Here is a 58,218-nt window from a genome sequence, read left to right on the forward strand (position 1 = left end):
CTATTTATAGCCTATTCATTTTAAACCTATAAACTGATACTGCATTTTAACAGTAGAGGGCGACACACACACACACACACACATTGTGAATATTGTCCAATCGTTCGCAGTCATCGTATAAAGGTGATATGACAGAAATGATAAACCATGGTTCAAGGACATTCCTGAGCTAAAAGTGGTTCCGTATCCTATTTATTTTGTTTAAAATGACTTATCCCGAAACCAATCCATTCTTTCACTTGTATATTTGCTAATGAGTTTCCCCTAGTTTTTATATTTGCAAACAACCGGTGAAGGTCTTCAGTTATTCAGGTCGTTGGACTGTAAAAGTAAATAAAAGCGTTTGGTCATTTTAGAAGTGTTTAGCCATTTATCCTACAGGATTCATTCGGTCCTCAGTCTCAGAAAACGAGGGCTACTAAACTGTACCTTTCCTTGTCTCTAGGGTGGTACCCCTCGGGGGTAAACCATTTATACCTTCAGCGTGTATTTTTTACCTGTAAATGTGCATATAGTATAGTGTACCTTTAAAGCGATACATTTTAAAGCTACTAGAGTGACAAGGAAAGGTACAAATTAAGTCCTACTTTCTCTGACTCCACCGTTCAGGACTGATGAAGCCTCTCAAATGAATGGTGAGTGAGTTCGCTTTGACCTACTACTACAAGACAATTATTGGCCAATACGATCCACAAAGTTTCTGTGCAAGTTTTATTTGGGGCAGTTTTTTCGTTTTGCCTGTGGGGGCGCTGCAGTGTTCAGCCCAACAGGCGTTACCTTATACACCACATTCAGCCCGAATCGAGCTATTAAGTCAATTTAAAGACCGAAAGGGGGAGTTCCTCAAGTCACCACTATCCGTCAGGTTCCCCCGCAGTGGGCCAGAGAGTGCTGAAAATGAGCGGCAGGAAGACTGGCGCTCCCTTGTTGTGGCTCGCCGTGTGCTTCGGGAGCGCGCTCGAGTCCGTGGCGCTGGGCCCGCGCGCGGTGTGGCGAAACGGCTCGGCGGTGCTCGTGCCGGACTACATGCTCAATCTGTACAGGACGCAGTCGCAGCTCGGGCGCACAAGCAGCTATGGGAGCGCGACGCGCGCCAGGAGACGCGCCAACACAGTCACCAGCTTCGTAGACCAGAGCAAAGGTGGGGTGACGCTCATCACTTATCACTAAGAAGCATTAGATTTCAAGTGTGTACATTAGATAACTAGATCGATGTTTCTTTTTCTGACTGGATTTTAAAGTGAATTTAGAATCAACATATACATCTACAAACAGAAACGAGTGCATTCTCCGGCCAGTCTTCTCTCTTTCAATATGCACTGGCATTCCAGATGTTATCCTACTGACATTCCTTGCTACACCCTTAGATGTTGCTGCATTAGATGGTCTGCATGCAGTTGTCATGATATGTCTTTGCATTATACAGTACAGGTGTTTTTGATGTTCTGTGTGGTTGGTGGCATGTGTAGCCTATTCATTACATTTTGGTGCACTTGTCACTTTGTACTGAAGCTGTGGTTTTGTACTAGGATCTTTATATTATTATAATATTATAATATAAAGATTATATTATATAATCTTTATATTATTATTATTATATTATTTTGTACTAGGATATTTATTTTATTTATTTTCCCCAGTGTAGCCTATAGATCGATGTTATAACAATAAAAATGGCTAATGCGCAAATGCGCAAATTGCATCCAAATTTGATTCAACGAATTATAATAGATGTTACGGACACAATCCTGAAAGAAAGCATGCAGTCGTCACATTGCAGATTATTATCATTATTATTATTATTATTATTATTTAGATATCATCAACACATTATGCAGATGATTCCTAGGAATTTATTTGGACATGGTGGTTGGACAGGTCTTTATTTTATATCCTGACATTTTTATGAACAGATTGTTGAGAGATTTTCCCTGATGTTTACGCTTTCGAAATAAATGATTTGAAATAACACCTAAAATCGTGGACTTTAATGTGTCTAACCTCCACCATCTGTGATAAATAAAGTTCACTGGCGTGTTGAGCCGAGTGCTCGGAAAGAGCGTGCGATCCGTGGCCAGGTGTTGCTGATAAAGACAGAAACGCTTAATTCAAAACTCATGGTCAAATACACATTATCGCGTACAATAGTGACTTTACAAAATACCGCCTGGTTCGGTGGGTCATTTTCCTGCCTAAGAAAACAAAGTGAACGGTATGGGCTAGAACACTATTCTTGGTGGAATGAGGGGGACTGGAGCGATGGGGAGGTCAAAATAAAGTGCAGCAGGCCTACAGAGTCCACCCTATAAAATGTTACTAAATTGCTATAATAAGACTAAATGCGAAAGTCAGTGCTGATTAAATAAAATCCTCCGAACAACACGAATTAAAACATATCAGAAAGATAGACATTTTACTAACATTAGATTTTATGATCTCAGAGAAGAGACAATACTGAGGTTTTAATCAGCAGTCCTTTTTGTTTAGACATGATTGGAAATCTTTTGGAAATTCAATTATTAAATCAGATTGTATACATCATCGACTGACATAATTCAACTCTTTGACCCCCGGTCTCTGAGGCCCAGAAAAGTCTTGAGGGCAAATTAGGCTGCATGTTGTAGACCAAAATAAAAGAGGGAGTTGGAATGAACGACCATTTCCAGACTGCCTCTTCTTGACATTTTTTAGATTATGTCATTGTTTTGCCTGGCAAGCAGATATTACCTCTAGAAGAGGATGCTTTGCCCAGGACCCCGTTCTTAGAGTTCACCTTTGCTCCTTTTTCTGAGTGTGAGAAACAAGTCTGAGGCGCAGCTTACACTGGATACATGTGTCCTTTTTGCTCCTCTTGAGGACCACAGGCCAAGCCCAGGTTGTGTGGCTGCTCAAAGCAGATGCTTAACTGTTTGCAATTACTTGCTTTTCTTAGTTCTGTCTCTTGATATGCAGTCAACACGATATAGCCAGATCTGGCCTTGGGTTCTCGTGCTACCCACTCATATTAGAAGAATCCCCTTCATGTTTTAACCATGAAACTGTGGTCTGCGTCTCAGGTTGCACAGTGTTCTGGCTTCTACGGTTGAGTTAGATGTCAAGACGTCAACATTGAAACTTGTTTTAGTTGTTGGATCTGGTCCCTCTTAGCAAAGCTCTTGTCTGCATTGCTTCAGTCACGGATGGCATAGTGCGACATGGGCTTACGATAGATCTCTTTGGAAAACATCTTAATAAGAAAAATAGCATAGCAAAAAGATCATCATGAGATGTTTGAACGAGAATCACAGTTAGGTTCTCTCCAGAGGTTAATGAGCCCAACACTTAGATGCTTTCAGAAAATTGGGTCCAGGTGATTTCTAGCCGTTATAATGCTGGTCAGAGGTGTTCAACCCAAACGGCTGACATCTAATTGTGTCCCTAGGCCGCCTACCACTCCCCTTAAATTTACAGCCTCCTCTTGAGGAGTGTAGCAGAAGGGGAGAGAAGGGTTTTGCTGGAGACCATGAGCTTTTAGTGTGTCCCAGCAAGCCTTTTTCACATTGAATCTGCACAACTAGGAGATGCTGCCAAGGACCAAGGCAGTTCGACAGGTCAACTGAACAGTCTCCACCTGGCCTTGGCTGGTGTTGTGTACCTTGCATTTGGAGAATCCATTCCAGGCCCCTGAATGTTATTCTCATTGAAGAGAAGAGCTGACAGTGTCAATATGGCATTTTCAGCTATTTGGTAGACTGCTCACAACGGGCCAAGGAATGTGAGATTTCTACCCCAGACAGATGGCTCCTGTAAGCACTGCTGAAGTTAAATTAACATTGACCTATTATTGAAATTCCTCCCAGGCAGTACATATTTGAATGTCTAAGACTGAACTGCTCATCTTCTTGTTGTTGATTTCTTGTGTACTTACAGATGAGCCATCAGCTGAGTCCCACCAGCAGTACATATTTGACCTTTCGGGCCTCTCAAGGACAGAAGAACTAGTGGAGGCTGAGCTGCGGGTGTTGCGGAAGCTGCCGTCTGACTTGGAGAAATTACAATCCTGTGCAGGAAACCTGTACCACCTACACCTTTATAGCTGCTCCTCTCGGGGCTCATCAGGCAAGCCTCTACTACTCACTTCTAGGACCATCAACATTCTGGATACCACCTTGAGCACTTGGGATGTGTTTAACCTTGGGACTACACTGAGAGCCCACCACAAGGTGCACAGGAGAACTCAAGACAGCAGATATGTATGTTTCAGCATAGCTGTTGTTTCAGACTTAACAGATGAGGTGGTCTCCCCTTCTTTAATTGGTCTGGGTTCAGAGGGGCAACAGAAGAATGAGAGGGCTTTGCTTGTAGCCTTTTCCCGCACTCGCAGGAAAGAGAATCTGTTCAGAGAGATCCGTGAGAAGATGAAAGCCATGCACATGTTTGATCAGAGCGCTGAGGGTCATGGTAGACCCAGGCACCGCCAGAAGAGGAGAACTGTCTTAGCAGGTCGCTCTGGTGGAGCAGGGACAGCAGGTGGGGGGGGAGCCATTGGGGGAGGTGGAACAGGCGGAGGGGGAAAAGGAGGTGGCCGACGGAGGACTCGCTGCAGCCGCAAACCGCTCCACGTGAACTTTAAAGAGCTGGGATGGGATGACTGGATCATTGCACCACTGGACTACGATGCATACCACTGTGAAGGTGCATGTGACTTCCCACTGCGCTCTCACCTCGAACCCACCAACCACGCCATCATCCAAACGCTCATGAACTCCATGGATCCAGAGTCAACACCGCCCAGCTGCTGTGTGCCTTCCAAGCTCAGCCCTATAAGCATCCTATACATTGATGCTGGGAATAATGTGGTGTATAAGCAGTATGAGGACATGGTGGTGGAGAGCTGTGGCTGTAGGTAGCAGCATGAAATTGGGCTGGAATACAGCCCTTGATTTGAAACCTACAAAAGAGCCCCAATGCAGCACTGCCAGACTCACAGAAATGAGCCTTAGTGCCAAAATATTTTTAGCAATAACTACCATGGATAAAGTGTGCGTGCACAAGAATGTGGTGGAGTGGACATAAGAGGTTATACTCATGGGCATTTTGAACAGTGTCTGTCAAAGGGGCAGAAAACCCAATGGGTAAAAATGCCGAACAGCCCTCTTTGATACAAGATACTAAATTTTCCAACCAAATAAACAACTCCTTGATCAGGAAAAAGTAAGACCAGAAATTCCAGAAATAACACTGCATCCTGATAATGTAAACGGAATGATAGAGCACTCAATTATGTTCACAGTGACTGAGAAAATGTTCTTAATTCCCATGTCTGTCAGAGATTCAATGCAAGTCTAAGAGTGGAAGTGCTTTGCTTGACAGTCAGCTTAAGCTGAAGAAAACAATCATAAGAATTTTATAGATTTAAAAATATAAATGAGAAAGAACAAAAGTGACCTTAATCAGTGGCAGCAATGCTTGTCCGAATGTTGGAGGTTTGGACTTTTTCTGTAAGGCACAATGTGTTATTCCAGTTGGAGCTTGGGTTGTTTTTATAATCAAGAGACTTGTCGGGTGATTTATTGAGTATGACAGTTCTGAATTTTATATCAAGGTAACCCACACACAGCTGATGCTCCCAAGAGGTGACATCTCGCTTCCTTTTCTCAGCATAATAGACAGTGTTTGACTGGCCCACAAAACCATACATTGCTAAGAACATAAGTCATTATTTGTTTCACTCAAAAGACTAATCATGCCAAGTTGTTTAAGAACTGTGCTTAACTAAGCTCATTATACAAGAAATAAGCATTGTGGACACCACACTTGGCATCTGTTAGACTAGATACAATAACTGTGTTGTTCATGATGTCCACATGTGTAAGCGGTAAATGACTTCACTGAACCTCAGAACCTGGGAAACAGGTTAGAGAGCCAAAGTCAAAATGATTCTTGGCATTGTGCATTTATATGTGACAGCCCTTTTGTCAGGTCAAACTGCATGTGTAGGTTGGTTTGCTTTTCCATGTCTCTGCTGTCATTATGTTCATTTTATTTTAGAATAAACCTTCCCATCAAGCACATTCTCCTGAACTCAGACTCAGATTGTACACCTGCTAAGAGACATAAAACAATAAGTGTTAACTCTAAAGCAAAAAAATAACAACAACCTGGAATCATGCCAGGTGAGCTAGCCTATAGAAATTCGATTCAGACGATTCCAGATTAAATACCGTACTCTGAGGTATATAACTTTGAACAGGTTTTTTTTTCATTATCTAAAAAATATACACACTGGAGTATAGTGATACGTAAGAAAAGCATCATAACGACATTAAAATTAATATTATATTATAATACATTATAATACAACTGCTGCGTGTTTTATATGATCGGCATAACCTAGTGAGCTCAGCCCTGTGCGAGTTCTGCTGGTTTTGATAACAGTGTTATCCCAATTTATTTGAATAAAGACAATTTATTTTGTTGAAAACTAAATAAATTGGTTGCATTTTGTCAGGGTTTTTAAGGACAAATGAAAGGAACAGTGGCACATGGCATTATGAGCCAAACATATCCCTGCATGAGATTATATGAATAATCTTTTGGCCATTTAATAAATTGTTTAATAAAGTGACATTAGATTTTTCTGCTAAATGCACATCTAGACTGATAATAACAACAACAACAATAACAATAATAACAACAACAACAATAATAATAATAATAATAATAATAATAATAATAAACTTCAATTTACATTTCGTCTGTCATACATAGACTGTAGCACCATGCTGCTTAACATGGTGTTATAAAAAACAAAAAAAAAAAACCTTTTTCAAACAAAGTAGTTAAATACAAATGACTATAATAAATGTAAAAACAAAACCAATCAAAATAATACATGAAAATATATTTGAAAATAAAATAATAAATACTAGCAAATGCAACACCTGAAGGTACAAATCTAAATGTTTTGTTGATTTTGTCTTGTAAGCGTGCCTCATTTACATTCACTGTAAGTGATACAGCCTTACATCATTAAAATGAACCTTGTTCTCTGTTATATGCGAACGTTATAAGATATATAAAGGATAAGATTTACTTTAGCATTGGACTTGTGCTTTGCTTTTGTTATGTCAATAGCGCTAAGCACCAAGCTGCCCCTAATTTACTGGTACAATGTGTACGCTGACTTATTTCAGCAGCATGGTCGAAGTCAAACTTAAAGCTGCATGAATTATGTTTTTGTGCCTTGGCATTTTAACTTAAAAGCCTTCAGAGATACTTTGAGGAGTAGGTATTTCAGCCGGCCAAGTGCTTTCAGACACTGAATGTAAATCCTACAGCATTGCTATGCTTCGACTGAGGGCTTTGGCAACCTTGCTGTATACATCAATGTTAGACTATGTTCACTTCGTAAGAATCAGACATCTGTTTTACTTTACCGTCCCCCGTTTATAGTGTGTTGGTTTTAAATATGAGAGGGAATAGTGAAACGGTGTTTATACTAATCTTAACGTACTAGCCTTAATTTAGTGCATATATTATGTTCTCTCGAGTCCCTGCATATTTGTGAGCTGTAACAAAGAAGTATAATGAAAATGATCATTATACAAAACAGAACAGAAATGCAGTGTCCTTTGACTGACTACAAATGTCTTAAATGCAGATACCATATTGGAGTATTGTCATTGCACTATGTGCGAGTTTTTGTGTAACATACAAGGGATTGTACATAATTAAGCTATAAATTATCTGTAAACAGCTATGCATTTTTTTCCCCCATCTTTTGGAAATATTGTGTAGTATATATATATATATATATATATATATATATATATATATATATATATATATATGCATATAAGTATCTATACAAGTTTCAAAGCCAAACTGAAGCACACATTGTAGCCTCTTTTTTTTCTTTCACCCTTTTTACTATGCAATTTCTGTACAGATGATTTTATTAAAGCAAAGAGTTTATTAATACAGAGAAACAAATGGACTCTCTCAGCAGTTCTTTGCCAGACATTCAATTAAAACTAAACTGAATGTATGTTCGACCCTTGGTTTCAAAAGTATTAATGCATTTGTGTTTTGTTTTTGCATGAAAATTACTAAGAATATTTCCAGGTGATTTAGATAAGTGATTTAGAAAGATTTAGATTTCAAAAGGCAGAAAGGGAGGAGAGACTATTGCCCAGTGTGGGCAGGGAAGTCATAATGCATTATGTGAAGCTCTACGCTCAGAGTACTTTAATGCGTGTGTGTGTATGTGGGTGTGTGTGTGTGTGTGTACATTGGAAGTTTTATTAAATTTGTTGACTTCATGGCTTTACACAGAGTCCATGCCCTCAGAAGGTTGTGATGCAATAGCACATTTGGCTTGTGATGTTTTCTCAAAAATAGTGAGAGAGATCTCTAGTTTAAACCAACTGTTACATATATATTTGTACAACGCTGTAAATCAGCGTGTCTCAAGAATATCATTGACTGCTGATATCATTGGCATTTATATATTAATATATACAAATATTTGAACCTATTTCCAGACAATATAGTCTACTCCAGCTGAAAGGTTATATTTGATCATACAAATTGAACTATTGTTCAAATTGAAGTTTATGTTTCTAAAGCATTATTTGGTAATTATCTTATGTTTCTAATTTATTATTATGTTTCTAAAGCATTATTTAAATATTCAACTTTTCTTATAAATCGATGTGATATATATATATCGTAGCTCATTTTAGAGATTACATTAATGGAACAGAATATAAAACCCCAACACTTCATATAACAGTGCTAAAGTAAAAAAAAAAAAAAAAAAAAACAAGACCTCAATAACAGGAAGAAAAGAGAATTGGTGAGAATGAGAACGTGCAGTTTAATATGTAGATGTCATGGTTGCTGTGGCTTTCTAAAAAAAACCAGAAACAGATTATGGGAATACAAACACACAAGGCTGAGTCAAATGAAAACCTTAATTAGTTTATTTTGCATTGTTTACTGTGAATCAGTGTCACCAAAGTGTATCATTTTCCTACATAATCACCATTTCGTTCAACACAGGTGTTCCAGTACTTAACAAATGTCCAGGTTCCTCTTGAATTTTTTTTTAAAAATTCAATTCTAATTGATGGTTTTCATTTGATGCACCCTATAATTACCATAAAACATATCTCAAAAACGTGAGAATGATTTCCTAGAAAAGACAGCCTGCTATTACAGTGCAAACACTTATAGATCAAGGTTGATTAGATAAAGCTACACTGGTACAAAAACTGAAAGGGGGGAAAAGAGTAACTATTACTATGTCAAAACAATACCTAACAAAGACCAATGGAACAAACTTGATCCGTTACAGATGATCTTTGGCAGGAAAAAGCATGTATATATCTGGGTCGATTCTTCATTGCCACAAAAAAAAAAAAAAAAAAAAAAAAAACCACTTTGAAAATGTAAAACAGTAAAGCTTGTTTGCTTTGCCACAATTCAATCCACCCGGACAGGATTACTCAATTTCCTTCTATGAACTAGCCCTGCCTCCTGGTTTAAATCAAGGATAAGCAAATTAAGGGGCTTTGTCATTCTTTTCTGAACAGGCAGAAGAGGGAGATTAAAGAGGCCTGGGTTTACATGTCGAGGGTTTACATTTCCTATGGGATGTCCAACAGACCGGATCAGCTGGAGATGTTTTACTCTACATTTGTTCAGCTTTTCACCAACACAAGATATTGTTCACTAGTATGATACCTATGGGACATGCTTGAATGTGAAGTTTAATTATGAATCATGAAATCACTAATACTTACAGTATATCTGGTGTCAAAATGACACAAAACCATCTGGTTCGGGGATGATAATGTTGAAATCCAAAGGATTTATCTATTGCTATAGACAGGAATATAGTCATACCCAAAACAAAGCAAAACAATGTGATTTATGATGTTTGTTATGACTGACTGGTTTATGTTACTTCCTACTGTTCTGGATTTGTGGGTTATTGAGGGACACCTGCATGTTTAACCAATCAAAACTGTGCAACAAGGTTTTTCTTAAAGCTTAGCCCTGTTTTGTTCACATGATTATCAGTATAAGAGAATAACAGCTTTTCAGGCACAACACTGTTCCATAGTCTCGGTATGCTGTGCATGTAAATACAGTATAACCAAGGCAGAATGACAAGCCTGATGTTGCTAAGCACTGTCCATATGGTGACTCCTGCAAATAGACCAAATGAGAATTCAGTGCACTGAAAAGTGCATGGGACCCATGAAATTCATTCTGTGTTATCAAAAGCTCTAATTTTCTGTTGTAGGGCCTGTAGTATTTGACTCCTGCCAGTACGCACTTATTCTGCTTTCTTGCCACCATGCCAAAATGCTATTTTTTGACCAAAAAACAAATCAAACAACCATTTAAGGTCTTCTTATGATCTATGTTTTCACTGGAGATGGAAAACACATGCGTGCAACATATTTATAGTTGAATAAATCACTGTAATAGTCAGCATTACTTTATAAAAAATTTTCCACATCACTTTTTAAACAGGTGTTTTATAACCGTCCTTCAGAATATTTTGAAAGTATTTATAAACAGAATAACAAGACAAATATTGTACAAGCTTGAACAATATTATTTTAGAATAATTTATTATAGATTAATGGTAATCCACTAGTTCAACCATTAATGTTAAATTACTTTTTTTTTGCACAGTAATGCATCCATACAATACACAATACAAGACAAAATACAAGATTTGGGTCTATGGATGTCTGTGCTTTGTTATAATGACATATTATGTTTTTGTTTTTTTTTAAATGTCCTTTTATCTTTTAATCAGTTTTACACAATATTGGAAAACTTTGGTCTCAAAACATCAAGTGTGTGCTTATTGACTTACTCTAAAACATGCTATTATGGTGGTCACAGTAAATATTATTTCTTAACTATTAAAGACAAAATCCAATCACTGAAAAAAAAAAAAAAAAAAAACAGGGCCAGGGATTAGGAAGAAACTAAAGTTAATTGGAAATCTTAATAGAACAAGCAGTGAGAGGCGTAGGAATCACATTTCTAAAGATAGTACTAATATGTTAAGGGTAGAGTAGCCACTTATTTAAAAATTCTTATTTTAAGAAGCAAATTTGAGAATCTGGGCATTTTCAAGTGTTCATTGAGAAGCATTGGGTTTCAACACCAAAATAAAGGCCTTTAAAAGGTTTTTGATACTCTGTTCCTCGTAAGTCACTGTGAACTGCACTGGGACACAGGGCCTGTGTAGGTCAGTGGTCAGGTTTGCCTTGATACTAGTAGTACTATAATCCTCTTAAGTCATCACGGATCCACTCTGTGATCATGTTGGCCATCTCTTCACCCGCATCCAGGACAAATGCATGGCGTAGACCGCGCTCACACAAACGAATGTCTCCATCAGGAAAGTCTCTTCGGATATCTTGGTAGTACTGCACAGGGCACCAGTGGTCTGTGGCTCCGTAGTAAAAAACAAGCTAAGGATGTGACAAAGTGCTTTAGTTTATATGCAACATGTATAACCCATAGATAGTTAAACCCTGTAAACACTCTTATACCATAGCATGGTTGAGTTCTCGATTCTGATTAGTGTTGTGTTGATTTATTTTCCTTAACAGCACAGTAATTCCAACAAAGCAAATAACAGGCTTATGTTAATGTACTCGTTCTAATACGTTATCATTCTAGTACATAATGCTCCAGTTAAATAAATGAAAGATATGTGCATAATTGTTGATATGATATGAAGCTTTCTGTGAGGAGAAGTTCATTCAGCATTTTCAGAAGAAGTCTCCAGTGTCTGTGCTTTGTAACAATCAGCGGTAATGCTATTCCTTTACATTCTCAGACATGGGGAAGTGTTTCTTTTTTCAGGAACATAAGAAGCTCCCTTTTTCAACATAAGTAATAACAGGAAGTAACTCATTTTGCAGATGCGCAACCACATTAAACATACCTATGAATGGATAAAATGTACAATGTGTTATTCTTTTATAAATAAAAAAATGTTTGCTGTGGTATAAGGGGAATAAAACACTTTGGAATGTGCTGTTATTGGAAAATAAATCAGTTAATTGATTAACTTATAATGATAATAGCATGTCCTGTGCACTAATGGACGTCTTGTGAAGCATTTATTCAAAAGGTACAGTATATCTAAATCTCAGATCATCCACATTTTTTAAATGAAAGAGGGTGGATCAGCATAGCTTTACACAAATGAAAAGTAAGATGATGTGGTGACTATGATGGGATTCAAGATGCTCAACTTTTAACATTATGAAATATTATTTGTCTTTGTTGTCCCCTCCCCCACCACCACATTAAACCCACATTAAAAAGGATGTACAAAAGAGAGAAAAAAAAAATCATGCATCATGTTTCATACTTTAAAAATGTACATAAACATTTTTGTGTTTATTCTCCACTACATCCCTGATAAGATCTTAAAAAAAAAAAAAAAAAAAAAAAAAACCCACACCATAGAAAAGGACTACACAAGCCACAGATGACTGCATGACAGTCTCAGTGACCGTATAGTCTATTCAAGATTCAGACCAAACCAGGCCAGGAATGATTGACAATAAAAAATGATGTCCTCCTTTCTCATGGTTAGTAGTGGTTCAACAGTGATTCGAAGCCTATAGCATTTAGAGGAAAGGAAATATCTCCCCTATTGACTCTTGAAAGCTATTTATTGTTAAGTGTCCTCGTGCTGCACACCATAGAACGATCGCATTTACTTGTCAACTGTTTTACATCACTCTCCTGAACAACTGCATAAGGCTAGGCCTTTGCTGCCTGTACTAGTTAATCATGATGGCTTCTACATCTGTCTGCCTGATTGATTTCTCCACAGCCTATAAATCTAATAAAGGAGTCACATGAATGTGGTTTAAGATTGAAGAGGGGTTCAAACATACGACCTCCTGTCTTCACCTACAGCTCTTTCAAAAAGAATTACTCTGGCAAGGTTGCTGGCAAGCAATGAGCTAGCGGGACTTGATCGTTTCAACAATGCGGGCTACAACAAAGTGTATGAAAACAAAATGGGAATACACACGCACATACAGAGGCAGAGCTGCAGAAACAAAGTGGCGGGGGTAGGGGTGGGGGGTGAGTGGGGTTTGGTAGGGGATCCCTTTGTCATGCAATCCATATCAAACTTTGGATGTGACACAAAGTTCTGACATTCACCAAAAATAAAATTATATATATATATATATATATATATATATATATATATATATATATATATATATATAAATGTAATTTGAACGCCGTTTGACAAATGCTGAGTGATTTACCTTAAGTGTGCCTCTGCTGTGACTACAACAGTGCCATCTTTGAGCTCTGTCTTTTCAACAGAACATAACAGGAAGGTGCTGTATGTCTTGTGACACTTAGGGTTAAAGTATGTGGTGTGTACGAGAAGCAGAGTGAGAGCAGCAATGATATCACCTTTTTAACTGATGACAGATAAAGTGCACCAGTCATTGACATCCCAGCCAGTCATGTCCCACTTCTCTGCATGCATGAGGCCTCTGGTTAGCATCAGAGCAAAAGCATCGAAAATACACAAGCTGACACACACGCTCGATACGTTCTTCATGCCTCCGGACAGAGCGAGACAGCACGAGCGCTCATTCTGATCTTGCGTTCTTTGAACTTTATTGCAATAAAACTCTGGATGATTATAAGATAATTGAGCCCTTTTTTTGGCCACTTGGGAATATCTGAAATCTCAAAAAAAAAAAAAAAAATTGAGGAAAACCTAACAATCATAAACATTCATAACACTGTATTATACACTCATTAACCAGTAGAAATATACTGGCTGTTGACCAAGTACCTTGTCAAGATGTTGCTGTATGGTCAAGTTATCTCGATCTAGCACCATCCTCATTTCTTGACTCCCCATATACATAGCATTAGCTGTGAAAGGAAAGAAGAAGAAAAAAAAAAAAGTCAGAAAGCACAAAAACAGAGCCTCAGTGAAAGAGACAAATCTCTAACTCTGAGAACACAGCACTCTAACTGAATCCTCCTAACATAAAACACCTCAGTGAACCAACAATGAAACAAAACGTTCTTAAGCTGAAAATGATCCGTCCTCATGTGTTATGGTGTTTAGTGAAACATTCGGCACCTTAAAATCACACGAACAAATCAGATGAATAAACACTCTCCCATCTGTCTTTGCAAAAGTGTACAATTGTTCACAGCATGGGAAAGTCTTTAGGGAAAACAAGCTGCATGCCAAGCTGTATAGTTTTGTCTTATTAACTAAACTAAAGAGTGAAAAGCAAAAACCTCAGTGAGTGTTTATAGCTACATAGTCACTCTTTATTAAATAAATATTTGATAGCACAGGCTATGGAACTGCTGTGGAATAAGAGGAATAAAACACTTCAGAAAATGCTGAAAATAATCAATTCCTCCATGAATTATTTTTCTAGAACAGCAGTGCTCCAAATATCCATATCGGTATCTGGATTTATTCCCAAAGTGGGCCTAAACTAGATTTCGTTTTCGGTAATCGAATATGACTCACTGACACACTGTCCCTGGAAACTGAAGAAAACAGAAATACAGAAATGTCAGCACTGTCAGCATGGTCTGTGAATTCTGGCTCTGACAGTTTCTCAACCTCACGCACGTTCAAAATGGTGCAGTAATTTCTTATTTATTTTATTTTTTTTAACAATCCTGCTTGCACATTTATTTCATTTGTCTATACCTGCCTACAAACAAGTATTCGTATTTGGTTACAACACTAATATGCATCAATTAGATTCATCCTTTAGCTTCATCTGTGAGGCATTTATTCAAAAGGTATATTTCAATGTCAAATAATTCACACCATTTTAAAGGAAAGAGGGTGCTTCTGCATATTTCTTGACTTCCCATATATGCATAAACATAGGCGGAAATCCCAGGGGGGGATATATTTTGTAGTTATGTAGTAGTAATTACTCCCTTTAATATGATTAACCACTTCTTCTTCAGCAGGCCTGCTGCTTATTTAAAAGCGATTGTTTTTTTTGTTTTTTAAACAACAAAAACTCAAAATCAGAGCAATTTGTGCAGGAGAAGACAAAAAAGGAAATACGCAAAGTCTTTTTAATTGACAGTAACCCAACGCCTTTAATTTTACCTTCCATTAGCAGAGGACACGTTCTTAAACGCATTAGTTGAAGTACAGTATTTTTTTTGCCCTACACAAATACATACTGTAGCTGATATTTTGTTCCACCTCCACTGAACATATTGCAGAGGACTTTCACACACACCCAAACACACGATTCATGAGCTAATGTGCACTGCCTGACATGATGACCTGGCAAGCGATCTGCAAGAGTGATTCTATTGCCTGTATATATGTATATATATATGTGTGTGTGTGTGTGTGTAGCTGGCCAAATATATAGGAGACAGTGTTCATATTTTGCATCACTGGATCATTGGGACTTTCCTTTCAGCATGGGCTGTGGCTTGCTAACACTCTTTCCAGGGAAAGGGTGTACACATATATTTCTGTCTATGGGCACAAATCTGTGTGTGCATGAAGGCAGGTCTGTTCAGCCAGAAGAACCAAGGGTTTGAGCAGCCATCCATACAACAGTTCTCCAAATGATAATAACAACAACAACAACAACAACAACAACAATAATAATAATAATAATAATAGTAATAATACACTAATAAAACACTGTTCACTCTGAGTTTGGAACACACAAAAAAATTTTGCTGTCTAAAAAAAAAAGTGTGTTCGACATATATTTTTTCTTTAACCCCTAAAGAAGGCAAGAAAATCATATAACTGCTCAAATCACGAACAGTACCTATTTAGATCAAAATAAACTACAATATTTCAGTACATAGTTAATCCTTAGTGGCAGGTTGCTAATATCTGAGAGTCCAGTTAAGCATCAACAGCACTAGGGTGTAGGTGACTGGGGTCTTGCGCAACCGTACAATAGATGATTTATGGAACAAGGAAAAAGGTGAATATAAACCTTGCGTAAAGGTTCATTGTTGGCCGGTTATGCAGAAAAATAATCATATATGAGATTATTTTTCTGCATACCCGTTCAACAGTGGACCATTACACAAGTTTTTCACACACATTCTGAGGCTGTAGGAGGTGATATACCGCATATAGTGTCTTTCTAAAACTCAAGGTCACTGTAAAGTATGTGTGTGTGTGTGTGTGTGTGTGTGTGTGTGTGTGTGTGTATATATATGTATATATATATATATATATAAAGTAGTTGTAATACATGGAATACTCAGCCTGAGATTTCACCTTCCTCAAACAAACATTAAAATGCCAGATATCATTATTATGCCCCTGGTCCAGCAATCCAAACCACAACATTTCCATATGGTGCCACTGAAAATGTACAATATGGTGATCCTTAATGGACCATTGCTACGACATGAAGGACGTGCAAAATCATACAAAAACGGGACATCTCTGGTCTGAACTATTGCACAATATGGACAAAAGATCTTATAATGTGTAACACTATGTATTGCATTTGTGATATGTCTTGATATGTATTAAAAACACATTGGTAAAGCCCCTTGACGTGCAATGCTGGAAGACTGGCCTGCATTATTTTGATCAGTATTATTTATGTTTGTCGGATCATGTAAATATGATTCATCAAAACAGCCACAGGGACACTCATCTGAAACATCTGAGATCGTTCAGGATGCTCACAGCAAAAAAAACAAAACAAAACAAAACAACAACAACAACAACAAAAAGACATTTAGTGATTTGTGCAGTTTTCTGTGATATCAAAGGCCAATATTGCAGTTCCACTTTACAAACAATAAATTGCACTGCTCTAGTGTAAACTGCATGTGCATGGTACAAAACACCTTTGTTTACACTAATGATTTTCAGTGTAAGCAAATCGTCTTTCTTGAGGTTGGCGCTGTGTACTATGACCTGGAACATTTAATTGTATTACATTAAAAAGGGTAAGTTTGGATATGGATCAGTGTAAATAAGTGGGATGACTAGACACTAGAGTGTCTAATCTTGTTTCTTATTAAGTTGTTTAGAAATTGGTTGGGTTCTCAGGTTGAAAATTAAAGACAAGTTCAGACATGGGTTAGAAAGAATAATCTTTCAACATCTACAGAAGGGAGTAGCAATCCTGTGTGTTCAGCAACTGGCCATATTTTACTATTCGGAATTTTCAGAGCTGCATACAAAATATGGACTTGACTTGCTGACACCATTTAACACCGGTAATGCTGCACATCCCAATTTTCAGATTACTAAAGCAATGGATAATATGGGACAGAGATTCAGAACTCAGAACTACTTTAATGCAAATAAATAAATAAATAAAAGGAAAAAATGAGTGAGACTGAGACAGACAGAGAAAAAAAGGAGATTTAGCTAGAGAGATGTGTGTGCCAGTCTTGGGGCAGTGATGAGCGAGACATCCCCTGGTCTATCTCACTTATCTCTAGGGGGGTGTCTGGACTCGGGGGTTTGGCAGGACATAGCATTCCAGCCCAATTTACACATCCTCACACATGCACCCAGTTAACATCAGAAAGAAGACGTAAAGGAGACACAAATTCGCATGCACTGACTCATCTAGAGAAATCAGCTAGGATTTACCAGTGTAGTGACAAAATGAAAAATTAAATGAACATACTTTGCTACACTTAAAGCCAAAAAACATGATTGGAGTCTAACTATCAGTAACTATTACCATTTAATCATACTGTAGATACATTTTGAAAATACGGCCTGTAAACATTAAACTTAAAAACTGAGTCTGTGCAAAAACATTTAAAAGTTTTTGTGGTACATTTTCTGGAAATCCTCATAAATGGTACACACATAGGCACACACACACACACACACACACACACACACACACACACACACACACAAACACACACACACACACACACACACACACACACACACACACACACAAATTACTAGCTAATAAAAGCTAATTACTGCTGTGTCTACATCTCAATCTAACCCTAACCTTAACCTCAGTAACCAAAATGAACAAACAAACAAACGAACAAATAAAAGAAGGGTGCATGGTGGCTTAGTGGTTGGCATGTTTGTCTTGCACCTCTGGGGTTGGGGGTATGATTCCCACCTCCACCCTTTGTGTTGCGGATTTTGCATGCTCTCCCCGTGCTATGGGGGTTTCCTTCAGGTACTCTGGTTTCCTCCCCCAGTCCATAGACATGTGTTGTAGGCTGATTGGCATTTCTAAACCGTCCGTAGCGTGTGAGTGTGTGTGTACGCGTCTGTGCCCTGGAATGGGTTGGCATGGGTTGACGGGAGTCCCCTGGGATAGGCTCCAGGCTGTGTAGGATAAGCGGTATGGAAAACTGATGCATGGATAAATAAATAAATAAATAAATAAATAAACATCAAAACAACATTTTTCCTGGTGGGGAAAGTCAAAATACAAAGATACTTCTATCCCTGCAGGGACATTTCTTCCCCACAAAGACACAACAACAATAATACTAATAATGATAATAATAATAATAATAATAATAATAATAATAATAATAATAACAATAATAGTAGTAGTAGAAGCAGTAGTAAGAGAAGAAATCCAGCCAGCTGCCTGTCTGCTGTTTTGAACCAGATTGACTGTTTTATGTCACTGTTCTTCCTCATTTCACTTTGATAAAATAAAAATGAACTTGATGAACCAGACAGTTTTACCCTCCTTTTTTTCAGTTCAATAACACATGTCTTGAAAGGAAACCGCAAACCGGTGCAACACAGTGCAGATTTTTCTTCCACCAAACAGAACCCAAGGTGGGTGGGCAAACTCTGCAGTACCTCATACAGAATTATCCTTCCGTTTAGAGAAAAGCAATTGCATGAAATAACAGAAATAAACATGTCTTTCATTACGTAGAATTTAAGGGATTTATCCGTCATCACTTTTTAATTGTGGATTAAAGTTGATTTGGAAGTGCTGGGGGAAAGGTTTGTGGCTTTTTCTCTATGAGAAATAACACCTGTGGTCAAGAAACCAGAGTGACCAGGCTGCACAACACTGTAACCACATCCTTCATTTACCTAGAATATACCTGGACTCTGACCAGTACCATTTCCTTTATAATGTTTGTCACAAAATTCATTTAGAGTTTACATTAGAAATCAAGTTAAAGGCATTACAAAAAGGAAACCATACTACCGCACATAATACAACAAGCGAAAACCAACATCGGAGGAATGTTGGAAGGGCTCTTCAGAGAGGATATTTCTTAGATTTCAACATTAATGTCTTGACTATGGATTGAAGCAAAACCTCAATATCATTCAATAAAACCGTTCATAAACCAATCCACAGCATGGAAAATCAGGAATCTGGTCAGCTATGATATGATGTTCTAGAGTTACTTCAAAACAGCTAACATATTTCAGCCTCCGTATGACTTTTATTTCGATCATTTTATTGCCCTCGGGTTTCTATCCAATGTTCTTCAACCGAGAGGTTTCATCTTTAAACACTTACATGCCTGAACTCTTGCTAAGGTGACTAGCTTATACTCAGTAATGTGCCAACACTATTTCTTTACAAACTAGGCCACTATTATCAGGTGAAGTTCACATATGAAGTTAATATAACATGCACAGTGGTGTGTAAAGTAATTGTGCCTCGCCTTCTAAAAACCAAAGCTTAGCTTATATAAGGACATATTTGCTTCCATGTTCCATTGCAGTCTGATCAAATCCTGTGGAGCAATGGATTTATGCTTCACGGAACAAGCTTTAGTTTCCTGTTGTGTAACTGCTACTGGATGACATTACCTTTTAGATACCATCCTTTAAGAGAGAATAGCATTATACTCCAACAACCTAAAATTAGCACAGGCCAGAATTTGATCACAGTTTTGCCAAGACTAAATATTATTTAAATCTATATTGACAGACAGTTCATTGCAGCTTGCTGCGTATGCCAAAAGCTCCTACAATGGGCACGTAAGCATCAGAACTGGACCATGGAGCAATGGAAGAAGGTGGTCTGTGAGGGTCATGTTGGTGGGTGTGGGTCACTTACCTGAGAAAGAGATGACACCAGGAAGCACTATGGGAAGAAGGCAAGCTGGCACAGGCAGTATGATGCCCTGGGCAATGTTCTACTGGGAAATCTTGAGCCTTTGATACGTACCACATGCCAAAACATTGTTACAGACCAAGTACATCCCTTCATGCCAATGGTATTCCCTAATGGCAGTGGGTTCTTTCAACAGGATTATGCTCCTTGTCACACTGCAAAAATTGTTCAGGGATGGTCTGAGGAACATGACAAAGCGTTCAAGGTGTTGACTTGGCCTCCAAATTACCCAGATGCTCAAACTGATTGAGCATCTGTGGGATGTTCTAGCCAATCCATGGAGGCCCCACCTAGCAACTTACAGGACTTAAAGGATCAGCTGTTAACGTCTTGGTGCCAGATACCACAGCACACCTTCAGAGGTCTTGTGGAGTCCATGCCTCGACGGGCCAGAGCTGTTTTAGGGGCACAAGCTGGACCTTCACAATATTAGGCAGGTGGTTTTAACGTTATGGCTGATCGGTGAATATATGGTGTTCTCTGTATTACACTATGCAATAAAACAGAAGTGCTTACAAACCATTCTCCCTAGCAACAAATTTTAGTGCATTAAAACAGATGCTTTGTCTAGATAATTATGCAAGCGGAAATTATTAAAAAAAAAAAAAAAAATTTTAGGAGAAAAAAAAAGAAGCCAAATAGTTAATAATCATAAACATATTTTGATGGAGTGTTTCATTCAATGTAATGTTACAGCTCTATGTTCTTTCCCTGGTTTCCAGGTGTCTGGAAAAGGAAAAGGGAAAAGATATGCAGCCAGTCTGGTGAAAAGGCCAGATAGGAAGTGTACAACCTTCGTCACTGGACTGCAGGTCAGGCCAGTGTTAACTATGTTTCTCTCTGGTGATGTGAAATGAGTGTTTAGCAATCGTACTCAGATTTCACACTCTCACATTCCCAAAAAATGCAAGGCCGAAAGGTGATAGAAAATGTTAAGAATTCTTTTTCCCTCGATGATTTGACGTTGTGAGAAAATAAAGGGGAAAAAAAGCTGAGTGGAGTAGTAGTACAAGCTGAACTACTTCATGATAGACCACGTTAGAGTGATTTTAATATCTCTTCTCTCTAGGGAGGCTGGCCTCATTCATTTACTTCAGACACCGATGTTTGCTTGACATGTACTCTGTGTATGTTTCACATGCAGTTAACATGAGAGCATCAACAATCCCGATTTCAAGGAAAGGGATTTCCGAACAAATAAATCCTTAAAAGTACCCAGGAAGGTCCTTCTAATCGCAACATGCTTTCTTAATTAAGTCTGTCAACTTGCCATTAATTATGTGTGTAATGCAAGACAGAGAGTGAGAGCAGCTTTTCATTTACAAATGAAGACCAGCACTTAGTTCTTAGCTACGATGTGCGCTCACACACACTTAAAACCTACCCATAAAGCTTTTGAAGAGTAGCTTGTCATTTTCAAGTTAAAACTTGTCATGAGTAATTTAAATACAGGGGGTGGGGGGGTGGGGGGTGAACGACGACACTCACAGCACACTTTAATAGGAACACTTGTGCACTTGCGCTTTCATGCAATTAGCCAATCAGCTGATCATGTGGCAGCAGTGCAGTGCACACAGTCATGCAGATAAAGGGCAAGAGCTTTAGTTAATGTTCACAACAATCACTAGAATGGGAGGAAATAAAATATAATATCAGTGATTTTGGCCATGGCATGGATTTTGGTGCCAGATGGACTAGATTGAGTATTTTAGAACCTGCCGATCTGATTGGGTTTTCATGCACAACAGAGTCTTACACAGAATGGTGCCGAAGTAGTGAGTGTACAGCTTGTGTAACAGTGTAAATTTGCTGTCCCCTCAAAATAACTCAACGCACAGCCATTAATGTCTAAACCGCTGGCAACAAAAGTGAGTACACCCCTAAGTGAAAATGTCCAAATTGGGCCCAATTAGCCATTTTCCCTCCCCGGTGTCATGTGACTTGTTAGTGTTACAAGGTCTCAGGTGTGAATGGGGAGCAGGTGTGTTAAATTTGGTGTCATCTCTCTCACACTCCCTCATACTGGTCACTGGAAGTTCAACATGGCACCTCATAGCAAAGAACTCACTGAGGATCTGAAAAAAAGAATTGTTGCTCTACATAAAGATGGCCTAGGCTATAAGAAGATTGCCAAGACCCTGACACTGAGCTGCAGCACGGTGGCCAAGACCATACAGCAATTTAACAGGACAGGTTCCACTCAGAACAGGCCTTGCCATGTTCGACCAAAGAAGTTGAGTGGAAGTGCTCAGCGTCATATCCAGAGGTTGTCTTTGGGAAATAGACGTATGAGTGCTGCCAGCATTGCTGCAGAGGTTGAAGGGGTGGAGGGTCAGCCTGTCAGTACTCAGACCATACGCCGCACACAGCATCAAATTGGTCTGCATGGCTGTCATACCAGAAAGAAGCCTCTTCTAAAGATGATGCACAAGAAAGCCAGCAAACAGTTTGCTGGAAACAAGCAGACTAAGGACATGGATTACTGGAACCATGTCTTGTGGTCTGATGAGTCCAAGACAAACTTATTTGGTTCAGATGGTGTCAAGCGTGTGTGGCGGCAACCAGGTGAGGAGTACAAAGACAAGTGTGTCTTGCCTACAGTGAAGCATGGTGGTGGGAGTGTCATGGTCTGGGGCTGCATGAGTGCTGCTGGCACTGGGGAGCTACAGTTCATTGAGGGAACCATGAATGCCAACATGTACTGTGACATACTGAAGCAGAGCATGATCAGTATGCAGTATTCCAGCATGATAACAACCCCAAACACACCTCCAAGACGACCACTGCCTTGCTAAAGAAGCTGAGGGTGAAGGTGATGGACTGGCCAAGCATGTCTCCAGACCTAAACCCTATTGAGCATCTGTGGGGTATCCTCAAATGGAAGGTGGAGGAGCACAAGTTCTCTAACATCCACCAGCTCCGTGATGTCGTCATTGAGGAGTGGAAGAGGACTCCAGTGGCAACCTGTGAAGCTCTGGTGAACTCCATGCCCAAGAGGGTTAAGGCAGTGCTGTAAAATAATGGTGGCCACACAAAATATTCACACGGTGGACCCAATTTGGACATTTTCACTTAGGGGTGTACTCACTTTTGTTGCCAGCGGTTTAGACATTAATGGCTGTGTGTTGAGTTATTTTGAGGGGACAGCAAATTTACACTGTTACACAAGCTGTACACTCACTACTTTACATTGTAGCAAAGTTTCATTTCTTCAGTGTTGTCACATGAAAAGAAAAATGTCACAAAAATGTGAGGGGTGTACTCACTTTTTTGAGATACTGTATATATATATATATATATATATATATATATATATATATATATAATGACAATAGCTGAAAAGTGCTAATGATTAAAAGCATGCACCCTCAGAACATAGCAAGGAGGAGAGAGAGAGAGAGAGAGAGAGAGAGAGAGAGAGAGAGAGAGAGAGAGAGACGCTTATAGGGTCCACTGAGGCCTCTTTGGCAGAGCCTATCTATCCATCACAGCATCAATCATCCACCTCCCAGGAAAGACAGGAAAAAAGAAACACTCTGCCTTTCACACAAACTGAATGAAAGAGACATGCAGGTCTGCTTCCCTCAGAAGAGAAGCTTCATAATTATCCCTCCTCACAACACTTCATCTGCACCATTACTCAGCAAATAGAAAGCCCTGGACATTAAATAAGTCTTCTAATGAATAAAACTTTATTCTGTACACTGGGGAAACAACTGCTCATTTGGCTGCCACTCAAATGCTGATTTAATTTATGCAGGCCATCCCAAGTACCAGCAACAAATGTGGTAATAAGATACTTATCAGGGATAAAAATAGTGATGATATATCAATAGAAATATCAACTGATAACCTTTCAGGCCATTAGTCCCCCAAAGGCAGCTTTTTTTGTAATGCCATTTTGATGATGAAATTGGGTTATCATTAAAACCAAAGCTGAAATGTGGTTATTACACTTCTCTGGGTAAATTTCAAGCTGTCTTTAATAATATTGTTCTTGAGTAATCATGATAGACGATTTACTACATACTAATATAGATACAACATTTCACCAACCTAAAAACTCATGGCAGATGGTTTGGAGAATGTCCATCTAACATTTGCTAATAAATAAAACAGGGACAACATATAATGGATATCTATGTCAGGAATTTGAAAAACAGATTTCTCAAGTGCTCTTACTTGGCAAGACTCCTTCTGGAGTGATGCTGCAATGACAACTAAAATGTCCATCATTCAACGAGTGAACAAGTGGTAGGAAGTGGATAAGACGGACTCACCAGCACAGTCCACATTGATCAAGCTGAGGGTGGCTGGGATGCAGGATGTGTCTAGTGAACGCATGTTCCTCAGTACCAGCTGCACCATGCCAGCCTTCAGCCTCTCGGGTAGGAGAGAGAGCAGGAAGATGGGCAAGTAGACAACATAGCGCAGGTGGCACAGCACAGGAGTCATGACCTTGCCCTGCGGACTAGAGGCCATGCGCTCAATAGTGGGGAACAGCAGCACGGACTTCACCACCTGACCATGGGAGATGTTGGGGCAGAGGGTAAGCTCATGTTAGACATATTGGAGATCAGTTGTGATATGTTTGGAAGGTTAAGCTAGCGTCATTCATTTTACATTCAGTTTAGACCTGCTGATATTAAATTATCATAGGACAACTTTTAGTGTGGTCTATGATATCACTATATTTAGTAAAAAAAAAAAAAAACTACTACTATAAGTTTTGTTATTCCTTACTGTTATTATTGGCAGATGTTTAAATCCCATATGAACATATGAAGTTTTTTTTAAGAGACTCCTGTCTAACAATGCCTTGTGAATGAGAAAACTTTTATCTCACAAACACATAAATACTACTCTACAAAGCTATTTAACCAAGACGCTTTATCAGCCTATGCCAAGATCAGATTTGTCCAAAATTCATAGCCCATGTTTCTTGCTCTCAGTCAAAAAGTCTTTTTTTTTTTTTTTTGGCAGTGCAGAGTCTTGCTCTAACACAACTGCCCTTTGGAAGGTAGGATAGATTAGCTGAGGAAGATGAAGGTGAAAAGAAAAGAAAAAAAATCTAAAGTAAAGAGTAAAGAGTAAAGAGCACTGGTCTATATTGAATCACAAAAACAGATTATAAAAACTTGGGTCTCTGTAGCAATAATATCAGTTTACATTCCTGGAATTCATTTGCTCTTGCTCTCCGCATTAACTGAACCACATGTACTTCGGAAAAAAAAAAGAGAGAGCAGTGGAATAACATGTCGTGTAAAAGATGCTACAGGTGGTTTCTTACACATTTCCCCACCACACAATATACAAAATATGATGCACCTGACATGTAATATAATTTCAAAGCTGCCTCTGGGTGAGCAAAATATAAGAAATGACATGTAACTTTAGTGATTTGTTTATTATGAAACTGATAGGAGATAGGAGAACCATAGAGAATGAGAGTGTGAGAGAAAGGAAGAGAGAGACAGAGAGAGAGAGAGAGAGAGAGAGAGAGAGGGACTTCCAGACACAGGAAGCACCTGTCTCTGTTTGGCCATTTGACTAGAAAGCAGCTCAACTCATTCAGTAAGACAAAGTGAACGTGCTTCGTCTGCCTTTGCGAAGCTTTGCAGTTCGGGCCAAGTATTTTTCAATGAAACTATACAGTGCAATATCCATTCCCTTGTGCAAAATATCAAATAGCCAGCCGCATGTAATGCCAGATGAAATCTATTCATTGTCAAACCAATTTCAAGCACCGATACTGCTGCTAGTCGGAAAGACAGTCGGATTTGACTTATGGCACAACATCTGTTAACTCTCTGATACAAACAATAGAAAAGCACAGGGCTCAATGTATGGCCCAGCAAAACTGTTGATTTAGGATCTGTTTCTACTGATCCATATAACTACACCTATCCTCTATGGGGAGACAAAAAAAACCTGTTGAAATCAGAATTATTAAATGCATCCTTTTCGTGGACATTTATTGCCAACAGTTTTATTGCTCTAAGGAAAATAAACTACAGGATAAAGTAAATCATATAGAGCAATTACCAACATTGAGCACTTTTATAGTAATAAATCCATCTCTAATTAAAATCAAGCCTAGGAGATATGTTCTAGAATATATTGTTCGATAAATACGTTCTAAGTTCCACAAAAAAAAACCCCAAGTTAAACACCTCAGACTAAACATGAATGAAGCTTTACTTTCTGAAGTCTCCCAGTGTTGTTGAGAACAACTTGCATGTCTTATGTCTAAGCTCCAAGTGAATATTCAAACCTGCATCCTGATCACTGCACTTCCTAGTAGAGGTGTGAGTGGGGCTGTTTTGTTTTTTTTTGCGGGGGGAGGGAGGGTGGGGGCGGGGGTTAATCGTATTCCCTCTCGCTCATGACCAATCCTGCCTGCTGCCCGGTTTTGTTTTGTTTGTTTGTTTGTTTGTTCATTTTTGTTCCTGTCTGCAAAAGTGTCTAACAAACCAACTGCTTCTATTCCTCAAAATATAAACAAATTAGTCATTTAAACCACTGTGACCCTGACCATGACAAATCAGTTACTGAAGATGAATAAATGAATGCACAAGCACTCAGTACGCTCCCCTGGCCGATATATCGGTATAATATCGATATCGTGATAAATGATTACACGATACACTTTTCTGAGATATCGTTGGTATGGTGATGTATTTTTAAAAAAAAAATGTTTTCAGTAATTACAAATTAAATGATACTGAATGGATGCCGTTGATTTGATGTAATAAAAAAAAATGTATCTTCTTTGCCTTTTAGGCATTAAAGAAAAGTTTAAACTTAGGACAGTTTGTTAGCTAAATTATATATCGTGATACGCATCGTATAATGTAGAAATGTCCTCAAGTATCGTGATATGATATTTTTATCATACCTACTCCCATGTTAATGAACGTGGGCTTTTTTGTCCCAGGAGTTTCACATCTGACTGCCTGCTCCCGTCCACATAAAAGTAAAAGAGCTACAAAGTTCCTGATCAGATGCTTAGATTAAATTTATGTGTAGAAATAGTAGCTTTAAGAGGAATTTTGGAGTGACTGGCTCAGGGAGGGAGGGAGGGAGAGAGAGAGAGAGAGAGAGAGAGAGAGAGAGAGAGAGAATGTGAACAGGTGATCTTTGATGTGTAAAATACTGGGTCTGATGAGAAGCAGCTCTTCTTCATGAGGGTCACAGGAATGGAACTCTGGGAGGGGCTTTCTAATCAGCAAAACAGACAGCCAGTCACTTGCTCCCTCTCTCTCTCATTCTCTCTCTTTCTCCCTCACACACATGCCTCAGTCTAAACTGCTGCAGAATTTACATGCTAGACGCTTACTCTCTTATACACTCACACTTCGCCACATAAACAAACACTTGCTTAATTTGTGGGGACAGGTCTCTACTAAATTTCTCGTATTTGGAAAAATAAATAAATAAAAGAGTTGGTCACTGACCCTTCTATACCAACATCTGGAGTAGACAAGCTGAAAAATATTTCGAAGTCACAGGCTCATTTTTACTCAGCATTGACCTCATGTACGGATCTTCAGAGAGAGGAACTTGTACTATGTTGCCGCTGAGGATTACGCATTCTGTGGGCGAGTGGGCAAGCCTATGCCTCATAAAGATGTACGAGAGACGAATTAACCAACAGTGTAATGTAAATAACTGCTAAATGGTATATGACTGACATTACCTTGTTACTCACCCATACCAAGTGCATACATTTAACCACCTCAAGTCTTTTCTTAGCCACATCTAAGGTGTTCAGAGGACTCGGTACCCCATAATTCAATTTACCATGAAGGCCTTAAAAACATCACTAATTCTTTACATACAACGACAGCCAAGAATCCATAAAATGTCTAAGGAGCGGCACATCGAACATGCCTTAACCGATTGGCACATGTTCTACTCACCTACGGTTTGGAAAGCCTTTAAACAGTTTTTTGCCCAATTTCTCCACTTGTACTTGATAAGCGAGGTGCTCACTTGCAAAAACTAGGTCAGAAGCAGCAGTTTGGAAGAAATCATGGAATGTACCAGATTGTGAGAGTTGTCGGTCGAATACTTGAAAGTGCTGAAGGTCTGACCAATCTGCAGCATGTTAAGCAAATTGAACTATTTGGGATTTTTAAAACCTGGAGTGTATTGGGGGCAGCAACTCGAGCCTGCTATATAGTGTAATGTTTATGCTTTGACTTGGCGCACACAGTGACTGTAATGATGTTTTATTTAAGTGAATTATGAAGTAATGCCAACAGTTTTGGATCTCACCCCTGTCTGCCCTAACCTTTACTCCATGAATGGAGGGCCCACCCAATGTGCTGTGATACAGATACACACACTCACAGGAAGCGGCAGACACATTTTTGTGTCCGAGGAATTTTGGGGACGTGCCATTGTTCCACTAAGTCTAATGACACAACTTGTTGAGTTCTTTCCTTTAAACATCTGTAAGATTTCCATTACCTCTCCCAGATAACAGCTTCATTTAAACATTTAAAATACTATTATCTTTTATTCAACAGATTTTAGTGCACCAATTGTCCAAGACCTCTTTAAAAACAATTCGCGTTCCAAGGCAATATCAAAATTTCCTCTTTTAGTCTTTGAGCCGAGTCAAATTGCTGTCAAAATAATGATCTCCGGTTTCAAAATTATGTCTGGCTATATACTCGTCCAGATAAAGATACTTTAAAATAGGAACTAAACAATCTATGTTGCTTTTCCTGTGCTTTAGCATGCAAGCAAAATAATAGATCTGACGTGCTATATAAACAAAACCCAACTGTTAAACAAATTTGGCTCCTCAAAGCACCAGTTTTACTTGAGTGGATTGTTTGTATATTTTGATTAAGCAGTCTAAAGTGAAAGGAAGAGTTCATGTGGCAATGTGAGCATGACTTCAGTGTGTGCATGACCAAAAATGGTTTGAATTAGCATGAAGAAAACCAATGACGCACCATATTTTCCCATGCTTACTTGTAGTACACGAGGTCTGCAGAAGATACACATTTTGATCATGCGTATAAATAAAGTAAGTAAACAAATGTGGATGGTTGTACACATCTGTTTATATTTATCCATGAAGATCATGGTGGGCAATTAGGTGGCTAAACCTAAAATCTTAAACATGAAATATGAAAATTCTCCAGTAATTTCTGTACCATAAAAGTAATGATGAACGGTTAAAAACAATAAAAGTTATTGGCTAACAGCACATCAAGAGAAGTAATAATAAACTGAAAATCAATGTCTAAAGAAACTTCAGGCTCTTAAATCAAATAATCTGTCATTCCTGACACAGATGATGGACTCAGCTTGCGCACCGGCCCCCTTCAAATAGCTGCTATGGTCAGGGACACGGAACACATTTCGTGTAGGTTTTTCTTCTCACAGCACTCAGTCTAACTGAGAAATGTCTGCTGTGCTCTCAGAGTTGTTCATTAGACCAGCTGGAGTCTAAACATTCACCTCAGAGTCTTAGAATGGGCAGACATCCCAACAATGCTGAGTAGGCTGGGGTTACACAATTTAAGCACACATGTGCAGCAGACCAGAAAGGATATTCATTCTGTCGAGTAGCCCTGATCTTTCTAAGACAAACATGTCCATAACAATGTCTAGTAGCAGTCAGTCAAAGTGACTGGACAAGTACTGATGAGTATTTACGCCAGTTGCCTTGCCGTTTTAAATGACTTTGAAATCTTTCATAAACACAAGAGCCAATCGACATGGAAAAGGAACTGGTGTATTCATGCACGACTTGTGTCCCTCAGAACTATCTCAGCACTGATATTGTTAACAGAATCATTTTTAAGTGACTGGCCGGAAGCCGTACATGTTGCTCCTGGGTACAAGCTGAAAAATGATGCCACCTGTCCACTTCAGAAGAAAAGCGGAGCAAGACCTGCTATTGCCTCCCCAGACCTCAGCAGGGCCCTTTACTCTAACCCACATAGCTAGAGCAGGAGTTTCTAATTATCACATATCATACATAATCACCATGTTGCATTTTTGGCAGCCTACAATCTGCAGCAGTGAGGGAAATATTTTTTTCTTTTTTATATTCTCCCCCCTATGTTGACAAGGCATGCCATGACTTCCTAATGGTTTAGGTATAACCTGCTCTAAAAATAATAAAAATAAAAAACAGACAATAGTGCACACTTGAAGAATATGAAGTTAACAAGACTAGAATGAAATAGCGCATTACACTGTTAAACATGATAAGAAGATATGCCCTAGATGAACTATATCAATATGGATATACATTTCCTTATAACCAGTTGTTAAAGAATAAAAGTGTGCACGTTTGCAGAACATGTTTTAAAAGTTATTATATGACTCAATGAGTAAGATCTTAAAGCTCTTGAACTTTATGTGAAGCATTATGATGTCGCTCTTGTCCGTTATCGTGAGTTATATGCACATCTGTATAGGGCCCTTGAGTGGAACGAAATATTTCTAAAGAAGAAACAAGGGACTGAAACAGACAGGAAGTTAGTGAAAAGAGGTGAGGGATAAGGAGGGGGGGGGGGGGGGGGGGGCGAAGCGCACTAGAAGCAAAGCCTGGAAATAAAAATGACAAAGTACACATCTTAGTAGCAGAAAAACCCCAGAGGGAGAAAGAAAATCAAAGTTCTTCTCCACCTTATTTAATCTCCTGACCTTTTGCACAGCAGGCACATGGGAGAAGAACTGTCTTATTATCCTGTTCAGCAATGGCATCTCAGGCCACTTCTAAACTGTATGTAGTGCTGCTCGTGGTTTGCTGAACGTTTAAACCATGCCAGACACACACATTAGTAAAGCAGTCTATGGAGACTGAGCAGACAGGGCCAAGAAACTCATGCAGAGCTAGTCATTATTTACATGCTTTAATAAAGAGGAGCAGGCTGAATGAGCAAACAATAGCCTCTAGAGACAGCTGTGAGTCACTAAATGAAATTTACTCCTCCAGCTTAGACTTACTCTGGCTCATTGTTCTTAAGCTTTAAATAGTGGAGAAAAAAAATCGAATCCATTTAATCATAGTAAAAGCAGGCTGTCTTCTGTGGCTTAGACTATCAGGTATTTAATGGTCAGATTAAAAAATTTATGGCCAGCATGAATAAATAATGGTCAAAATTAAAGCTAAAATAAAAACAGTACATAACAAAACAATAAAAATAACCCCAGGGCTTTTTAAAACCTGCTAATATGAATTTAACAAAAATATAACACATTTCTCTAGCCAACATTTTACCTTTAACTCTGGGTCTCTCTTCATCATCTCCAGAATGATGTAGCAGCCAATTGAGTGACCAATCAGGACGAGGTGTGTGTCTCGTGGCACATGTTTTGAGACGAAGCTCAGTTTGTGCTCAATCTGCCCGTTCAAGCCAAACACATCCTCTGACTCGGCCACCGGAGCATCTTAAAAAGTACAAAACAGGACGATAAAATAAGCCTGCTTTATAAATAGGGCTGTAAGTACATTGTCCATTGGAACAATAAACAACATAGTCACCAATACAGTCCCCATAATCACCAATACCTAATCAAACACACAATTGTTTCCTGATTGTAGGAGTCTGATTACAGCTGTTAGAAACAGTTAACAATTTATGAGGCACTTTAAATTGGCAAGTTTTTCATGTGTGGAGTTTTCTTTCAACATCTTGATCTTGTTCTTCATTATGTCTTTGGACAGGTAAAATAACACCCTATCAACAATTCCAGTAACTTGAAATCCTGAACAATGCTTGGCAGGCATCGATATTAATGTCATCCAAGCACCAATAAATGAAGCAGTGTTAACTCGAGAAAGGGTATGAACACTGCGAGATGGTGGATGGGTGTTGGGGGGAAGAAAGGAAAAAGAGGGTAACTGCTGTGACAATATTAAACAGCAACTCGTAAGCTGTAGGTAATTTCCTCCCATTTTGCTTGTAAATGACCATGACCTGTTGGTTACATAACTTATCACAGAAAGTAAGGACCAGGTATTTTATGCAAATTAAGTTTACACGAGAAAATGCAAAAACAACAACAACAACAAAAAAGATACAATATAGATACATACATCTGAACAATACATTCAACAGACCACTTAATTAAGGCTACCCATCATAAAACACCACGAGTAGCATGTGAGGTGTAATAAACATTTAAATTTAATCAAGCTCACACTCCCTTCTCTGAAAATGTAGTTTTCTTTTTATCTCAAATCAGGAGAGGGTACATGGGTTAAAAAAAACAAACGAAAAAAAAAAAACCCACTCATTTAAGCAGAATGCTTTTCACAAACCAAACTAGCTGGTGCTAATTAACTAATAAATAAATACACACAAGTAAAAACAAATACTCTCTCTCTCTCTCTCTCTCTCTCTCACACACACACACACACACAGACACACACACACTCTCTGTGCTGTTTTAAGACAGCATTTAAAGTGCTTCAGACCCCCCTCCCCCATCCTCCTCCCCCCGTAAGTCACACCAGAAAGGTTCTGGTTTTTACCCCTAAATGAAAATGAAGAAAACCGCAACTCCTTTTTTTTTTTTCTCTCCCAGTTGTTTGTGGGTAGGTTTCGTCTTTTTGTGCAGTTTTTGAGATGGAATGGATATTTTACTGAATTGTGCCAACCGCACAACAGTACTTACATCTCTCTTGGACAGAGAGCTAATGTGTAATTAGCCACTCTTAATTTTGCTACACTCTAATGCACAGCTTTTGTTTCATTATATGCTGCTAAGAATCTGAATGGATCACACAAAAACACTGTCATTATTAAGTTTCAATGATTGTACTTTTATAAATGTATTAATCAAATGAAAATGGAAACCTAAGGCTCATATTCAGCTAATGCTCATTTTTGCTATATCAAAAATGTATTATATTGCGATATATCAAATTTGAATTCTACATATCAATACACTAATACAAGACACAATGATCTTTGAGTTTTGCTGTCTTTTTTTTTTTTTTTGGGAAAAGTTGCAAAATATTTGGACAGCAACACAGCTCCTGTCATTAAACTTGAGAACCCTTTATACTGATAAGAAGTCGTCCCCTTATGCATCCCTTATGCATCAGACAGCTTTCACTATGTCATGCAAGCTACACATAAAAATAGAGTCCAGAAAAAGATAAAGAGGCTGATTGACCTGCAAGACATGAAGAAATGTGGAAGATAAAAAGAATCTGCTGATAGGAGGAACCGTTGCAAACTATACAAAGAGTCCAGGACATTTCACAAATCATTTTTATAGCATAAAATACCAGTATATGTGAAAGACCGATAAAGCGAATAAGTGAATACATTACAGAAGGAACAAGTCAGTGGGGTTAGTAAGGGGCTGAAGCTCTGCTTCCTGCATGACTTGCACCATTGCTATTACCTTGTACATATGATCATTTTTAGGGTATACAGTGTAGAGCAAGTTGACATCATGCTGTGTCAGGCTTTGTGAAGCCTTTATAGATTAACACTTCTCCATTCATAAGTTAAAACAAACAAAAAAAAAGTACTACAAGCAACCAAGGCACTCAATTATCATCAAACAAGGGAATCAAAATCTATTTAGTCTTTAGTATATTGCAAGAACAACAAGATGTGCAAAATACATATAATTATTAACTTAAGTCTACTTAAGTTAAGTCTGCTCAGTCATGATTTTGGTGAATGATGCTAGATCCATTTTGCATTATACAGACTGTAACACTAATGCATTTCAAACCAACAAACCTAAATCTGAATAAATGATTTATCTCATAAAATTGAAGATGACAAACCTTTCAAGACATACTTGTCTAATTTCCTAAAATTAAATTTAGTAAAAGACTAGGATGAATAAAGATTCATCCTCAAAGGAAATTCCAAAATAACCGGAATGTGTCTGAACCTTGTGAAAATGTTCACAAAACCTTCTAAAAACTAACTGGTTCTATTTTCACTCTGGGCACGAGGTGGGGGATACCCTGGGGACAGGGTGCCAACCCGTCGCAGGGTACAATCGCAGGCACACTCCCATACCCATTCACAGACTACGGACAATTTGGGAATGCCAACCAGCCAACAATGCATATCTTCGGACTAGGGGAGGAGACCGGAGTCTGGAGGAATCCCTCGAAGCACGTGCAAACTCCACACACATACAGGGTAGAGGCGGGATTTGAACCCCCAACCCTGGAGGTGCGAGGCACATATGCTAACCACTAAGCTACCATGTCCCCCTCAGACTTTTCATATCTATATGGAAAGTGTGAGCACACAGCCTGTATGGACTTCCCCAAAACTATGGTCTTCCACATACAATACATTGCTGTTGCCAGACATCAGCGCCAAATCTTAAGTTCAATACAGTTCAAAACTGACAATGCCAAATTCTGATAAAAAAACAAAAACATTAATATAATGAAGGAAGATCTATTGTGACTTACTCTTCACTTTAAACACAACATAAAAAGAAATGCTATTATTTATTTGCAATGGGAAGAGAACGTTAAAATGAAAATTCATTTTGATAAATGCATATATAAATATTGATTATGCATCTGCAGTCATGTGAAAAAATAAGTACACCCCATGAAAATGAAACATTTAGCTTTTTTTTGACATATTTGGACATGCAAACATTTGATCATCTTTGAAACAGTGCCTATTAATTTAAATGAACAAAAAACAGATCAGTCATATGGAAAAAAAAAGTACACCCCTACATTTATCACACCTTCAAATCCATAAAATTAAAATCAGGTGTTGAAGATTGGGTGCCACTGATTAGAACCTGCTTAGAGAGTGCAGGTGGAACCTGTCTTATTTATACCCCTCTCATATTTAGTGTCCGGTGTTCCCTTTGTTATTGAGGTGTGTGGTGTCATCTTGCCAAGATCTAAAGAGTTCTATAAGGCCTTCCGAAAAAAAAGGTTAGGGATGCCTATGCCTATGCCTATGCCTACAAATGGCGCAGATTTCAAGTGACTGCCATTTTGTCCAGGACTGTCCGTCCTAGCAAAATCAGTCCAAGAGCAGATCATCTGATACAAAAAGAAGTCTCCAAGAACCCCAACATATCATCACAGGATCTGCTAGTAAATCTTGCAACTGTGGGTGTCAAAGTGCATGCATCTACAATCAGAAAGAACTTTCTTTCTGAATACCTTTCCATAATTTCGAATGCCGCTGTGCGCCAGGCGTCCTCACTCAACATCAGTGCCCGAGCTCATGAATGCTCTTGTAGTTGAATGGGCAAATCCCCATAATACAACCTTGGGCAAGACTCCTAAATTCAAACACAAGGTCACCCCAGTGGCATGTGGCCACCAGTGCATGCAATGCAAGCTTATTAGCAAAGCATGCAATTCCCTAACTCTTTGCAGAAGTGATCACTATCACAAAGGCAGTTTTCAAATGCGCATTTGAGTTTGGCATCCTGCATAGACTCATTAAGTGGGGTGTTAATGTGACCTGGTTGAGAGTGCAAAATCTCTACTTCCATTTGAGACAGAAAGCCACTTGTGGAGGAGGGTGCCAGTGTGTTCTGACTACTAGTGAAAGAAGCAATATAAACCAAGTTCGTTCCAGCCATCTCAGGGCCACAAGCAAAACTTTGCCACCTATTACCAGCAGTGCAACACAGGCATCAATGGCCACACCCAACCTGTTTCTGATCCATTTTATTAGCTAGAACAAGTGTATACCCTCTTAAACCTACTTCTTCTATCTTTACATTGTGGTATTGTGAATTCTGTTGCACCCAGTATTGTGTAAAAAAAGTGTACTCTGTGCTTTGGGACATATATCATCATGCAATCCTATTCAGGCCAGTGCCATCTTTAGACTGGCTGCCATGGCTAGTTTAGAGCATATATCAGTGTGGTGTCTTTGAGATAGCAGTGCCTGACCTAGATGCTTCTTCACATGCTGATGAGACAAGATTTGAACATGACAGTTCAAGTGCTACCAGCCTCGAAGAACCTCCAGGACATAGCTGTGGACATAGCATTTTCAAACTCTCTGTTGAAAGGACTCTCTGTTAAAATTCACAAGCCTCTTGTTGTATAGTCTCAGCTCCTGAATAAGTGATTTAAGTTGAGCCATGAAAAGTCATTAAAATACCTAGTAAGTACCTCAGACTGCTGAGCTACTGAGGGAAATCAAGGAACTGCTGAGAGAAAAGGATTCCAACACCAGAGCTGGGTATTAATGGAAATCCAGATAACTGCCAAATCACTCAACCATACTAGCAACACATAGCCACAGACACACGAGTTGGCCTCATGATAAAGGATGTGGAATTCTAAGAGAAGACAACATCGAGGGATAAACTGACCTGGTAGGGAGAGATAAGAGTTAAGTACTCCTTACCTAGCAGAGAGTTGCCACTACAGTACAGAGACAAAATAGTGAACAAAACAGTGAGTGATAGCTAATAAGGCTAATAATGCTTACAATGAAAACTGAATGCAAAATCAAGCAAACTCCGCAATATTCTGTGGAGCTTGCAATTTTTCAGAATTACAGCAAATTTTCCACAGATTTCGGCAAAGACGCCATCACAATGCGCATTCGGTCAAAGCCCTCATTGATTCACGTGCATCGAACATGAGTACAGCTAAAAGGTCTCATTTACCAGCAAACATCACTGCAATAGGCCATGCAAAACAATTTCGTACAATTGCAATTTCATCAAAACGTTTTCTGAAAAAGAAAATGTACAAAAACGCTGCATATTTTGAAAAAATCTGCAGCTAAATCAAGCATTTTTGACAGCAACAAGCACAAACAAACTCAAAAGGGAAATCTCATATAATAAATATATGAAATGACTAATATATGAAAATAGACTCATTAAGATAGAGTGTATGTTGTACTGCTATGTTGCAATCCCCAGTCTGTGTTATGTTCCAAGGGGTCAAACCCTGTCTGACTCCATTAGGGCGAACCACAATCAGCAATGAGATGACTTGGCACAGGCAAAAAAAAATTCCACCTGCACCTTAACAAACGTGTTTCATATACGGGGCATCACGTTTGCATACAGATGACATGCAGAGTCTCTTGGCCATACGTGCTGGCTCGACAGTGCATTCGATGCACCATTGTACAGTTGCGATAAGAGAGTTGCTTGCTAAAGCTAGCTGTCCATGGATGGACCCAACTGAGGCGCTTTTGTACAAACTCATGTTGCCTTGTTGATTCAAATATCTGCTGGTTGATATGACCTATTCTCCCACCCATGGCCCACATGCCCCCGTGCCACCACACTTGTTTCCCAGCCAATGAGGCAGACATCTGTGGTGATTCTCTCTGATTGGGCACAAGATTCAACATATTATCCCATTACTGAATATTGATTCACTTTGACTTTAATAAATCTGGCACTATGTCTGCAAAGGGATCAGTAATGATATGTACATATGTTTTTCCATTTCGTTTCATTTCTTACCATATGGAGAGGGAGAAAATCTGATCAGGTTAAAGTAGCTCAACATTCATATGATCTCCCCAAACATCTTAGCTGGCTGCAGTCCGATATTCTATAACTTCAGCAATGGGTTGTAACATAAGCAGCTATTTCAATGGACAAGGGCATCTGTGAACCAAATGGCAGAACATGATGAAAGATGAATCACTGAGAAAAGACAATGGTCCGGGGGGAAAGTGTCCTATATACTTGATACTGCTGGGGTTCAACCTCCTATTGATGATAATCAAGGGTGTCACTCAAACAGAGCTTTTGGAGAAGAAATGCAACTTTTAATTATATCTTCACTTTTATCTGTACCGCCTTGGCAAAGGTTTGCCCCTTGGTGTCATCTTTTGGCACATTGGATTTCATTGCAGGGCTTAATTTTTTCCCGGACTCTGCCAGTGATATGATACAAGGAGCAATTGGTGTCACTGTCATTTGTTTGGCCATAGACCCACAGTGCATGTGTGTGTGTCTGTGATTAAGTGTATTATTATGGTTGTGGTTAGGTGAATGCTCACCATTTGTTCACAATTAAAAGAAGAACGATTCAATGCGTTGATCTGTAGTACTGGTTATATCATCGGGTTGGGCTTGAGGACTGTTCGAGGATTACATCATGTAGGTCTGATTGCACATACCATGTTAAAATCTACCAAGTTCTAATTCCTGTCTTCCCTTTAATTTGAATAAAGGTTACAATAGTTACAATAATTATATATATATATATATATATATATATATATATATATATATATATATATATATATTTATATATTTGTTAGAATAAATTGTTACATTTGTTACAATTTACATTGTGGTAAATATATCTGCATAGATTCAAATAAGGACTGAATGGTCTCTGAAGCGTTTATTTTTTTTTGTCCTGCCTGCAGACCTGATATGGCCAGCTTCCATCTCTACTGTCAAATCCATCAAGCTAGCCAGTGGAAGTGCTGTTTTAGGTGATCCAAGCCATCTGTATGTGGTTTGGCTTATTACAGGTGGGCTTGGCTAATGTCTTTCCCACGTAGCAAGCTCAATAAAAACGTCCACACTGGTTTATGATTGAACATACTGGACGCATTCGTACACTGGCATGAGGAAGAAGAGGGAGAAGCGGCCTGGTTCAGCTCGCCAACGTTGTACACGTTCAACATTCCTCCCTACTGTGTGGTGAGGAGAATCCCCTTCCCTGAGATCTGTCTGGAAACTACACACCATGACACAACTACAGCTCAGCAAGATGTCCATAAATTCTTAGTGTTAGACATAAAATGTCTACAGCTACATTAAAATAAGAGCAATGGCAAATTAAATGAACACTGAACATATTCATCAGAATCTAGGTTACAATTGAGCAATAGTGAATCACAGTGACAAATAGAAAATTTACACAATTTTCTTACTGTCTTGTGGATATTCCAACAGCTCTTATTTGATGCCCCACATATTTCGTGGGATATCTGCAGTCTTTAAACCTGCTTAATTGTCTGCTGCCACCTACTGTCTTAATGAAAATAGTGATCTTGTCAACTTGCAAATTTTTTGAAGGCGATTAGAGAACTTAACTAGAGAGATTTACAGAACTGCTTTGTAGTCTCCATCAAAAACATATGCTAATGCTAGTACAGCAAGGTCAGGGTCTATCAGAGTACTATCAAGCTAAAAATAATGTTAGAGAGGAGCTGACAAAGCAAGTCGAAAGTTTTTTTTTTTAAAGGTTTAAGAGTGCTGCATATGAGCAAGAATCACTGAGCTTGATAGAAACTGACATCCCCAACATAGGTAACAAACAGCCAATGTTTTAGTCAGCAGTATAAAACAAGCTAGTGTTAGTGTCCTACCTTCAACCATATCCATTGTGTCTGGAGGCACACAGTGTCCAGCGTGACTCACGGCCCAGACTGGGAATCGTCGGTGGAATGCCTGATACAATGTCCACATGAAGGTCTTATAAAATCCCACTACGCCAGGGTTGCCTGTAGAGGGGAGAGAAAAATCACACTGAAAACTATGCTTTACTCCAAACGATACTAAAAAAACATGGTGACAGGAAGGAAAGAAGAAAGGCTGAATATTTCATGCATCTTCGCTGGGCCCAAATAAACGAGCTGTTGTGAGGTATACCATTGTGGCAGTAAAGAAAGTCTCCTTGTCAGTAAATCTTTAAAATTAAACAGGATGGCATACAATGAGAAGGCAAAAAGTGTAAAGAAGAAATGTGATCTGAACTCACAACCCCATGGTCACTAGCACACAACATTGTCCTGTGAGTTGTTCTTACTATTATGCAGTAAAAAAAAACAAAAAACAAACAAAAAAAGACCTTTCTTTCCCCCAGTTTTTTGTGATTAATGGTAGCTTCTTGTGCATCATATCATGATGCAAAACATAACTGATATCTAGCTGCCACTGCTGCCAATGTGTCCTCTGCCAGTGTAGTCAAGTCCAACTTCCTTTACCGCTCTGCATACATCAGTGTACCACTATAAATTATGAGCGTGTGTCTAAAACAAGTGGCCAGTGTATTCTATGCATTATGCACCATGGCTAAAAGTTTCACAAAACCCCTGTTTAATGCATCATTTTTGAGAAAAATGTTCAAAATAAACATATATTTTGAGAATCATCTCGGAAATACTGTCACTAAAATAACTAAATACGCTGAGTGGGATTTTGGAGGTGTACATACCATCCCTGGTGTCCACTTACACAGATAAAGATAAATCTCAGTACAGTGAGTCCTTTGGCCTGTTAAGAATGCAGTGAGGCTGCGCAATGAGCAAAACTGTCCCAGATGCAGCTTCTTCTTCACGTGACGAAACACAGATGCCTCGTAAAGTCTTTTCTGAAATCAAACTGTATGTCTAGGCTCTGTAGTCTAGTGCTACAAAAAATGACCACTGAAATATCTACAGTGTCATTTCAACCAAGACAAAATGTGAATCAGTGTCTGTAAAACCATTGAATTCACAGGATAAATAAAGTAGCAATGCACATGCAATTCCGTTCCTTTGAAGTAGTAGAGCAGCTGGCTTTGGTAATCAGGCCTTATCGAGTCGATGCCTTAGAGCAAACTGAAACATTTTACGAGCCACTTAACACCATTAATGACTAAATACAAAACCTCTAAACTAGAGCATGTGAGGGCTGAAGAAACTGGTGAGACCTTAAAAAACCAGCTGTGGTGTATGAGCGGTACATGGACCTAAACTATTGTGCTTGATCTTTATCACTAGGAAACTCAATTTGTTTTGTTTTGTTTTGTTTTCATATTTGTATTCATTTTTCATCAGTCACTAATCAGCTGCTTATGGCTCAATGCCTTGTTGGCTTGCAAAGAGGTTTATGAGTGCATTTATCTGTCATATTACATATTTCAATCTGTGGGGGGTGGGGTTTAATCTGATATTCTAGTAAGCTTTTGTGTGATTTCTCTATACAGCATTTTATAGCCACTGATTAAAATTATGTGCAGAATATACAAGTTACTAGTTTTTAAGCTAATTCCCTCTGCCCTTGTTTTATGTAATTGGTTCATTAGCTACAGCTCCACTGGATTATAGTAGGCCATGTTAATAACATACATATGTAGTTATTCTGGGTGTCTATGATATGTAGATAACGTATTGGTGAGCAGACTCTTTTTTTCCCCTACATGACAGAAGACAAATAAGCATTTGCAAAGAGCTTATATTAATAATAGCCATTACATTCCAACAAAACTGATTGTCTTTTGGTTTTATCCATTTGTCTTTGCTTTTGTTTTACAAATGAGTCAGTCTCTTACATTTTTCTCTCTCCCTATTATCTTCCTGCAAAACATGTGAGTGAGAAGTCTCACTGGCTGACATAAAGTCCCCTCTAAAACTAATGGGATAGCAAGGACAAGATCAAAAGATCAAGATGAGAAGAGAGTTTAGAATTTCAGCTTTTACTTCCTGGTATTTTCAGTTGAAATCAAAATTATTCAACCTCCATTGCAAATCAGGTTTATGGTCAAAATTTACAGACTTTCGGCTGTTTGCAATGAACAAATCAAACAAAAGCAATTGAAATAGTTCAACACAATGAATGCTTCAAGTGGTTTCCCCAAATTCAACTGAAAATGCAACTTATAATGACGTCTCCAGTCTCAAAATTATTCAACCCCCTGAATAGAATCCCTCACAATGAAACAAATATGCAAAACAGGTGTTGTCTCAAGCACACCTGATGCAACTAATCAAGGGCTTCATTAGTTGCACCAGGTGTGCTTGAGCTGGAACACATGAAATACCTGAATTGGCTAGGGGTAAAAAATGTATGAAATACCTAGATGGGGCAGAAAAAAGAAGCTATCAACAGCTGCAACCAGACTTCTGAGCAGGCAGGCTGTGAAAAACCCTCGAGTGACTGCAAAAGACCTGCAGCAAGACTTGGTGGCAACAGGCACTGAGGTTTCAGTGAACAGAGTAAGGTGCGTACTAAATGCAGAAGGTTTCCATGTCAGAACTCCAAGATGTACACCACTACTGACCCAAAAGGACAAGAAAAGACGGCTCAAACTCATAAATAAACCACAGAAGTTTTGGGATTCTGTTCTGTGGACCGATGAAACAAAACTGGAACTTTTAGGCACGATGGATCAGCAGTATGTCTGGAGGAAGAAGGATGAAGAAAGAACACTCTGTCCACAGTCAAGCATGGTGGTGGCTCGGTGATGCTCTGGGGCTGCTTTCCATTCTCTGGCACTGGAAACCTGCAGCATGTGGAAGGCAAAATGGATTCATTGAAATATCAGGAAATCCTAGGAGAAAACGGCATACCATCTATGAGGAAGCTGAAGCTTGGGTGTCACTGGACCTCAAATTCCACCAAGGCTTGGATGCAGAAGAAGTCCTGGAAGATTCTACAGGGCCATCACCTGACTTGAAAATCTCTGGTGGGATTTGAAGAAGGTGGTTGCAGCACGCAAACCCGAGAATATTACTGAACTGGAGGCCATTGCTCATGAGGAATGGGCTAAGATTCTGATAGCTGGTGTCTGGCTATGCATCTCATTTGCAGCAGGTCATAACAGCAAAAGGGTGCTCTACTAAGTACTAAAGATGCTTTCCATGAAGGGGTTGAATAATTTTGAAGCTGAAAGAAGTCATTATAAGTTATATGTTCAGTTGAATTTGGTGAATCCACTTGAAGCATTCATTGTGTTGAACTATTTCAATTGCTTTTGTTTGATTTGTTCATTGCAAACAACTGAAAGTCTGTAAATTTTGACCACAAACCTGATTTGCAATGGGGGTTGAATAATTTTGATTGCAACTGTATATGTAGAGGTTAGGGATGCTCCAATCAGGATTATTGCAGCCGATACCAATTACCGATTTCTAGTCATCATGATCAGCCGATATCGATCCTGATCGTTCAAGCTTTATATAAGTGATATGTACGTTTTCTGTTGACCATCACTGTTAACATTTTTTTTTTCCAGATAATACCACAGATGTTGCCTTGGTTATATTAAATACAGTAATGTTGTAGCTTGTTGTTTCAATTGAGAAGCAAATAAATAAGCACAACAAATATTAATTTTACAATTAACATTTTAATAGGCCTTTAAAAATACACGGCAAATGCTTTTTTGAGCAAAATGTTTCTTGAGACCTCATAATAATTCCACACTGGTGATGACATGACTGCATCTCTAAAGTTTAATGTCATCTTGTGTTTTATGTGCTCACATGTTTTTCGTCATCATATTGTGATCGGTTTGTGAGATCGACCAACTTTAGAGACTACCAATCGGACAATTGGTGGCCGATCGATCGGAGCATTCCTAGTGGGTGTTAAACATAGTACATTTTGTATCAGTCCACCCAATTTGTAGGTGAGCAAAAATATTAAAACATGTGACTGACAGGTGCTTCTTGTTTCCCAGGTGTGTCCTGTTAGATTGATTGTTTGAACAACAATTCAAACTTCATTTTCACATGTGTAGACTGCATTTGTTATTAAAAAGGATAAGCCAACATGAAGATTGGAGAGCTGTCTATGGGAGAAAAGCAAGCCATTTTGAAGCTGAGAAAAGAGGGAAAATCAATCAGAGGCATTGCACAAACATTTGGCATAGCCAACACAACAATTTGGAATGTCCTGAAAAAGAAAGAAATCACTGGTATACTGAGAAACAGACACCTTAGGGGTCGACCAAGGAAAAAAACAACAACAGCTGATGAGAGAAACATTGTGAGAGCTGAGAAGAAAAACCCAAGAACAACAGTCAGTGACATCAACAACTTACACAGGGCAGGGGTATCACAATCCACAGTTCGAAGAAGATTTCAAGTGCAGAAATATACAGGCCATACCACAAGATGTAAACCACTCATCAGCAGTAAGAACCAATAATCGGAAAAGCCGGAATGGAATTCGCCAAGAAATACAGACATGAGCCACAAAAGTTCTGGAACCAAGATTAACATCTATCAAAGTAATGGAAAGGCCAAAGTGTGGAGAAAGAAAGGCTCTGCTCATGATCCAAAGATACAAGCTCATCTGTGAAACATGGTGGAGGTAGTGTCATGGCTTGCATGGCTGCTTCTGGAACAGCCTCACTAATCTTAATCGATGATGTAGCCTATAACTCATGATGATAGCAGAAGAATGAATTCAGAAGTTTACACAAGCATTTTGTTTGCCAATTTATAGAGAAATGCATCAAAATTAATCGGGAGGAACTTTTATGTACTATTACTTATTAAAAGCTGAAATTTTAAACTCTCATCTTGTATCCATCTTTTGATCTCAAACCCAAATGTCTTTGGTGTATTACACAAACATATGAATCGGCCTTGCTGTTCCAATAGTTTTAGGGTGGACTGTATAGTGGGAAGCTTTGTGAAAGGATGAATGGGGTCTGATCACTACACTTTTAAAATTTCAGTTTAATATTACCATTGTTTTATGCACTCTACTAATCTGTATTCAAATGTACCATATATAATGAAATGAGCTATATTCATGCTGAATGGGCATAGACTGCTTACGGTCAATGTTTGTTGTTTCTGTTCATCAGTCTCTGAAACTGACCTGAAACTGACCAGATCTGGACAGTATTGTCATTACTGATGTCTGGACAGGAGGCAGGCAGGCAGCGAACGCCAACAGCAGTCCTTCCAAGCCCTCTTCAACCTTATACAGCATTTCAGCATGATTAATGATTGCATCAACTCACTACAATAAAGCCATTGTCACTCTCAATCAAGACCCAGACAAAATAACAAACCTTCCCAAAACATTGGACTGTTAAACCCTCAGCTAAAAGGGCAAAGTTTGAGGGAGCTGGTAAGGAACTGAAGCACTGCTCCACCCTGGATTACACGATGTAAGCAGTAGGTTATATAACCAGGAAACGCTACATGAGGAATTCAAGACTATAAAATGTGGTGTTTATCTGTGTGTTTATGAGAACAGTGCAGTCAGGAAGTTGGAGTTCTCCTTTCTTTCCCATCATATGTGTTGTTGGATGGGAATCAAAAGGAAGATCTCCCTTCAGAACAGTGACAGTAAAGACAAGTTTCTGTACACAAAGAATTCATATATATATATATATATATATATATATATATATATACATATATACATACACACTTATGCATATATGTGTGTGTGTATATATATATGTATATATATATATATATATATATATATATATATATATATATATATTTTTTTTTTTTTTTTTTCAAAGGGTACAGAAGCATGAGCTATCTTCTCCTCTCCCTCATGTTATCATTTCCCTCTTTGCACAGGGTTCATAAATTCAGCACTGTTCGCTGGAACATTAAACAGATACCTTGCCTGCTGTCTCTGACCCTGAGGCTGCATGGACTACCACGCCACTGACGTAGCCTTGCAGGTGCAGAGCCCACTCTCTCTGACAACCTTTCCTTCTTACACACACACACACACACACACACACACACACACACACACACACACACGCCCCTAAATCTCTGTTAGGCTAGCCAAACAGTGATGTGCGACCCTTGAGGTTTTTGTAGGATAAAATACGTTGTCAAGTTTGGCACAAGTGCAAAACATTTTGTACTGCATACTGGGGATAAGATGCATTTTAGTCTGGGACACAATCCCACAATGCACCAGCTGAACATAAACTTTGATTGATATCTTCAGTACTGAATCACTGTCGCAAATTTGGGTCACAAAAGAAACCCATATTTTAGACGACATCATCCCTGAAGGTGCTGGAATTCTTTACCGCAGACACTGTGTGGAGTACCCTTTAATGGATTGGCTCTTAACATGCCAAAATGTCTATCCAACTTACGAAAGAGGAAGAAGTAAAAATTATTTATTGACCCTGGCAAATATACAGACAAGGGTCAGTATGGCCAGATCTTCTGATAGACAACTTTATCTCTGAGGGCTCTTCTTTAAATTCACAATTCTGTGTGTTTCCAGATGAGAGCAAGGCTGCATGAGATTACTTCAGAGGTGCCTGATGTGTCTTTTACAAAATGGCTACCATCCCAAAAGTCGACCCAAATCAATAAACCATTATGATATAAAATGAAATACAATCATTTTTGGTAATAAATACTTTATAATGCGCAGAGTTTGCTTAAAATGCAAGAACAGGTGCGTAAACAATGGCTTATTAGACATTAGACACGATATATGTCATTAGTAAGAACAGGAAGCGCTATGTTTAAAGACTCACTTGTACAGACCAACATCAACTCATTGTTCATTATCCAAGGTGTTCCTTATTGCTATGTTTACTGCAACACCTCATTTGCAGGAAGAGATGGATGGTCAGGGTTTTGCAGAAAAAAGGACCAGCAACAGAAAAGTGTGAGGCTTAAGCAGAGAAAGAAAGAAAAACTGGGGGAGGAGGGACTGCGAGGAGTGACAAGGGCATGCCATATAGCTTCCATATTCTAAGAAAATGGAGGGAAAAAAAGGCATGGAAAACAGTAGAGAAGAAAAAACACACTTTAATCATTATTAAAAGACATTATTTTAGGTAGATTGATTGAGCAAGCCCTCAGTCTTTAGGTCTTCAGAGATTGGAAAAGAGGAAGGAGGCCTCATAGCAACACCCTTATAGATAGTATATGGGAAGCTGAGGAAAGACTAGAAGGAATCTTTGTAAGATCATTATGAATTATCAAACAATGTGATACTGAAGGTTATTGGAAGCAGCTGCTTGCACAGTGCTGTGCACATCAGGTTCTTATAAATGTAAACCATCTGTAGAGGCCATTCCAAACCCTCTGAACATCTTTATGGCTTTAATATGAGCTATAACAAGTTACTCTTCTCTCACCCCCCCCCCCCCCCCCCCCCCAACAAATTATGAACAGCTCAACAACACTTAAAAATTTGAAACTGTTAATTCTCATGTGATGGAAGACCTATTTTGCACAAAAAAAAGAAGAAAAAGGAAAAAAAAAAAGTATAATAATAGTCACTGATCATCTATGCACAGCATATGTTGCCAGCATCTATTCACACTGTTAAAGGCAAAAGTTAAATTCTTTTAATGTAAATGCATTTTCAAGAATGCACACTGAAGCACATTTCACATTGTAGTATCATGCTACAATACTTATTTCAAAGAGCAGCTGTGACTCAATGGTAAAACAATCTCCAGTGGTTATCTCCCAGTAGTGGTCATGCAGAGCTAAACATATCTCAAGACAATTAGGATAAACTGTAGCTATTCAGTGATCCAACAGATCAACACTTGTGTTACAGTATGCATCTAAACTGCAACCAAAAGGAATGTCAATTCATCTGGGCACAGATCCTATCGCTACTTTCAGGCTCTCCTGATTAACTGGAATTTGATCCCATTGGGGAAATACCTGACATCTAAAAAGGTTGAAATAACCCGTGTTTGGTCTGATAAGCCTAGAGATAACCAGAGATACTCTGCACGAAACACAGGATTCTGTATGAAACAAGTCATTAAACTTATCAGTCTCGCAGGGGTAAAACTCATGCATGCTGTCTATAAACAGCTCATTAATATAAAGCATCATAACACTTGCAGGAAACCATTAGCCTATACTACACTTCCAAAGTAATTACAATTGAACAAGAATTCTATATATTATCAACATTGACAGCTGTTTTGAGATGTGGGACATCAAAGGTTTGACATTCCAGCTAGCAAAACCCTTAAGTAGTGTAATTTACATTTACAGCTCAACAAGACCTGTATTTTATGGCTACTTCAAACTTACATTATCAAAATTGACAGCCAGTAAGAAAGTATTACACTTTCAAACAGTGCCCAAACACAAATAGTCCTCAGTCCTCTCTTAATCATATTAAATAACTAATACATGGTAACACACTCAGTAGGAGCATATGTTTCGCAATAAGATCTTTCTTAAAGCGCACCTATTATGGTTTTGAAACATGCCTAATTTTGTTTTAAAGGTCTCATACAATAGATTTACATGCTTCCAAAGTCAAGAAACACTTTAACATGCTCATAATTTAAACTGCAGCATTATCTTTTTTCCTCCAGTGTCAAAAACAACTCTGAAATCTGTTCTAAAGAATTCGATCTAAACTCCTCCTTTCAGAGAGCATACTCTGCTCTGATTGGTCAGATGTCCCATTCTGTTGTGATTGGTCTACCGCTGTCAGCGTGTTTCAAAAAGGAAACGCCCACTAACATAACGACTTTCAGCTCCGTCTGTTCCGTCTGGTTTGAAGACCAGAGGCGGGGCTTTTTGTTACAAACCTTCGTATGCCTGGAGACACTAACGACTCGATTCAGCTGTTCAGAATCAATTCCTTCTTTTGGGAGTCAATAATAACGTTTGTTCTGTGCTTTGATTTTTGAAACTTTGCAGACATTTTTACATTCACAAACAGCTCTAAAACACACTACATCAAAGGTAATATTTGAAAAACCATAATAGGTGCACTTTAATGCATCCTCTAAGGTGTAAAATTTTTAAGTTTTTTTCATGTGGCACTGCAATACATAAAATCATGCAGATACAGGTCAAGAGCGCCAGTTAATGTTCAAATCAAACATCAAAATAGGGGAAAAAATGTGATCAAAGTTACTTTGACCGTGGTATGGTTGTTGGTACCAGATGGACTGATTTGAGTATTTCAGAAACTGATGATTTTATTGGGATTCTCACACTCAACAGTTTTAAAGTTTACATAGAATGGTGCAAAAAAACATACCCCTCTCATATGCAGCAGTTCTGCAGGTGGAAACACCTGTTGAGAGAAAGGTCAGAGGAGAATGGCCAGACTGGTCTGAGCTGACAGCAAGGCAGCTCACTATTCTTTAGAACCGTGGAGTTGAAAATTGGAAAAACGTTTCCTGGTCTAATGTATTTCAATTTCAAACGCATGAATCCCTAGACCCAACCTGCCTTATGTCAACAGTTCAGGCTGGTGATGTAATGGTGCAAGGAATGTTTTCTTGGCACACAGTGAGCCCCTTTATACCAATCAAACATTATTTGAATGCCAAAGCCTATCTTGTTGTTAACCATGTGCTTCACTACACGGCCACCATTTACCCATTTTATAAAAGCTACTTCCAGCATCACAATGCACCATGTCACAAAGCAAAAGTCGACTCAAACCACACCATGAGCATGGTGTACTTCAATGGCCTCCTCAGTATCCAGATTTGAATCCATTAGAGCACCTTAGGGATGTGGTAGAACAGGAGATTCGCAGCATGAATGTGCAGCTGACAAATCTGTAGCACTTATGTGATGTAATCACATCAGCATGAACCAGAATGGCAGAAATGAGGGTGGGGTTGGGGAGGGAGGGGTTTTAGACGGATAACTACTGTTTATCAAGCACCCAGCATGTAGCTAGCAGTGATACTTAATGCTAATGTTATCCACAATACTAGCTTTCTGCTGTGCTGAAGAAATTCTAATTTGCAAGAGTGTTACACGCTAAAACCAGCGAGTACTGAAAGTCGGTACTGTACGTGTTTAGTATACTTATTTTTTATTAAACATGGGTACTCATGGGCCTAGTCTGCCAATGTTGTGATAAGATAAAAGTTACATTTTTCAAGAACTTTACAGCATCGCAGATATATAGTAATATCAACACAGATAAAAGAAAAGAAAAAAAGAAGAAAGGTTTAATCTGACATGTAACCCTGACCATTGTTCAATGTCACCAGAAAATCAGTCTCTGATTGGTAAGAATGCACCTGCCATAAACTGGCAAAGCATGACAAGTCTTCTGTAGCCTTTTATTGAGTTTAAGCTATGATGTTAAGCAACTGGTTACACCCCACTCTAAGAGTTTTATGCAAAGTTTTTGTAACACATTAAAACCTTGGCACCTGCACTCCTGCCATGTTGGATATGAAACACTAGAAGAGAAGGAGGCTTGATTCTGGTGAGACGATGCTGATTATTGTTGTTATCTCTAGGGAAAAGGGCACGGGTTCTACAATAACAGCCCTTCACACAACCTCTCAGAAGGCCATAAAGAGTCCATTGAGCACAATGCTCAGTGACATTCAGAGCTGAAGAAAAGCAGGCGCTCAATGCAGACATCGTTAAGGTCATCGGCCTGAGTTGGGTTTTCTCTCAGTGACACCTGTAGCTGGAGGCTCACTGCCCAAAATGTCAACCGCAAGAAATCGACATGTGATAAATGTTCACGATCCAGGTTATGCAAGTAAGCAACTGCAATTGGGGAGAGATTACATCACTGCACTTTCTATTTTTAGTTATAGAGACAGACAATGAAGCCCTTTGAAAAGGAGGTCTGACAGCCAGACATGAAGCAAAACCACATCACTGAAAATTGTTAATTTGACAGGTGGGAGATCAGACTGTAGACCGAATCATATACACCGTTTAAAAGCAAAATAGCTATTTTATCTTCAAAACTATAACATCCGGTGAAAAATGTGTTCATTAAGGATGTATCGTTTGCAAAGTGCCATATGATCATATCTTCCTGTAATGTCACAATCATATAATTTTCCTTATATAATACTTTTGCTCAACATGTACTATAGACAACGCATCAAGTGAAATCACCTTTACAAACAATAATAAACTGAAAGGAGAAAAGTACAGCTGATTAATATTTAGTGAAGTAGACTGTTGCATTTCATTCTGTAAATCATGACATGAGGCTCGACATTAAATCAAATGAGATACAATGAACAGTACATGACAGCATATCTAAGATGAGTAATTCATATCTGTCTGCGGACAGTTCCTGGAGTAAAAACGGGTCCGAAAACCTTTTGTAACTTTAACCTTCATCCTAATAAAAGTAAACACAGATGTTATGCTGGCATAAACTCCATACAACCATTTTACATACCGCTTATCCTACACCGGGTCGTCGGGAGCCTGGAGCCTATCACAGTGAGTTTGGGGCACAAGGCAGGGGACACCCTGGACAGGATGCCATCCCATCACAGGGCACAATCGCACACACATACACACAATTTGGAAATGGAAACTGGACAATTTGGAAATGCCAATCTGCCTATAACGCATGTCTTTGGACTGGGGGAGGAAACTGGAGTACACAGAGGAAACCCCCAAAGCACGGGTAGAACAAACTGCAAGCGCACAGGGCGGAGGCGGGAGTCGAACCCCGGAGGGGCAAGGCAAATGTGCTAACCACTTAAGCCACCATACATTTTGGCCAATTGTGAACCAACACACCCTTCACTGTGGCGTTTGTCTCTGCCCTGATCATGAACCACGTTGGTGCCACAGATTGGTGGAGTAAGAGGATGCAGATTACATATATTTATAGTGATATCACCAACATCCTCCACAGGGCAGGGGTGAAGGTATCACAATCCACTGTTCGAACTTTGAAAGAAGAAATATAGAGGCCATACCACAAAATGCAAACCACTCATCAGCATTAAGAATCAGAAAACCAGATTGGAATTCACTAAGAAATACAGAGATGATACAAGCATATCTGTGAAACATGGTGGACATAGTGTCATGGCTTGGGCTTGCATGGCTGTTTCTGGAACAGCTTACTTATCTTTACTGATGATGTAACTCATGATGTTTAAAGTTTACAAGAACATTTGGTCTGCCAATTTACAGAGAACTGCATCCAAATTAATTGGGAGGAACTTAATCATGCAGCAAGGCAATGATACAAAACACACTGCCAATTCAATATAGAACTTTATCAGGTGGAAAAAGGGGAATGTTTTAGACTGGCCAAGTCAATCACCAGACCTTAACACAATTGAGCAGCTTTTCACCTCCTGAAGAGGAGACTGAAGTGTTTTCCACATGCACACTCCATGAAACAAACAGCTGTTTGACAAACAAATAACTGAAAGTGGCTGATGTAAAAGCCTGTAAAAGCATCACAAAAGAAGAAACCAACAAATTGGTGGTCACTGTGTCACAGGCTTTATCAGGGCTAATTATAACCTGTCAATCAAAAGAGGGCGGGAAAACACATCGATTTCCTGTGGGTAAAAATGATATCTCTTGTGTGGAAAGACCACAAAACTGCAGCAGCGAAACGGGAGTTTCAGCATCAAGTCTAACCCCCCATTAAAGGGCCAGTACACTTTGAAAGACTTAAATGAAGATTAGTTGACAAAAAAAAAGTATATATTGCACATAAATATATTTGTAGAGTAGTATATTTCATATCCAGTTAATGATAATATGAGTTAATATTATCAAAAAAGGTTTATATCAGGCCTACATATTTCCAGTTTGATGTTAATGATGAAGTAGAAATGCTTTTGTTTGTGGAGAGTGAATGTGAAACCTTACAGGAGGTTTTTTTTTTTAGAATTTAGTCAATGTTAATATGAATTAATAACATTCAATAAGTTAAGAAATCTTACTTTAATCTTCAGAATTTAGATAATGTGTTCATGTAAATTAGAGTAATGTGTTTTCTGTTTATGAGACCAGTTACTGTGAAACAACTTGTTGAAATGGAGAGAATAAAGTTTTTATTTGCATTTCTTTCAGAATTGTGGAACTAATTATTATTCATTTTTAAGAAGGCATAAAAGGCAGAAGTATCGGTAATCGGCCGATATCACTCTGAATAATCGGTTATCGGTGTCGGCTGAGAAATTTAGTATCGGTGCATCTCTCTCTCATATATATATATATATATATATATATATACACACACACACACACACACACACACACTATACTATACTTTTGCTCTCCTAAATATTGGATGGCCTGATACCAAAGGTTCTATGTTTTATGTTGTTTAACACGTGAATTGGCCTTGCCATTCCAATATTTTCGGATGGGACTGTATCTCTACTGCCTATGTCTGTTGTAGCAAGTGAATAGCAGTCAACTTCGCCTTTTTAGGTAGACCTGTGTATTTAGTAGTAGTCGACAAAAAAGTTAGCAACTATTTATTTTCATGTACAATGTCAATATGCCTCTGTACTTTTCAAGGAATCATGCCCTAGAACCATGGGCATACTCTGATCTGACAGGAATAGGTTTTTTTATTGTTATGGGTCAGACAGCAACTTCGTCGTGCTCCGCACTGTATCCTGCTGGACTCCATCCATAGGGAATAGTACGATGGCTTTATTGTTTTCCTTGTACAAGTCACTATGGAGAATATTGGTATTGACTAAGGCCACAAACCGAGTCCCATTCAGGTTCATTTGGTTCAAGCTGGATATTTCCAGTTTCAGTATGTGTAATAGGCTTGCCATTCATACATTAAAATTTGAATTTAACACAATAATGTCTGCTTTGTTAAAGCGAATACTTGATTTGTTCATGTTTGCCGTCTGTTATTTTTGCCTATTTAATCTCCGTTATTGACACAATTAATAACCATTTGTGTAGAATATTTGGGCTGCCAAAAGTTTACATTAAATGCTTAAAAACATAAATAACAACAGTGTACATACATTTTGGAAACTGGCCCATTTTGCCTACCTGGGATAATGAGGATGAGTACTTGGGGTGAATTAGAGTTTTTGGTAGTGTGCAGGTCTGTCTGCCCGTATTTAAGCAACTCAGTGACAGCACCTCTGCAGTAGACATACTCCAAAGCTGCATCCTCTTTCTGGAATTCAGACATCAGGCTGCCCATTGCATTAGCTGGACCAGCACGGCCAGGCGGTGGGCCTAACGATACACAAGCAAAAACAGTGCTGAGGTTTTAATCTCTATTAAAAACCTCTATTATCTACTGATGTACTTATTTTTATTATTAATGTAGATAACACTATACACATGCCCTTTCCACAGCTACATCCATGAACACTACTGCATCACCACTTAGATAGAGAAGGTATCCTCGGTGAGAAAAAAAGCAAATCAATCTATAAAGTTAACTCATTCCATTCTTATTGGCATTTATTAATGTGTACTATGAGCATAAAGTTAAGCAGATTGAACAGTTGATATACAAGGCAAGGTACCATTTGGGATTCAGGCCTCCTTCAACCTCCTCCAGGTTCACATTTGTGCAGACCTAACATCTCTAGAAACAAGTCCGTCCTTGACTTTGATTTAGTTATTAAAAAAAATAAATGCTTCATAATTCTACATGTAGTCTAGTATACTTTCTTTACAAAATATAACTGAACATGTTTTATGCCAAAATTTCCATACGGTAATTACTGTTCTTTGAATAACTTAGTCAAGGACATTTCGATTTTAATTTGTGGGTGCAAAAGCATGTAAACGAGTGCTTATATGATCCCTTAATAAATCCTTTGTGACATCAAGGCAGGCTACATGTGTGAGGTACAGATGTGAGAATCAAATACACTCCCATATTATCTTCTTACACCACATTCATCTAGCAGATTATTAAGATCTTCTGATAGGTTTCATCTGTATGTCCCTCGATCTTGTTTGAAAACGAAGGGGGATAGAGCTTTTTCAGTTGCCACCCCTCGTTTATGGAATCAATTGCCGCTATTATCATTTTTAAAACGAGGCTGAAAGCATATCTCTTCTCCCCATGCGTTTTAATATAATTTTACTATTGTCTATTGTCTGTCTTTATTTGGCTTTATTGTTTTCTATTTTACTTTTCTGACTCTGTTCAGAAGTTTGGCAAGCTTTGCTTTCCAATTTACTTACTTTACTTACTTACATGTTAATGAACATGGCCTTTCTTTGTCCTGTAAGCATCACACATGACCATCCGCTAATGACCTAATGCCATCTACAGCCCATATCATTCAATATAGAGCAACTGCGTAGGCTATAAGCAGTTCATTGTGTCATGGAATATCATTCATAGTTGTTGATTTGATCTTGTGCAATTCCTGCTTTAGTACCTCATTCTTCATGGAAGTTAGTAGTGGCACGTGGTGTCTGTGATCACGCGTGTATCCGAAATGCTCAGAGTCCCTGTTATCAAGGCACACGTTTGGAAAAGGATTTGAATGCAGAGATTTTGGGCACAATTGGTCCAGGTATTGTTTTTCCTCTGCTGTTGGCTTTGCTATCAAATAACATCTACATATGCAATGCATTATATGTCAAACATGAAACTGTTTGGGATTCCTTGAGAAGCAACAATTCCAGAAATAGTTCCTATGGTGTTACAAAACATTAATAACGGCTTGATAAATAATTAATCTTGCTAGTTGTCTGTAATATAGAATAAATCCAGAAGAATGGCTCTTCAGCTAATGAGAAGTCTAATATATCCTGTATAACATACTGTGTGTGTGTGTGTGTGATTTATTCACTTATTCATTCATTCATTTATTCTCTGTATATGTATATGCATTATATCTAATATAGAGTAGAATTCTTTTGTTTTATACTCTTAACTATTTTTTTAAATTGTGCTTCCTCGGGTAATATTTAGTGCGTTTTTATTCTTTGGTTTTTATAATTGACATGTTTATAATGAATATTTCAAAACTCATTCATTAATAAAAAATCAGTCCCCCATTTTACAGTAAATATAATTCAGTTTTCAAGACTGCACATCATTCCTATAATTTCAGGATCAAATCCGGGCTTTCTGGGTTTGTTATAAGTCACGACGCTCCTTACCGACAAAGAATTTTGCGTCGTTTTGGATGCCAAGAAAGTTTATAAAATTAGTTTTCATATGAGTTTCCAGTCTCCTTCTCAACACAGCTATCATAACAAGATCACTGATGAATCGATTGAACACAAGCTTCCGTGATTGGCTTCTTCTGACCCTTTGATTTGCTGCTTATTGAACGCTTTGTCTTTATTACTGCCACCTGCTGTTTAGATGTAGTAACTGTAACGTCACTCTGGTTTTTAGGCTGTTTTCGAATAATGTAGGGTAAGTTTGATGTCACCGAAATTTTCTGTCACGTCATAGCATTAGCACTTTAAGACTTTCCCCGAAGAGACTGTTTAAAGTCTACATGAAATCAAAATGGACGTTTTGTGGCTTTAGTATGAATATGTTAGCCTTAAGGTTATCTATAAGCTAGTCTGCTCCAAAACAATGACAAAATTCACATTTAGAAGATATATCCAATAAAAATGTACAGTCTCTCTCTACCACTAATACGGAACAACAAATTTGATGACATCATTCTGCACTTCATCAGATTTTCTGTCCAATCAAATGCTCTATAGAATATGAAGTGTCACACCCCCCAACATTATACAAATCCTTGGTACTAACTGTCAAGTGGCTTAGCCCAGGTTGTGAGGTAAGCTAAACGCTATTGGCTGCTTAGAAAGAGGGAGGAGCCACATGATATGTCCTGCCCTGACTTCTTAATTCAGGGGAAATTACTTCAACATATCAAATAACGCTGTGCTTCACGGAGACTTTAATCACAGAAATTATATCTGTTCATTGGTGTTGCTGGTGGTCATTTTCCATTAGTGCACATACTATCTGTGGGTGTAGTGAGGAATTCTGTACTCTCCGAAGCAATATTACTGTGGGCCAATCGAATTTCAACATTTGTTCAGAAAAAAATATTGGCATCAACTTAAGCTAGGTTGACCACTGATTACCTGATTGGCTCGTGAAGATAGAATTCAATCTTATTCCACAATAAATGCTGAAAACACTATAATAATATAATAAAATAATAATTTTCAAAATAATTTTGAAAAACACTACATGTTAATATTTACTCTTAAAGCAAGGACTCATGTAGGGATGTACAGATCTGATACTGAGTACCAGTTTCAGGACTGATGCTGGCCCAAAACATTAGACTGCTATTGATGTTGATTGACATGCGATATAGGACATACATGACTTAAAAAACACCACCATCAACTATAGCAGAAGCTTGCAAAGAGTAGACTCTGCCCTTCACAAAGAAAAGAGAACTCTGCCAGAGTCATTTGTGTTATCTCACCTGTTGATAGCAGGTCTGCTGGTAAGTGTTTATCCTTGATCCTTGATCATGCAAAGTGTCCCCATGATAATAAAATAAATGAATGAATAAAGAATACATGAATACATGTATAATAATAATAATAATAATAATAATAATAATAATAATAATAATAATAATAATAATAATAATAATAAATGTACTTAGAAAAAAATCACAAATAATACTTAGAAAGAGGCCTTGTCTTAAAATTTTAATGCAAAAGTTGAATAAAACTCTGTATTGGCAACATGTCATGACTGTGTTACTTACTCAAAGTTCTAATAAAGTAGACTACTAAAGCATTAGTTTGTGCAACTTAAACATAGATGCTATACTGAGTAGGCAGTGCTGAATAATTTATATTCACAAAATTAAGCATTCACATTAACCAGAAAAATTTGGAAACAACAAAAAAGTGTACATTTCTAAAAGAGAGACAGCACATTTTGTGAAAACAATCTGATGGTTACATATAAATGTGATGTTGTAATGAATAACCATCTCTAAGTAAAGGAAATTATTATTTCATGCAACAAACATGTACAATGGTGCTTGAAAGTTTGTGAACACTTTAGAATTTTTTATATTTCTGCATAAATAGGACCTAAAACATCATCGGATTTCCACACAAGTTCTCAATGTAGACAAAGAGATCCCAATTATACAAATGAGACAAAAATATTATACATGGTCATTTATTTACTTAGGAAAATGATCCAATATTACATATCTGTGAGTGGCAAAAGTATGTGAACCTCTAGGATTAGCAATTTAATTTGAAGGTGAAATTAGAGTCAGGAGTTTTCAATCAATGTGATGACAGTTACATGCGAGTGAACATTTTATTTAAAGAACAGTAATTTTGAAAAATTGCGAGCTCCTCCGCATATTGCGGAGTTTCCTTGATTTCTGCGTTAATTTCTGCTATAGCAAGGGCTCACTCAACAGGAAAGTGTTTGCCCTATTATGCAGAAATTGTGATTTCGCATAACAAATAATGCCAAAGAGAGTGAAGAGAGTTGGTTGTGTTTGCAGGGTGGGAAGGATGGTGTTACTCTTTCCCCTGTTAATCACAGGAGACACCAGCCAATCCTGGGTGTCTTGGAGCTGTGGTGGCTGGCTTCACATGTCTCAGAGGATGGACATTATTAGGGGGACATGATAGAGAAGAGCCAATGGAGGATTTTTAATGACCACAGAGAGTCTGGACCTCTGTTTAAG

General features: G+C 38.5%; 2 protein-coding genes across 4 annotated transcripts; one reads left to right on the forward strand and one right to left on the reverse strand.

The window, feature by feature from the left end:
• The first annotated feature begins 380 nt into the window (after positions 1–380).
• Positions 381–6,813, forward strand: gdf7 (growth differentiation factor 7). The gene is made up of 2 exons (XM_017476456.3): positions 381–1,141; positions 3,910–6,813. The coding sequence occupies exons 1-2, from the start codon at positions 898–900 to the stop codon at positions 4,887–4,889; spliced, it is 1,224 nt and encodes a 407-aa protein (XP_017331945.1). The 5' UTR covers positions 381–897; the 3' UTR covers positions 4,890–6,813.
• Positions 6,814–8,943: 2,130 nt separating this feature from the next.
• On the reverse strand, positions 8,944–55,814 carry ldah (lipid droplet associated hydrolase). Of its 3 annotated transcripts, XR_001813621.3 has the most exons (8): positions 55,670–55,814; positions 53,582–53,773; positions 39,464–39,598; positions 31,405–31,574; positions 24,431–24,671; positions 13,862–13,944; positions 13,471–13,752; positions 11,355–11,486 (listed from the first exon to the last, which is right to left on the reverse strand). XR_001813621.3 is itself a non-coding variant. In XM_017476457.3 (7 exons), the coding sequence occupies exons 1-7, from the start codon at positions 55,761–55,763 to the stop codon at positions 11,295–11,297; spliced, it is 1,107 nt and encodes a 368-aa protein (XP_017331946.1). In that variant the 5' UTR covers positions 55,764–55,814; the 3' UTR covers positions 8,944–11,294. The 3 variants fall into 3 exon arrangements, 2 of the variants coding, with proteins under 2 accessions (XP_017331946.1, XP_047013559.1); XM_017476457.3 differs by lacking the exon at positions 13,471–13,752 and having other exon boundaries at positions 8,944–11,486; XM_047157603.2 differs by lacking the exon at positions 11,355–11,486 and having other exon boundaries at positions 13,471–13,745.
• Between the last annotated feature and the right edge of the window lie 2,404 nt (positions 55,815–58,218).

This window comes from Ictalurus punctatus, chromosome 9 (genome assembly GCF_001660625.3).
Source record: "Ictalurus punctatus breed USDA103 chromosome 9, Coco_2.0, whole genome shotgun sequence".
NCBI classification, from domain to species: Eukaryota; Metazoa; Chordata; class Actinopteri; order Siluriformes; family Ictaluridae; genus Ictalurus; species Ictalurus punctatus.

Coding starts and splice junctions, on each gene's coding strand:
- gdf7 (XM_017476456.3), top strand. CDS start 898: ATGAGCGGCAGGAAGACTGGCGCTCCCTTGTTGTGGCTCGCCGTGTGC. Junction 1,142..3,909: donor CTTCGTAGACCAGAGCAAAG/GTGGGGTGACGC, acceptor GTGTACTTACAG/ATGAGCCATCAGCTGAGTCC.
- ldah (XM_017476457.3), bottom strand. CDS start 55,763: ATGATAGCTGTGTTGAGAAGGAGACTGGAAACTCATATGAAAACTAAT. Junction 13,945..24,430: donor GATCAATGTGGACTGTGCTG/GTGAGTCCGTCT, acceptor TTCCTTTCACAG/CTAATGCTATGTATATGGGG. Junction 11,487..13,861: donor TACAGCAACATCTTGACAAG/GTACTTGGTCAA, acceptor TCACATCCTTAG/CTTGTTTTTTACTACGGAGC.